The sequence below is a fragment of the Prionailurus viverrinus genome, chromosome F1 (genome assembly GCF_022837055.1).
Source record: "Prionailurus viverrinus isolate Anna chromosome F1, UM_Priviv_1.0, whole genome shotgun sequence".
In the NCBI taxonomy this organism is placed as follows: Eukaryota; Metazoa; Chordata; class Mammalia; order Carnivora; family Felidae; genus Prionailurus; species Prionailurus viverrinus.
Window position 1 is genome coordinate 32,436,453 of NC_062577.1, and position 71,204 is coordinate 32,507,656.

Genomic DNA, 71,204 nt, shown 5'->3' on the forward strand with positions numbered 1-71,204 from the left:
GGATTTTAGAAAATTCAGCTTTATACTTTTACAAAAGACACATCCTAAAGCAAGGACACATAAACGTCACAAGAAAGTTGCTTGATTCGCCTGAATAGAATTTGTATAGTTATAAAATGAAACACTTAACTGTCTTTCCTGGAATTAACCTTGTGGGGACGAGAGGAGTGAACGGGATAATGGGGGAGGTGAAGTGAGAGACAGCCCGGCCTCATCTGGAATTAAGGTATTTCGTGTAAAACCAAATGAAGAAAGGTATTTCGTGTAAAAACTAAATAGAAAGAAAGCTCATATAGCTACATTAATATCAAGCAAAATACACTTTGATGTAAAAAATTACTAAAGATTAAGAATATCGTTAAATATTGATAAGTTTTCATTCACTGTAAAAAATAACAATCCTACCCTTTTCCATATCTACTAACATAATTTCAATATATAAAGAAAAAATTGATAGAACTACAAAAAGAAAATAGCAAAATCCACCTACCCGGTGGAAAATTTTAATGCAATTCCCTCCAAAAATGATAGATCAAGCGGGCAAAAGTTAGCTAGAAATAGAAGATGTGAATGACGTAATTAACACATTTATTCCAGGGGCTATATAGAGGACTCTAAATCCAACAATTGGCAAATACACATTGTGTTCAAGCACACGTGGAACACTTACGAAAATTGAATTTGTATTATGAAGCCATTAAGCAAGTCTCTGTAAGTGGGAAAGCTGTCATATCTCAGACACTATCTTTTCTGACTAAAATAGAATTACACATTTCTTTGAAATAACATTTAAAAATACATGTTTGAAGATTGTGAAACATACTTGTAAAAGGTCCTTGGGTCAGGGTGCCTTGGTTGGTTAAGCATCTGACTTCGGCTCAGGTCATGATCTCGCGAGTTCAAGCCCCACATCAGGCTCTGTGCTGAGAGCTCAGAGCCTAGAGCCTGCTTTGGATTCTGTGTCTCCCTCTCTCTCTTCCCCTCCCCTGCCCATGCTGTCTCTCTCTCCCTCCCTCTCTCTCTCAAAAATAAACATTAAAAAATTAAAAATAAACATAAACAAATAAAAGATCAAAAACCAAATCAAGTTAGAAACTGGAAAACACATAAATTTGAAGGATAATAAAATAGTACATATCAAATGTGTTTAACGAACAAAGGTGATATTGGTGGGAATTTTGCAGGCTTAGCCGTTTATATTACAGAATCAGAAAGAATAGAAATTAGTGCACTGTCTTAAGAAATTACAAAAACTGACAGAAGGTACACAAAGAATAAAGCCAAAAGTTGATGTTTTTGAAAATCTTAAAGCTGACATTTTTTACTAGATTGATTAAAAAAATTAATATTTAAAAATCATTTATAACTATAATTATAGGATATGTTTTAGAATATTAAGAGAATAGGGTGGATAATTATATACTTTTATGTTTAAAAACTTAGGCAAAAGGAAAAATATTACATACCAAAACTGACTCAAGAGAAATAGAAAATCTGCGTATTAATGTAACTATTAAGTAAATTGAATGAATTGTTAAGAATTGACTTGCACATATAATCTCACCCAACATTCAGATACTTAGCAGTCAGTTCTATAGAATAGTTAAGGAACAAATAATTCTATTTTTTTTTATTTTTAGTTTTTTAAGGTTTATTTACTTTGGGAGAAAGAGCGCAGGAGCAGGGAAGGGACAGAGAGAGGGGGAGAGAGAGAATCCCAAGCAGGCTCTACACTGCCAATGCAGAGCCTGATGCGGGGCTCCAACTCATGAACTGTGAGATCATGACCTGAGCCGAGATCAAGTTCCAGATACTTAACCAACTGAGCCACCCAGGCACCCCCAAATAATTCTGATTTTATGCAAACACTTCTATTTAATAGACAAAGAGGAAATACTACCAACTTATTATATATTTTTTTAATACAACTCTAAAGCAAAAGTATACTAGGACAGTAAGAGAAAAATAACATACCGTTCTATTGATAAATAGAGGTGCAAAATAAAAGACAACAATGTTAGCAAACCAAACCAACAATGTATTAAAACTCACACTTACACTCACACACATATACACACACATTGAAAAAAATCTATTAATATCACTTTCTATATTAACTCATGAAAGAAAAAACAATATGATCACCTTAGTGAATGCTGGAAAGGATATAATAAATGTCAACGCAGGTTCATGATACAAAGGTGTGGATTTCCTTAGACTACTAAAAAGTGTTAAGTTGATTAGGATCAGAATCATCTACACGTTAACAGAAACCTGCCAAAATATCAAAAGAAGATAATTTCTCTCTCATTAGATGATACTCAGACAAACACCAGCGATGACATGGCAGCTCTATGGAATCACAGGGGACCTAGGCTCCTCTCTGCTTTGCCATCACAGAGTCTGGCTTCACTTTCATGGTCCCATGTGGCCATTATGGTTCCGCCATTACTTCTGCCTCCCATCCCCCTATGGCAGTTCGTCTTTTCCAAAGAAGGCTATAGAGATCTTAGATGCTCTTTTCCAATACGACCTTTCCAATGTTACACCAAAAAATGGAGTTGTTTCTCTCCCTCTTGAAGACGGCAGGTTCTGTTACTGCTTTGACCGGTAGGATATGGGAGAAACAACATTGCGCCAGTTCGAGGCATATCTTTAACCGAACTGGAAGCGATCGCTTTCTGCCTCGTTACAGCTGGCCTCTGCTTAAGAAATGTGACTTCTCTGAGGCCATCAGGCTGTGATAAGCCCAAACATTGTAAAACAGTTCTGAAGAGATACCATGTGAAGTGAGACGAAAAAGCACAGAGATATCGGACGTATGAGTGAAGAACCTATCTTGGAGTGGACGATCCAGCCCTGGCCAGGGGAACGATCCAGCCAAACCCTTCTTGAGTCCCTGACCCACAAAATTGTGAGCAAGGTAAAACGCTTGCTTTAACCCATTATGTTTCTGTGGTTTGTTTAGTCACAATGTGTAACCTGAGCACTTCTCATTGAAGGAGTTCTTCTCGACAGCTTATGTAATGTTTATTTTTGAGACAGAGAGAGACTGAGCATGAACGGGGGAGGGGCAGAGAGAGAGGGAGACACAGAAGCCGAAGCAGGCTCCAGCCTCTGAGCTGTCAGCACGGAGCCCGATGTGGGGCTTGAACTCACGGACCGTGAGATCACAACCTGAGTCGAAGTCGGATGCTTAACTGACTGAGCCACCCAGGCGCCCCTGGACAGCTTATGTAACTCCTGGCTTTACATTTTGTTGGCCCAAACTTAGTCACATGACTAAGACCTAGAAGTCTGGGACTTGTTAGTCTCCTCTGGGCTGCAATGTTCCCAATGAAAAATCAGAGCTCTCTACTAAGGAGCAAGAGGAGAATAGACGGCAGGATTGAAAATAGCAATCTTTGACACAAGTTATGTCTACACCAGCGATTCACAAAATGCGGCCTCAGGACAGCAGCAATGGTATCACCTGGAAACTTGTTAGAAACGCAAATACTCAGATCCCACCCCGGACCTCCTGAATCAGAAGTGCTGGGGAACGAAAGTTTGAGAACTATTGACCCACACTTAGAGAATAGGATTCTTCCTGGTGAAATGTCAGAGACGGTTGATGATCTTTTAAAATCAGGAACAGAGAAAGATGTCTGGTATCACTGCTTCCATTGAACATCGTACTTCCTGTTGTGGTCTGTGCAGCAGGAAAAAGAAATAAATGTTATACGAAATATATAGAAAAAGATAAAACTGCCATATTCACAGTTGATATTGTTTTTTTTTAACGTTTATTTATTTTTGAGACAGAGAGAGACAGAGCATGAACGGGGGAGGGTCAGAGAGAGGGAGACACAGAATCTGAAACAGGCTCCAGGCTCTGAGCGGTCAGCACAGAGCCCGACGCGGGGCTCGAACTCACGGACCGCGAGATCATGACCTGAGCCGGAGTCGGTCGCTTAACCGACTGAACCACCCAGGCGCCCCAATATTGTTTACACAATTACAAAAAAAAAAAAAACCGAATAGCTTTTCTGGGTAAACTGATTCTAAAATTTATATGGGAAAATGGAAGTTCAAGAAGAGTCCAGGTGTTTTTGAAGAAAAGGAAAGAGGTGGAGACAATTGGCACTGCATGGCTACACCAAAATTTATTTGGAAGTTGAGTAATCAAGATAGTGAGGTATTGACACAAGGATAGAAATATGCGACTGGAAGAGACAAGAGAGCCCAGAAATATGGGACATGTGTCTAAGTGACAGTGGCATTTAAGATTGGAATGGAAAAGAGAGATGAGGAATTAATTAGTTCTGGGTCAATTGACTTCATTCAAAATGACAGTATTGGGTCCCAATATCACTGCAACAAACAGTATCCATTCCTATTTGGTTAAAGACTGAATGTAAAAAGCAAAACTTAAGATTTTTGGACAAAATCATAGGAAGATGTCTTTAAGGCTACAATACGGAGAAGAACTTCTCGTACAAGATGTAAAACACACAAATCATACCGAAAAGGATCGATGAATTCAACTACATTACAAGTTAGAATGTCTACCCAACAAAAGAAACCATTAAAAAAAAAAAAAGGACAAGTCACAGACTGGGAGAAGATATTATATAACATATAACGAATAAATAATTAATATCCTGAAAATATAAAGATCTCTTGACACAATCCAACAGTTCTGTATGCGTGATATGTTTTACAACATAAGCATAAGACTGAGATTTTTTACTGGATAAATCTATATATTTAAAATCTATACATCTCTATTTGTATAGATTTAACATAAGATGCAGCTAAAGAGAGAATTAGCAGAATTAGTTGAATGGTAAAGTAGAAATGAAGAAATTATCTGAGATACAGCTCAGATATCCAGAGCTAGCAACTATGAAAGAGAAATAAAGAGGCATAGAAGGAACAAGAAGTTCTAGGAAGTATATAATCAGAGTTCCAGAAAGAAAAGACTAAGGCAGAGGAAATATTTGAAGAGATAATAACTAAGGCTTCCCCCAAATTTATCAACAGTGGCACCCACACTGGAGAACAATTTGTGAATACGTACTAAAGTTGAGTGGGTTCGTTTCCCAACAATCCAGCAATCTGACCCCTAGGTACGTATATACCATCAATAATGTCTTGCACATGTGTACAAGATGATATGTACAAGAATATTCATGATGTTAGTGTTTATAATTGGAAAATACTGAAAATATTCATCAATATGAGAGAAGATAGATTATATGTCCACATATTAGAATACCAGGCATCACTACAAATTAATAAACATATGTCAACACAAATAAATCTTGCAAAGATTTTGAGGGATAAAACCAAGGTCAAGAAAGCACATGATACGTCATTTATTTAAAATGTACAAATGGGTAATACAATAAATATCACTCAGAGATGAATACAAATGTATTCGAAGTATAAAGAAATGTTCAGAAATACATAAACACCAAACTCAGGATGGCGATTTTTTGCAGGCAGAGTGAGGAGAGACAGAGTTATGATCGGAAAAAGGGCACATGGGGTCTTTAATTGTGTCGATAATGTTCTCTTTCTTAAGGGAGAAGGCTCACAAGTTCTTTACATCACTTTTTATAGCCTTTTTTATGGCTGAAATATTCCAAAATATACTTTTAAGCAGCTAAAATGCCTTTGAGAGATAACTGAGGATGTCCAAGAATTGGGGCTGTTTCAACTGAAATGTGAATATAATAGTTTCTGGAGACATTTAACGATTCATAAAATACAGTTTATCCACATGTTACTCTTGACTCTCCATCCTCCTTTCTCCCCAGAAGACACTGAATTTCCTCCGGGCGGCCGATCTCATATGTTTTCATGGCACGTATGTTCCCCTTTCTCCCAACGTTCACCGTGTCCTCAGCGTATAAACATCCCCAAGCCGCTGCTGTCTTTGACGACTAAATAAGAAACTTCTGTCACTTACACCTGCTGTGAACGTCTTGCCTCCCCTCTCACCAGGAGTTCTTCGAGGTGCACCTTCTACTTCCTGTCTCCAGCGCATAGCTTCTACTGGCTCTGCAAACCACTCCTCTCTGGTCCCTGTCCGCTTTGCTGAAAGAGCTCACACTTGGGTTACAACAGTCACTTGAGAGTCAACTCCGGGGTAACTTTTCGGTTTAACAGACCCCGACTGCCCCTGACGCTGCTGATCTCCGCTGGCCCCCTGAAGTTCTTTGGTCCCCTTGGTTCTGAGATCCTCATCCTCGTCCTCCTCACACCTCTTACTCCTCTTCTGTTTTCTTCATAGTCTCTGGGTTAGCACGTTTTTTATAAGTCAGGTGACCGAACGCGTGTGGGTGCACTTCTGAACTCTGGTCTGTTCCGTTCCTCAGTTTGCCTCTCCTTGCGCCAAAACCACACGATCTTAGTTACTATACCTTCATAATTGACCTTAATATCGAATAATACAAGAGCTCCAGACCTGTTTCTCTTCAAGATTGTCTTGGCTATTATAAGGCTCTTAGAAGTCTTTTGTTTCCCCCTAGATCTGTCCCCAAAATTCGGGGGAAATTTTTGAAATTCTGAAGTCTGAGAATATCTTAGTTATTCTTAGTCATGTGAAGGATTAATTTCGGGGACAGCTTCTTCAGAAACTTATCATCCCTGCCACACGTGCTTAGGCTCCCATTTTCTATGCACTTATAATCAGTGCACATTTTTCCCTAGAGATATTTTGGGGAATAATAGCAATTATTTATGTGTTCATTATAATTATTTTTACTCGCTATCTCCCGCAACCCCTACGCATTAGGTATTATTATCCCATTTGATAGATCAGAAGACTGAGACCAAGGAAAGTGAACCTACTTGCCTTTCACACAACTGATAACGTTTTAAGTTTGGCATTCAAATCTGTCTGATGCCAAAGCCTGGTTTTATTTTGTTTTTCTTTCACTCTTTTTTTTTAAATTTTTTTTTCAACGTTTATTTACTTTTGGGACAGAGAGAGACAGAGCATGAACGGGGGAGGGGCAGAGAGAGAGGGAGACACAGAATCAGAAGCAGGCTCCAGGCTCTGAGCCATCAGCCCAGAGCCCGACGCGGGGCTCGAACTCACGGACCGCGAGATCGTGACCTGGCTGAAGTTGGACGCCCAACCGACTGCGCCACCCAGGCGCCCCTTGTTTTTCTTTCACTCTTTACTCCTCCTCTTCCAATGACACAATAGACTAATCACAGAATTGAAACTGAGGTTGTTCGAGATTTGATGCTTACCTATAGTTTCTGCACTGGAGAGCACATGACACTCAACATCCGCAAAGAAGGGCTCACTATGCTTCTTATTCTAAATATAAATATTGCTCTATGTCTGAATCACTTATTGTTGAGTAACAAATCCCCCCTCGCTGACCCCCAGAGCATTTTGACATCAAACAACTAGTATGTCATCAGGTTGGAGAATTCCGTGGGTCGGGGCTCAGCAGGAAGGGTTAATTTCTGCTCCACGGCTGTGGGGCCTCAGCTGGGGAATAAGAGATGGCTGGAGGCTCCTTCATTGATATGCCTGGTGCCTGATCAGACTCACAAAGGCTGGGTTCAGCTGGGGTTATCAGGCAGAGCACCCTGATGGGGCCTCTCCATATAGTGTGTGGCCACGGGGTTCCAGGAGAGGGAGCATGTCAAGAGAGCAGGCATTCCCAGAGCAAAAGGAGGAAACTGCGGGAACCTTCTGATCTAGCCTCCAAAGTGCCCCAGCAGCACCGACATCGTCCTCCATTAGCCAATGCAATCAAGGCAGATCAGATGCGAGGGGCAGGAACACACAGCCCGCCTCTCAGCGGCAGGAGTCTCAACAAATCTGGGGCCATATCTTAAAACCACCAGGGTTTATGAAAATATCAAGACTTATATCATGTTTTTGATATCTGAGCCCCTGTTTCTCTCCTTACGGCTAGTATTGGATCTGGGAGTGATGCCTTCACAGTATCCATAGTTAGATATATTCTGCAGGAGACATGTGACTTTTCAATGGGTTCCCATCACCCCTCACGACAGGAGGATGTGGGGTGGTATTAGAAGCAAATTCTAAATCTCCCATTCCTCTCTTCTGGAATTTTCCCATTGCCGTGAACCATGAAAAACAACAACAACAAAAAAACATGGTACCGCGTGGTACCCAAGAAATGTAACAGGGAGCTTTTCCCTGACTCAAGAAATTTTATATTAAATTAGGATAATAAGAAATATATGGAGAGATACTTAAATGATATTAAATAAACATGTTAATATTTCATTTGAAGAGTAATAGGGTACATTTACTGAGTACTTAACTTACCACTTGTCAGCACGGTGCTCAGAGCTTCTTTGATCTTTCACGATTCTGTGCCCTTTCACTCAAAGCGTGGTCCTCAGACGGGCAGCATTAACGTCACCTGGGTGCCTGTTAAAAATGCAGAACTTTGGGCCCCAGCCCAGACCTCCTGAATCAGAATCTGCATTTTTAACAAGGTCCCCAGGTGATTCATGTGCCCATGAAAGCTTTAACACACTGCTTTATGAAGTAGGCACCATTACCATCTGCCCGCGGAAACTTGCTCAAGGTGCACAATTTGGGGCTTGGCAGAGCCAGAATCCAGATCCAGGTCTGATGGGTTCCAAAGCCCCCCACGCTCCTGACAACGACTCCAAAATGCCTCCCAGTAATTCTCAGCACCATTTCAGCAAGGGCTTTGCCACATGGACAACTGTCATCTGTTTACGGGGAGGTTGTGAAAGTCTTCCACGGTGCTGAAAAAAAGAGGCTCAGGAACAGGTTTCTCCACCAAAGCAGTGCTGCTCCGTCCTTGCCCAAATTGTTTAGCCCTCTGTTTCCCCTGAAAGATTGAAGAGTTCCTTAAGAGATGGGGCCATTGCCCTGTCTGTTTTCACAGCTCCAGAAATTAACACAGAAGCTGGCACGTAACACATGATCTGCTCCTTACGGGCTCGTTCATGAATCAACAATAGACCTGTTTGTTCAAGTGATCTGCATAGGTTGTGGACAGTTAACTGGAAGCTGATGTGATTTTGCAATAAGAGAAGATGCACGGCTTTTCCCTGGCGTTTGTTACAAGTCCAGGATTTCAGCTGCAGAAAACCAAGGCATGGAGCTGTGCTTGGCTTGTCAGCGCGGCTTATCTCTCCATGCAGGCAGCCCCCAACCTCAGCCAAGCAATGGAACTTTCTGAGAAATGTTCTTTCGTTCCCGGCTCTGGAGCACAACTCCTCTGTGGCTATAATTAAACCCCACCTGATTTAGGAAGATCACGATCTGTGAAATGCCAGCAGGCTTGGGCCGCAGATCTCTGTGGTCCCTCCATTTCTTTTCTCTCTTTCTTTCTTTCTTTCTTTCTTTCTTTCTTTCTTTCTTTCTTTCTTCTTTCTACTCTATTATATCTCATCTCTTCCTATTGAGAAATCTAAGGAGAGGGCATGGACACGGAGTAATGGTGAGTGGTTTGAGCCACCCGATGCCCCGGTTTGCCCAGGACAGACTCTGTTTATGCTTGGTAGTTATCAACAACATCCTCTTTCACTGTCAAAAACGTCTCTGTTTGGATGATAGATTAGATGGTCACCCTAGTCACTGGGGCCTCGTGATGCCCTGAAGTTACCTCAGGCCAGAACAGGGCCAGTCCCTCACACAGGGATCTGCTTTCTGAACTGGCAAATCATCCATCGTGGGCAATTTCTGGAAGAATGGTCTTCCCGTCACCTGCTGCAGTCCGCCGCGGAACTGCCGGGGCCCCACCTTGGTCCTACTCAGTCAGAAGCAGGAGCTTCCTTTCCCCCAGGGCCTCAGTCCCCAGGACACATCCTCCCAACACTGGGCACCCAGAATCCTTAGTTTTCAGTCTCAAGGCCTCCAGCTTCCCAGCACCCCTCAGCAGTGGCCTGAAAACACCACCCTTCTTCTGCGCCCCACAGTGCTATTATTAGGTGGTCGCGTCAGAGACTAGAATTGCGATCCCCGGCGGCCCTTTGATCCCCGCAACGGAGGAGAGAATCGCCGGAAGGGACAGCCCAGCCTGAAGTTAGATAGTCCGGTTCTCTTTTCTCTGGGCTCCGGGGGACTGCAGGCCAGCAGGAAGGAGCTGAGCTATTCTTAGCCAAGGTGTGGGAGCCTGGCAGGAGCTTCAGGCACTGCCCCAAGGGTCAGAGACAGGAACTGGCCACCCACTTTGGCTGCTTCCCCCCCCCTTTCCTTTGGCTGCCCCTCACACAAGGAAATGACCACCACTCTCCCCTAACCCAGCAGCAACTATGGCTCAGACTTGGCCACCCCCTCGGTCCCCTCAGCAGCAAGCTTGTCTCGGCCTCCCTCGGACGGGTCAGTGTGTGGGTACAGTTAGAGATGGGAGAACGGTCTCAGTTCCTTCATGGAACCCTATCACTCCACAGATGCCAAGGCTGGGCTCCAGAGCGGGGGAGAGATTTGTCCAGGCCCATCTGGATACTCAGGGTCTGACCCAGAGCTCTAACCAGTGCCGGGCTGGGTCACAAGCTATGGCAGCTATAAGGTTGGGCTAAGATTTCCAAGTGCCAGGCAGAAGGCATGGGCTATCGGTGACAACATCCTGCTAAGTCCTCAGAAAAATGGAAAAAAAAAAAAAAAAAAAAAAAAAACAGGACAAGATCACCAATTGTGCTTTTGTAGAAAGGGTATTCTTTTGAGTTTATGCTCTTATGAACTTGAGGTTGGAAGAAAACGGCCTGCTTTTTATGAAAACGACTGTGCTAGCATACGTCAATCCCATGTCAGTCCCTAACATTAAAACATCTCGGGGCGCCTGGGTGGCGCAGTCGGTTAAGCGTCCGACTTCAGCCAGGTCACGATCTCGCGGTCCGTGGGTTCGAGCCCCGCATCGAGCTCTGGGCTGATGGCTCAGAGCCTGGAGCCTGTTTCCGATTCTGTGTCTCCCTCTCTCTCTGCCCCTCCCCCGTTCATGCTCTGTCTCTCTCTGTCCCAAAAATAAATAAAAAACGTTGAAAACATCTCTTACTGATGTGTGAGCTAAAAATATATATGTGAACCAATCAAGCAGAGAATACTGACCAGAAAATAAGGCCACGGTTCATTTATTCATTCAGTAAATATCCAGAGGGTCCGCTGCTGGCCTGCGTTGTGCCAGGGCACAACATACACATGGCTTCGGCCCTCATGTTGCTTACAGCCAGATGGGGATGACAAGGGACAAACAAGTAAACGCGTAACTGCGAAATGTGATGCGTGCTACAAATGAGCTTTTGAGAGGAGGGTGCTGTGAGAGAGAACAGAAGGGACCGGGTGGGGGGACTTAGTTTCCATCAGGTGTTCAGGGAAGACTAAAAGTTGAGGAACCATTTTAGAGAGAGCAATGAGGCAAGAGGAGCGAGCAGTCAAAGGTACGGCTCCAGGAGAGATGTGAGGTTGGAAGAGACCTTGGCAAGCTTCAGGAACCTGAGACAGCCGGTGTTGGGGAGAGTGGGCCAGGGGGCCCGTCTCGGAGAGGAGGCAGGCAGGGTGGAGGCCGGCCCCTTCAGATCTGATTGGTCCCCGTGAGGGGTTTAGCTTTTCTTGTAGAGCAAAGGGAAGTCATTGAAGCATTTTCAGCAGGGGGATGAAATGGCCCAGTTTTAATTTTAAACATATTATCTCTGCCTGCTGTGTGAAGAATGAATGAATAGGGGAAACACAAGAATGGTCAGAAGGAGATCAGATTGGAGGCCACTTGTATTCCAAGCGAGAAATGCAGGAGATACAGAGAAGTAATAGACTTTCCTCAAGATTATGTTCTACTTGTAAGCAAACACACACACACACACACACACACACACACACACACACCACACACACACACAATGAGTCAGATTATTTGGCACATTCAATACAGTCATATGTTTGGACACAGGGTTTTAGAGACAAGAGCTGAGAACACTCCAGGACCGGCCCTCTCCCTCTTCAGTTCTAATCCTCTGGCTTTGCTGTGGGGTCTTCAGATGGTCCTGTGCTCACTCCTCTAGGTCAGTACCTCCTCAGAGGAATCCGCCAGGCCCTGTCCCTGCTGTCCCCAACCGGTCCTCCCCAAGCTCCCCAGTTTGGATAGGGCCATCTCTAGAGAAAACCCACATCTGGGAAGCAGCTGCCTGGCCACTCTCACAAAATCATCATCTAATCCAGTTGAAGCTGGAGTGCAGTGAAGGCGTGGAAAACTAGGAAAAACATGAAGCCTGTCCAAGATGGGATCTGGGTAGAGTGTCAGGGGTACCACCCCATCTTTGGAGACATGCCTCCAGGGTAGCCCTGGGGACTTCAAGTGGCCTTTGTGCCTTCCTCTGATCCCTGCGAAACCAGATGTGTCCCACAGCTGTGTACCATCTGCTACCCTCCACCCCAGAGGAAGCTACAGTTTGGGGGTTAAAGAAGTGAGGAGAAGACAGTGACTCTTCTTTGGCTCTGGAGGGTGAGTTATAGGAATGAGTGTAGACTTCCCACGAAGTAGGCAAATGGCCTGGAACCCATCTGCACCGTGGCTCCCCCAAAACTCTCTCCTGGCATGGAAAACAAATTGAAAGGAACCTCAATGTCCTGGGGCTTTCAAACTCCTTTCCTACTAAGCTGTTCATAGACTCCAGCTTAGAGACCTCCTCTCTCCTGTTCACTCTACTCCCTGCCCCTCTTCCTTCCTCCACACCCCAAGCACTTGCACCCCAAGTTTCCAAACGCGGATCATTAGAAGTCCTGCAGCATCTAGTCAGGCTGACATGCAAACCTCCCCAAAGGAAGAGAACTGTACTCCCATCCAGTAGATGATGTTATCAGCCCCCCTCCCTGAGCGCAGAAGTTTGGTGCGGCCCAGACATATGGATCTTTTTAGAGACTCATGCAATTTGGCAACCCCGTTTCACACCCTCCAAGGCCTGCTGCTCTGACATTGCTCTGCTGGGAGTGCACCGGGAGAGGGAATGCACAGCTCTTTTCAGGCCCTTGTATTCTTGTTCTTCCCTGGTCGTTTCTCCTGGCAACTCTCTACTCAATCTGGAAAACAAAAAGTGTTTCTCTCCTGGTTCAATCTTTGGCTGAAAACAGAAAGGAGCTGAGAGAGACAGAGAGAGAGAGAGAGAGAAGGAAAAGAGAAAGAAGGATAGAAGGGACGAGGGAGGGAAAGAGAGAGAGATGAAAAAAAGGAAGAACACAGAACTATACCAGTCAGTCTTCTAAGACAAAGACTAGAAGCTCCTCAACCAGCTACACACTCTGCCTTGCTCCTCCTCCTCCTCCTCTTCTCCATCTCCAGTCACTCCAGGGAGGGCTATTTGCATCCCCCAAGTGTGTGTGGCTGGTGCTGCTGGATTGTGCAGTGCACAGCCTGAGCACTGTCTACTTCGACCCTGCCTCCTCCACCAGGTAATCCATCCTGAGCCCCCAGATGAGTACATTCTGCCTTGCTCTAGATGCTCCAAAATGATGAAAAATGCTTCTGTGGGATGTCTCTGAACCTTGGCAGGTTCACACTTGCCCCCTCTTTTCCCCCAGCCAGACACACAGGAGGCTGGCATGTCTCGGAGGGAAGGGAACTTTCTTGCTGCCCCTGGAAGAAAGAACGACTTCTCTGCTCAGAAAGCAGCAGCCAGAACTGCCAAGGAAAGTATTCTGGCACTCAGAGATCATCTCCCAGCATGAGACGTCTGGTGACCCCCAACTGGGGCATCTGCAAATTTTGAACCCTCAAGGGTGAGGCCATCTTGGATGAAGATGCAAAATTAGGAGGGTCCCCAAAATTCACAGCGATTGGGTAGTCCTTGAGCCATTCTCCCACCCTCTGCCTCCAAAGTGGTCTCTTCCAGGCCCCAGGCCCAACTCAGAAGATGAGAAGTGAGAGAAGTGAGAAGTGAGGAATGCTTTGCCTTTTTCTTCCCGAACCAGGCCTGCACCAACCACCTTATTTTATTTCTGATGGTTTCAAGACAGAAAAGGCCTCTATACAAAGCGTAAGAGTCAATAGCTTGGGACAGATGTTTCCTTTCCAGCCACATTTTCCTGCCCCGAGTTAAAAATAGCTACCCTCTTTGCTTTGGCTTCCGTAAGATGTATGTTATTAATGCTCTCCATTTGGATTTCCAGAGACGAAGATTGATGGGCCCCTGGATTTTCAAGCCTATTGGCCCATGAACTAGATGCAACATTGGGTGCGAGATGACCCAGCCCCTTGACAGAGGTTCCCTACACCTATCTTCAGGTAGCACCGCAGAGAATTTCCCACGTGAAGAAGGCAGTTTGCTAAGCAGCTCCACTTTTGTTTCTCCGTAAAGTCTTCCTCTTGGAATTTTCTTGAATCAGTTACACCCCGACCCCCAGGGTAGTCTGGGCTCCCTCTGATACTCTGGCTTGAATAGAAATATAAATACTGCCCAGCAGCATTCATGAGCAATGTTGAGATAGGCCTGCCTCATCAGGAAGATTTATTGAAAGCCTAGAAAACACACACACACACACACACACACACACACACACACAAGGGAAATGAGCAGAGACAATGCCAGAAGTGCAGACACACTCACATTCACAAACAGTGGATGTCTGACCCACTCTCAGAGAGCTGCTTCCCAGGACTTAAAGGATCCTTACCCAAGTTGTCCTCACCACAGACATGTTCACCCTTCAGTCAAGCTGTGTTCAGGGATCACAAGGCTGCTGTCATAGACCATCCAGGTCCTGACAAAGCTAAAGGAAAGAACTATAAATGAATAACTGCCACACTTTCACCTTCTCAAAATGAAAATAGTTTTGCTTGATTATATTTGTTTGTAAAAGTAACGCACAGATGACTATTGTAAAACCCAAACGTACAGGTTGCCTACAGAAGTGGAGAAGAAAGTGATATTCACCCATAACTTCGTCACCAGAGACAATCATTGTGTATGCACGGGATGCATGTTATCGCTTCACACGCTGACCTTTCCCCTCTTCCCGCAATAAAACGGCATCACACTGTGACATGCTTTCATCTCCACTTACGTATCACCAGCTCTTAATAGCTGCAGTAATGCACAGAAAAGCTGTGGATTGTGTGCAAGTCTAGCTGAAATGCTCCATCCTTTCTCTCTTACTCAGAAGCTTGTCCCTTAGGAGCAAAAACTGAGATGGGAGCCCCAGGCCAATGCTTGGAGGGGAGGGGGGAATGAGACATTACATTTTACGCCTCTTTTCTAATCATCATTTTTGCCTTTAATGATATCCTAAGGGGCCTGTGAAAGATGCCAACAGATGATCTCGGGCGCCTGCACTGGGTGGTCAGCCCAAGCTCACTCCCTTCTAAGGAACAGCCCCACCCATTCAAATGCAACTGAGGGATGTTATATCAACATCAGAATATTCTCCAACCTACTTAAAATTATGCACATGTGCATTTTAATGTATATATACATACATATACATACAGAAGTAATTTGAAAACTTCTGTGAAAACTTCTGTGACTTAAATATTTGTAACAAATTAAGACACAAATTATTCACAAACAAGTAATGATACAGATTAAAAAGGGAACATACTCCAGATAAAGCACAGATTAATGAGACAAAAGGAATTTTATCAGTAACAATTTGAAGACTTTGATAAATATATAATTGCCTAGGAAAATAAGAACACTTGCTCAAGAAGAAATTTTTTTAAGCTGAGAACTCACAACTAATGGCAACAGTATTTTAAAATGGTCTCACACTAAATACCAGGTCCAAATGATTTCATAGGCAAGTTCTAACAAATCTTTAAGGAAGTAATCATACCAATCTTATAAAGACTCTTCCTTAGAATAGGAAAAAAAGAAAGAAAAGAAATACTCTCCAACTCATTTTATAAGGACTTTATAACCCCAATACCAAAATCAAACAATGACAGAGTGATGGAGGAAAAAAATACAGGCTCATTTCATTTATGAATACAGAAGCAAAAATCATAAATAGAAGATTGGATTCACAAATTAAATTCTACAGTGTATAAAGATGATAATAAGCCATGTCAAAGTTGGCCTTAATGCAAAGTTGGTTTAATGTTAGAAAATCTATAAATGTAATTTACTATACTACCATATTAAAAGAGAAAAACCATATATCATTTCAATAGATCTAGGTAAGACATTTAAAGAAATCATAGTAAGTTCATTATTAAAGACAGAAATCTTTTAGTAAATGAAGAATAGAAGGGAATGTGTTTAGCATGAGACAAATTTAATAAAAAATCAAGCAAATGTAGTCCTAAGTGGGGAAACATTAGAATATTCGCCTTTAAGATCTAAAATGAGGCCAGGAAGTAGAAGATCACACAGCTTTAATCTGTGTGGTGGGTGTTCCTGTCAGTACATTAACTTAAAAAAAAATAATTCAGAAGAAGGATTGGGAAGAAAAAATGAAATTATCACTATCTGCAGTTGATATGATCATTTACATGGAAAACCCAAAGAATCTATAAATACTTAGAAATAGTAGGAGAATTTCACAAGGTAACTCAATAGAAGATGGATATAAAACAATGAATTGTATTTTCACACACGTGCAACAAAAATAATTAAAAAGAAGATACTATTTATAATAGCATTAGAGGACATCAATCACCCAGGAATAAATCTAACAAAAGATGAATTAAAGCCACTACAGGAAAAATCATAAACTTTAATGAAGACCCAAACAATGGAGAGCTATGCCAAATTCATGGAAGGAAAGGTTTGGTTCTCTCCAAATGAATCTACAGAGAAGTTCTAATCAAAATCCAAAGGGCTGTTTCGGGGAAGAACCTGATAAGCAGATTCTAAGGCATATGGAAGAGTAAAGAGCAGAGAACAGCCAGGCCACTTTTCTGAAGAGAATTTAGAGTCTCACTTGCCCTACCCATATCAGGACTTCCTTGAAGCTGCAGTAAATCAGGCAGTGGTAAAGATACACACGGTGACCAATGGATAGAGTCCAGGAACAGGCCCACATTTATATAAAATGTTGGCATAGGGCAGAACGGCATTTCAGATCAGCATGGAAAGGAGAGGCTACTCAGTAAACAGAGCTGGGAAAGTGGTTATCTGCATGAAACATACATGACACTGGATTAGGGCCAAGTATTTACCCTGAATCTCTTAGTCCCAACCCCACGCATCTATACTCTCCTCTACAATGCTGGATATATGCACTGTGTGTTTGCTCCGTTCTGTGAGAACATTCAATTCTTCTACAGAGGCCAAGGAAAGCAAACAAGATGGGCAAAATTCATCAGTTGTATTAACTACAGATAATAAGTAAGCAAGTCTTGTGAGACAGAGGCAGAATTCAGATGTGCTAAAAATAGGTAGCAAGTTTGTAATCTGCGAAGACATGTAAAAATAAATGGGGGGGGGGCAGTTCACCTGGGTGGCTCATTGGTTAAGCTTCCAACTTCTGCTCAGGTCATGACCTCATAGTTTGTGATTTCGAGCCCCACCTCCGGCTCTGTAGTGACAGCTCAGAGCCTGGAGCCTGCTTTGGATTCTGTGTCTCCCTTTCTCTGCCCTTCCCCCTCTCGCACTCAGTGTCTCTCTCTCTCTCTCTCAAAAATAAACATAAAAAGAAAGAAGAGGAATATACTGTAAAAAGGGTGGAACAAACAAGATTATTACTTACAGGTAGAAAGGGATAGAAACATTAAATCATAAATCACAGGGTAGACAGCATACCATTTAAGGGTTGACAGCCAGGTCATTATCTACCTAAATTGTCTACCTATTGGTGCCACCATTCTGACTTCTGTATGCTCTGCTTCAGAAATGCTGAAAAGGGACAGAACACGGACTAGCCATGTGGCAGACCTGTGGCCAGGCCAATCTGTCATTGCACCTCCCAATAGAGCAAGCATTGGTTGCGAACCAATTGGTTGCAACATTGGTTCCATCAATCTTCTATCTACTTATCCCTTACTGAACCTCAATTCTTGTCCTCATAACTACACTATCAGAGCATAACACAAGAGAGTAGAGTCCATTCACCCTATCCCACGCTTCCTATCCCAAGCAGGTTAACCTACCCCCACTCTTTCCTCTTGTTTCTGATTGTATGTTGTTGTTTTTTTTTAATTTTTTTTTTCAACGTTTATTTATTTTTGGGACAGAGAGAGACAGAGCATGAAGGGGGAGGGGCAGAGAGAGAGGGAGACATAGAATCGGAAACAGGCTCCAGGCTCTGAGCCATCAGCCCAGAGCCTGACGCGGGGCTCGAACTCCCGGACCGCGAGATTGTGACCTGGCTGAAGCCGGACGCTTAACCGACTGTGCCACCCAGGCGCCCCTGACTGTATGTTTTAAATGGATTCAATAACCTTTGTGATCTGATCATCATAATTTGTCCTGAGCCTTCCTGGTCTGTGGTCTCTACAGCCTGCCTATGGCATACTTGGAGGCTAACACTACATGGGCCTAATTTCCCACAGGACACTGGGGCCAGGAATCTCTATGCCACATTTCCCAGACCCCCTTTTCAGTGGTTTTCTAGTTAGGTTCTGCCTAAAGGATGCGCTGGAGAGAGAATGGGGGGCAGGAAGAGAAAAGAAGGGATTCACTTCTGACTTCAAGTCCTCACGGCCTCCCTGTGGCCTCCAAACACCTCTGCCACCCAGGCTTCCTCCCTGCCAAACTGGGGTTTAAACCCTGAGAGTTTTCAAAGAGCCAAAACAAGTTTGCAACATGGGAAAAAGGTGCTGGTTCCAAAATATGAAACTGGAAAATCAAAAGGAACAAAAGTTTTCTCAACCGTCTATAAAAGGTAAACTCGGCCAACTTGTAAACCACAATTCAACTCTTTAACACTTTTATAGAAACGTAATAAAGTTTGAATTACAAGAACCAAATGAGGAATGTACTTTAAAACTCAAAATTTTTAGACCTTTCCCCTTATTTTTTTTATATCAAAAAAGTCTATTTAGCATGGGATGGGGGGGACTATTTTAAATTGGTTGATATGACATGGAAGGGTTGGGGCTGGGGTGGGACGACGTCCCATGGTGAGGGTGGTCATAACCTAGAGGTTTATAAAGGGCCCGACAGAGCCTCTCTGGATCTTTCTGTTGCACCCTCCACTATGTGCCATGTGGGTAACTTCTTCTAGCACCAGCTTATGGGATGAAGCAGGGGGCAGAGCCACCAAGGGGTAGCCAAGAAAGGCTAGAGCTTTGAAGACACTTGATAGCTCACCTCTATATGACTGTGAGGAAACATAAGGCAGGGGCCCCAGGACGGACTTGTGTCCAGTGGCCTGCCTGAACCTGAGTTTGTGGGTGGTTGCCGCAAGCTCGTGTGTGCATGAAGTGGTGCGTCTCAACGACCTTGGAAAATAGGAAGGGTGGCCAGTTATCACCCAGTGTCATAGTTGTGGTGCAGACCAGTGAAGAACAGATCCGGTTTCTTAGAAGAAGGGATGGGTCAGCCTCCCTTCCCAAACTCCTATTTTTCCTCTCTGAAGTAAGCCAGCCACTTTGCCTGGAGCATGTCTTCTTTCTAAACTAGGGCTTCTTGAACTTAGTGTGCGTACGAATCACGGAAAATGAAAGGAGACAAAAATACAGATTTGAACAGGTACATGCAACCCAACGTTTATAGCAGCATTATCAACAATAGCCAAACTGTGGAGAGAGCCCAAATATCCATCAACTGATAAATGGGCAAAGAAGATATATAAAAATATATATAATAGAATATTACCTAGCCATCAAAAAAGAATGAATTATTGCCATTTGCACCAACGTGGTTGGAGCTGGAGTGTATTATGCTAACTGAAATAAGTCAGTCAGAGAAAAGTACCGTAGGATTTCACTCATGTGTGGAATTTAAGAAACAAAAGAGATGAACATATGGGAGGGGGAAAAAAGAGAGGGAAACAAACCGTAAGAGACCCTTAAGGATAGAGAAACTGAGGGTTGATGGAGGGAGGGTGGGGTGGGGGTGATGGGCTAGGTGGCAATGGGCGTTAAGGAGGGCATTTGTTATGATGAGCACTGGCTGTTTTATGTAAGTGATGAATCACTGAATTCCGCTGAAACTGATTTTGCACTGTATATTAACTAATTAGTATTTAAATACAAATTTGAAAAGAAAAAAAAAAAAGAATTACGGAGAGTACCTACGTAAAGTGCAGATTCCCACACCTTAACCTTCATTCTGTGTAAACCACCCTTTGAGAAGAAGCTCTCCTCCAGAGCTAGTTAAGAAATTCAGGTGCTAGAAACAAATTCTTTCCTATCTTCTGGGGCCCAGCTAGGGCAGACAAATGGCATTTGAAGTAACGAAAAGAAACTACTAAGAACGAAGGAAGATCCACACTGACCAAATTGGTTTTCCTATCTAGCAAGGATTATAACTCCACATTTTGTTCACAACCTCTGGGTGTGAAGCAGACCCAGTCTCCGGAGCTGAAAATGTTGAGGGGGGAGTTGAGAGAGGGGTTGGGAGAGGAGCTAACCTCTTTTCTCTATTAATTGGGAGTCCCAAGGACAAAGGCCTGATTTAAACATGTATTTTTCAGCTTTTTCTGCCCCTAGCTCCAGGCCTTTGAGATCTCACAATGTGGTCAGATCCAAATCACCATTTGCACTTTGAGAGAGATTCATACCCATACCATTGTATTCTATCAAATTTGCATCTTAAGCCTTTGGTTTTATTACGTGATGAAAGGTTTTGTTTCGTATTTAAAGACAAGTTAGCCAACAAGATCGGAATAGAGAGCTTTGAGCTTTGTTTCCAGACCTGGGTCCATTTCTCTCTCCTGTACAAACCAAATAATAGTAAATCAGAGAAGGACCATAAAGATAAGTCTGCTTTCGTGATGTTAGGGAGTCTGCAGACAAATGACTCAGGAAAGATCAGAGGGGGCTGGTCTGACCTTCCTTCCTCCCAACTTGGGCTGTACAGGGCGCATATCAGGGGAGAGACCCGACTGGGTGTTAGTAATCCTGCGATTCCATTCAGGATCTCAGAGCATGTTCCCAGACTGTGGCTTCCCTTATCTGCTCCCTGGTGCCATCATCTCCACCTCCGGCCCCTCTCCCCTCCAGCGTCTTCCTCCCCCATCCAATCCAGTCTGCCACAAGGCTGACAGCCCAGCTCAGAGTTTCTGCAGTTCAGATTACCAACATCTAGAACAACTAGTGAGGAAGAGGGAGCTCCAGGATCCACAGGTAGTAGAGGGTGGGGTCAGGGGAAGTCCTTTTCCTGATGAAAGAGCTAGACAAAGCCTGTAGAGTCTCAGACCCAGAGCTGGAGAGGAGGTGACGGGAGAGAGGGTGTCCCAGATGCCAGGAGAGTCCTTTGTCTTTATGGCCATGGTGACAGGCTCAAAGTATGTGGAAAATTAGGAACGGTCACAGGAAAAACCCCTCCAAATTAACACAGACAGATCTTGCAGGGGAAAAAAGTGAAAAGAAAATCAATAAGGATGGTTTGGACGGGTGAAATGAATAATTACAGTTATTTATGTGTCCTGCTCACTCTTCATGCTTCATTAACATGCAGCACAGTCTCTGGTGTGACTGTCATTAAATGCATCAGATTGGGCACGGGCTACGTTTTTACCTGATTAGCAAAATGCTCACATTTGTAAACTAGGGTCCTCACAGTAGAGTCCTTTTGGCAAGATGGTTCTCGGCTCAAAAGTTAAAAATAAAGGAAAACAAAAAGGAAAGAAAACACACACACAGGCGCGCGCGCGCACACACACGCACACGCACACACAAGCACACAGAAGTCAGGGGAAACTTGCCCCCCGCCACCGGCCAGGCTGACACAAAGGGGTTAAAAGTCGAGTGGAAGTCGAGCTTGAAGGAGTAAGACGGGGCCTCTATATAAAGTTGAACAAGTATCTGGGGCCCGCACAAACCTCCACCTTTTTTGGCCTCCACGGCGGCAACCCCAGCCCCTGCTAACGTCCTCCGCCTGTGGGACCAAGTGGGGAAGCTCACGGTTGTGGCGGCCAAGGAGAGGGGCCGGCCTTGCCAGGAATATAGAGGGAGGGGAGGGGAAAAAGCCCGATCGCCCACCCCGCTCCCGGGCGGAGGGCGGGGGCAGCGCGTCCCGCGGGCCGAGCGCGTCTCGGGCTGTGCGCATCTCTGCGGAGCGGCGCGGGAAGGATGCTGGTCGGCAGGGGCGCGCGCGCGGGGCGCGGGATGCCGCGGGGCTGGACCGCCCTCTGCCTGCTCAGTCTGCTGCGTGAGTACCGGCCGCGCGCCCGGGCGGCGGGGAGGGTCCCCGCTCTCCCGGAGCCGAGCGCGCAGAGCCCGGGGGCGCGCAGGGAAGGGACCCCCCCCCCCAGCTGCCCCAACCCACGCCCCGCGCCCACGGCGGCTCCTGGCTCTGGTGGGACCGGGGCCCCCCTGGGACCGGCGCACCACCCGGGAAGCGCTGGGGTGGACGGGGAGGCAGGGCGGGCGACCGCGCCGCGAGTGTCAACCAGCCCAGGTGTAAACCGGGCGGAGCTCTCTGAGCTTCCCGGTAGTGGAACAGTGCGACTGGTTCGCATTGTCTCTAAAGTACAGCGCTTCGAAGATGCCAGAGGCTGTGGCCAAAGGTCCGGAGCGCAAAGTTGGAGCCAGAGCCAGGAGAGGGGAGGACAGAAGCAGGAAAAGTTTTGCGCCTGGGGGTTGATTGAGAAAGCCCAGGCCGGAGCGGGTGCTGGGAAGAGAGTGCAGGCGCCCACCGACCACCACCACCACCACCACCACCACCACCGGCACTGGGCGAGCCCGAAATTTAAGGATGGGAGCGAGGCCAACCTGGGACAAGGCCCCAGCTCCAAAGCCCAGGAGGCGCCGGAGGCAGGCTGAGTGAGGTGACCAGGGGGTGTGGAATGAACAACAGTCCGGGAAAGAATGCTTGCATTTAAGATCTGAAAGCTAAATTACAACTCCCTCTTCCCACACCCACACCCACTCCCCTGGAGAGAAGGTGGCAGCGGATGGGGTCTGTTGTGCGCCCTGCCTCCATCTCCCCATCGCCCCCCCCTTCCCCCCCCCCCCCCCCCCCCCCCGCACCAACTCCAACCTGTTACACTTGGAGGCATTCTTCCTCTTCCCCCTCCAAGTTCTAGAACTAGGGAATATGTCAGCAGGCTCATGGACACCCTTCCGCTCACCCACACTTGCTCCTACTTCTTAGGATCTTGCTCTCACTTTGGTAAAGAAATCATAGACAGTAAGTATTTATTCTTAATTGCTTTCATTTGGGGAGAGCATTCTCTATCTCTTCTCATTGCCTTTAGAGGGTTTTAAACATTGTAAGCTGTTCTCCTTTTTGCTCAAGATTCTGCTTCCAGCCCTCTAGGGCCCCCAGTTCCCTAAACGTACTCATCCTACAGGCCACCCACTATGGCCCCACAGAGTGACCTGGGCCTGCCAGGGACTCCTTTGCTCTCAGTGTCCTCTGCTGTCCTGCGTTGGGCCCACCCAGTTGGAGAGAGACTCCGGGCCTGGGAAAGCTCAAAGTTAGGCTCTGAGTTGACCAGTTCGGCAGCCCCAGACCTGCCCTCTGGGGCAGAGAAAAAGCTGTCACTTCAATGCGGAAACACTAGGATAGGGGAACTCCCCTGGGTGCTAGACGGCACCCTCATAACACAGTGGAGCCGATCAACAGCCGATCAGATGCTTCACTCTCCTTTACACAGCTCGTGATGACCTGGTCCTGGGCCGAGTGAGGCCCACCCTTTTTTTATTTCCTCAGCTGGCCAGTCTCAGTCTCGCCTTGGCTCGTAGCAGGGGGTGGGGGGAGCGACTTAACTCCTGCAAAATCTGGGGCAGATATGCCGAGAATCTCACTGTCTCAGCTTTGGGGGTGACAGCTGGGACATGGGTCCCGACTCTCAATCTTGCCAGACTACTTGAGCCAATGTGTAGCCTTTCGTCTTGCCTGAGAACTTTCTAGGGTTTGTTTCTTTCTTTAACACTGGGAGTCATTTTCTGTCCTGGTCTACATTGAGGGATGGATGAGTGAGTGACTGTACCTTGAAACGCTGACAGAGGGACATTTGCAGGAGTTCCGTGCGATTATTGCAAACTTTAGGGCACCGGGGGTCTTCTCATCATGTACACTGACAGAGGGCTTTGTTCTGGGAAGGTCTTTCTGTGCTCTGTGAGAAGTTGGCGTAAAGATGGGCACAGCCGTCCGACCAAAAGTAGACTCTTTTTGTTGCAGATGAAGCTGCTTTGGGGGGCGACCAGAGTCAGAGTGAGTCGCCAGGTAGCACTCCCCTGCCACCAACAGGTAAGAGAAGCCTTTCAGGTTATTAGGAAGCCCCATTTGTGGGCCTCCGGGTATCTGTCCCCTCCAAGCCCTCCATGGCCTATCTCCTTCCTCCCTCTGTAAGGACACCCCCCCCCAAGGCCCGCCCCTTCACATTCCTCTTCTTCCGTCGTGCATGCTGACCCCACACCCATATCCTGTCTGGGGCTACGTGTAAGAGGGGAAAAAAGAAAAGGGAAAAGAATTTTATCAGATATTTTCCAGAGGAGAGAGGACTCCACCCTTTGACTCTCTGCCATATAGCGACCGACGAGGAGCAGCCTTGGGGACCTCTGACTAATTCAGTGGTCCCCAGTGGTCCCCCTCGTCGGGCCAGTCCAGCTGGCACAACCTTTGCAAATGCGAGTCTTCCACGGCCTTCCCGTTTGACGGATAAAACACTTCTGGGCATCTTTTTCTTATCCCTTTAGCTCCACCTCCTGGGCCTCCTTGTTCACTTGTCCTCCTGTTCTTCCTACTTTGAGTCTTTGTCTCCAAAAGCTCGGGGCAAGGAGTGCCAAGCTGCAGCAGATAAACTCGGGCGCAGAGTCTTACAAAAACAAATAAAAAAGTAGGAACAAATTCCACTCCATATGGTCTCACTGCCTGATTTCCTTTAGACCCTGGGCAGGAGGGCCTGGGCTCACTTTCAGGGCTGGATGGCTATTCGGCTCCACCCTCGGGAGGCCTGGCCTCCCTCTCTCCTTGACTTTGCCTGATCTAACTTAAATGGCCCCCGAGTGTGGAGAATTCAGAAGGTGAAGGTGTGGAAACAAGAACAAAAACACCACCCTCCAAAAGAAAATGCTCCAAGTTGCCAGGGCAGAATTTCCTATTTGTCTGGGTCTTGACTTCTCTAATGAGAACATTCTCTTCCCTCCTCAGCTACGAAATAAAAACACATTATCTACAATTTTTAGTCTCCACGGCCCCTGACTTTGCTAAGGAGAAAGATGCGTGCGTCTTGGGAGAGTGAGAGGCCAATGAACGGGGGACGGGCCAAGGTGGACTTCTTAGCACCTGCACTCTGGGGCCCACCCCGGGGACCAATCGCTTCCCTTTGGATGTAAAAGAAAAGGCCTTTGGGCTTAGTTGGCTTCGTCTGCTTCTTCCTGGTTTGGCGGGGAGAGACCCCAAAGAACCCACGGCTGGTACCTTTTAGTGGGATGGCATCTCTAGGTAGTGAGTTCTGTCGTTGCAGAAAATGCCTTAACGAGTCTCTGGGTGAAAGTAACCTGGACCCCTGGACGGGCCTTGGAGGTGCAGGGGCAGACAGGAGGTTCATTGCTGAGCATGGTAGAATACATCGGAACTTTGTGTTTGATGGGCCCGAGAGACACCGGCTGAGGGAATGCAGAGCCCAGAAGGAGTAGAGAGAGAGGAAGGGAGGTGCCTGGACCATCAGAGAGGCAGTGGTGCCTGAGGGTGGAAAAGACCCAGCGAGGAGAAACTCCTTACGGTGTGGCATGCGTGCTTAGCACAGTAATGTCTGGAATTTCAGGCTTATGCCGTTGTCTCTTCCGGGCTGGGCTGTAATCTGGCTCCGTGCTCTCAAACCTTTGATAAACACACGCCCGCCTGGTGTTAGTGTGCTTTGCGGGGAATAAAGGAACAAGTCCTCGGCTGGCCTACGGTGAAGCAGAACCACAGTGCCTGAGCACAGGGAGGCACAGAGTTGCAGAAAGGGAGTCAGTGGCGATTAGGGGAATGAAGGAAGAGGTGACTGGGAGAAAAGTGGGCCCCCAGAGAAAGCTCAGGAGACCAGGCTTCCGTGGTAAGTCGATGGGGTCCAAGACAAGGTATTTGAATATTAAAGAGAAGTCAGAGTCCGCTGTTCACTCAGGCCACAGACGCTTGGTTTACGCTCACGTCTCAGTGAGCCACTAAACCATAGGAAGGCATCAGCCCAGTTCTTTATTCTGGTCCAAGATGCCCAGACTCGGGGAGACCTGTAACAAGGATGCTTCCTAAATGTTCCCGGAGAAGATGGGTGGCTCACCACCTCCCAGAGTAGTTCATTCCATTAAAAAACATAATAGTAACCCCCCCCCCCATTTTAAGCCTTACTTTGTGTTACAATGAAATTAGCTTTCTTGAATCATCTGATCATTAACTTCTATTCTTAATTAGAATTGGCTAATCTTCAGTGGCTTCTAATCTAATTCTCTTCTTTAAACTACCATGGAATTAATATGATCCTTCTTCAAGACAATCCTTAACGATCTTTCTGGCCCCACTAGATTATAAGCTCCTTGAGGACAGGGATTTATTGAAATTGTAATGACCTTAACCCCAAGCCTCAGGAAAGAATCTTCTTTTCTTCTGTGCATGGTCCTTTGCACGTCATGGGTGCTTATGACCAATACGAATGAATACATGCATGAAATGAATCTTGAAGAAAGTTACTTATTCTCCCTCCCCAAATTCTTCTTTTCTGGATCAGAGGTTAGCAAACTTTTTGTGTCAAGAGCCACATAGGAAATATTTTAGACTCTGGAAGCCATATGTAGTCTCTTAGGCATATTCTACTCTGTTTAATTATACAACACTTTAAGCATGTAAAAGCCCTTCTTAGCTCCCTGGCCGTACAACAGACAGCCCGCGGGTGGATTTGGTCCGCCAGCTATTTGCAGACCCCTGATCTAGATGAAATAACTCCTGGCCCTCAACCATATGACTTGGTTTCTAGAGCTCTCCTAATTCTGGCTATCCTTGCACGGGCACTCCCTAATTTAACAAACTCCCTCCTAAAATACGGCATTGAAGGAGACCACGCTACATAGATGTGGTTGGTGTGAACATGGCTGACATGGTCGCCATTCAATCTAAGTGCTTTTTCTGAACTCAGAGGATTGTGCTAAGCACCCTGAGAAAACAAACGAGTATCAGAGATGTTTCCGGCACTAAAGAAATTTATAACGTAACTGAGGTGACAAGACCTATACTCAGGAAACAGAGTTTATGATTTTGTGCCAGATAAGTGGTGGAGAGACGTGTCTCAGGGTCTCTGAGAAGCAGAAGGAAGGGGGCCCTATACTAAAGATAACTGCTGTTTCTTGAGTGTTTACCAGACAGGCTAACTGCTTTATGCTTCTTATCTCCTTTATTCCTCAAAACAACTAGGAGTTAGGGAATATTTTTATTCCCATTTTATAGGGAACGTTTAGAGAGTTGAAGAAGCTTCCCCCCAAGCCCTCACAGCTAGAACATGGTAGAGAAGCCTCTGAACATGGTCTGACTGCAGAGCCCAAGCTCTTTCTTCTGAGGTTTCCTTCTCTTCTCAGAAACATGGGCTGTGGGTTCCCAGCAGAGTCCCGTAGGCTTCTTCTTCCTGCTACTGTATCCCTGTGGGCTGAGACACCCAAGATTTTCTCGAAGAAACTCCTCTCAGGCAGGGCACCAGAATTGGAAAGGAATGGTGGAACGGGGCTAGCTGGCCAGGAGGAGATCAGGAAACAATACCAGCAAAAAAAAAAAAGAAAAAAGAAAAAAACAAAAAAACAAGAAAAAACAAAAAACAAAAACAAAAACACAAAAAAGAAAAAGCAAAAAAACCACAACTAAACCTAAGGGGGTCTTTGGAAAGCAAGACTGAGCATAGGAGAGCATAGGCATTTAGCTATTTAGGTAGCAGAGCGTTCTGGATCTCTGAGGATTTGTAAGCCCTCTTTCAGGATGAAAAGATTCTCCAATTTACTAATTGTAGGTAGGAATCTCTTAAACATGTATTACATTATGCCTTTGCTTTACTCCGTGTACCCCTCAGAAATAGGACTTTAACTTTCATGACTCAGATGGATCATGAAAATAATTTAGTTATGGTGCAGCTCAGTGACTTTGTTAATGCTTACTAAGGTGTATATATTTATTTCCTCCTACTGTAAGTGATTCCAGACCAGTGTGTGTGTTTTTTCACATTTATTTATTCTTTTGAAAGAGAAAGTGAGCTGAGAAGGGGCAGAGAGAGAGGGAGACACAGAATCTGAAGCAGGCTCCAGGCTCCGAGCTGTCAGCACAGAGCCTGATGCGGGGCTCGAACCCACGAACCGGGAGATCATGACCTGAGCCGAAGTCTGGTGCTCAACCGACTGAGCCACCCAGGCAGGCATCCCATGACCAGTGTGGGCTTTAATACTCATGTCTGTTTTTCATTTATCTGTTTCTTCTTTTTTAAACTGTCGTTTCTCCTTGATGTTTGCTTCTAAGAGTCTCCAATTTTTAGCTTTAACTAGGATATCAGATAACCAAGCTTGTTAGAACTTGGTGTAAAACAAGAATAATTGCCTCTGAATAAGTACCTGTAAGTTAAATGCAAAACTTTTACTCCATGAATTCTGTGACCTCTGTTTGGCGTTTTTGGCTTCTTATCCTTATTCCGCTAACTTTCTGACATCTTGTCTCTTCCCTTTGCCCCAAGCTCATGAGTTAGGATCAAATAGGATATCTAGAGTCACATAGGGTACTTAGGGGGACACAGTTAATAAAGGTAGGGTGGAAGGTAAACAACATAAGATGGCCTTTTGTTCAATTTTAAATTGTACTGTAAACGCCCTGTTGGGTTGGGGCTAACGGCTGTTTGTCTGGAAGGCTCCAGTCTAGAACGGAATGGAGTGGAGGTTTCGTTGATCGTCTCCTAGAATCGAACTGGGAAGCCGCGATTGCTCCCTTACAGAGTTGGAGAACAGAATCAGACCAAGAAAGGTCAGCATTTGATAGTTTAATGCCTTGGATGGGGGCGAGAAGCTAGGATAGACAGAGACACATGGTCGGTCTTGATTCTTATAAATGTTATTCCTCCAAGGCGCAGTCTTTTCGTGGGAGCTCCAGAAAGGGAGCCCTAGAGACTGTGAAATTAAGACACTTCCTGCCTGCTAGTCCCTACACCACAGCACCCAGGTTGGATTGGTCTCCAGGTCTTCCACCACCTTGTTCCCTCGCTCTACACCCCCTCACGTATCCCGTCACCTAGCCTTGCCTTTCTGCCCTCCCTCTTTGACCTGTTTCTCCAGGGTCTCAGAGGCTTCCTTGCTCACAGCGGGCTCAGGGCCATGCATCTGAGGTTGGGGTTTCATTTTCTTGGCAGGTGGATCGTGCTACCTGCTCCTCAGCGTTTGGCCCGGTGGTGGGTGGGAGGTGGCTGCGGCAGCTGGGAGCCGGACCCCAGCGGGTCGGTAGCTGGCCTGGGTCCAGAGTCGCTTCACTTCTCTGGCACAGGCCCTCCGCCCTCCGAGCTAGCAGCAGGTCTCTGCTCACATCTGGAAGAGTTCAAAACTGTTTGTCTGGGTGAAGGAGGCCCTGGGGAGGGGCTTCAAAAGCATGACATCACCTCAGTCAGGCACAGCTTTCTTTGGAAAGCGCAAAGGGCTGGGTCAGCCTGAGCCAGATAGGATTCCCAGGAACTGATGTGTTGGAAGGAAGAAGAGGAAAGGGTGGGCAGGAAGAATGATGTCAACGGGGAGTTCCAGTGGTGCCTTGGAAAGGTACCTGGGGAGGATGATCCTTCAGGTCAGTATCCGCCTGCTCCCGCCACCCGCCCCCTGTGGTGAGTTCATAGCTTAGGGGCGGATTGCTGAGCGGGTCCCGTCTAAGGGCCCGGGGAAGACTGGATCTGCTTTCCCACCTATTTCATTTTGATAAGCCCACCTCCTGCCTAACCCAGGTAGGAGCCCATCCTTTTCTCTCCAGAGGTGCGGAGGATGCATCCTGGTTCTTAGCAGTTTCGACTCTCTGACCTTCTTGCTACTTCTACTCAAGAGTCAGCTAAACCTCAGTGGCCCCAGTGTTCCCTGCCCTGAACTACGGCCTCCCCTCTTGGCCAAAACCTTGCGTGATTCAGGCTCTTATCTCTAAAATGCAGGTGGTACTATCATTTCATCCTCCTGCTCCCATGCACGTAATGTCAAGATATGATTGTTGTATTCACCATTTATATCCATCTACTTGCAGCAGGTGGGAAGGGAGGCAGATGTGGGACAGTGAGACTTGTCACTGCTTTTAGGGGAAGCATTGAAACTAATGCCTAACTTCCCTCTTGATGCTGAGGGAAAGAAGAGTTGTCACTCTACATTGCCATTTACCTGGAGACCTCCCAAAATTACAGCTGTAGATCTCAATCAGGAAAATTGAAAGACAAGCTTTAGGGTGGCCTGGGATCCTCAGGGGCCTTTCCTTGAGGGTGGTACTGTGGGTGCTGAGCTCTGGGTACCAAGTCGATCCTATAGCATTTATGGGGCCCAAGCCAAGAATGGAATAGAGGCCCTCATACCATATGTCTAAATACTTCAAAGTTACAATCAGGCCTGTGAGCTTATAAATGAAATGTCCTCTATCCCCTTACCTTGAAAAACATACCTAATGGCCACCTGGAAGGCCAGGTTTGAATTTGGGACCCTCTCAGTCTCAGAATTCAGTGCCACCGTGTGGCTGAGCAGGAAGAGATGGCCCTTGGCTCCCTCCTGTCCCGCTTCTCTTCTTTTTACCCCCAACCCTGGCTCACTGTAGGGGATCTTGCATGCATGCAAGGGACACACCATCCGCATGCTTCATGTGTATACCTTCTCCCTGAAACTGCCACCTCTTGGCCACCCTTGTGCCTTGGAGGTCCATACCCTGGTACTGCGGTTCACCCTCAGAAGGATGGACTGGGAGAAAAGGTCCCATGAGGATTCTCAAGTGAGAAAAGAGGCATTTGGGCAAGAATTTCTAGGAGTATCTGGTCCCCAGTGTAGGATCTAGACGAGAGGGTACATCTCTGTTGGCCCCATGGACGCCTCATGGTTGGGAGCAGGGCAGAGTAGGAGGAGGAATAGAATACAGACTCTAACGTTCAGGGAAGTTTCTCCTTTCTGGATGTAAGGATGTCATTGATAGGTACCCCCAGGAAACACAGAAGGACAAGGACCCTCATGAAGATCATCAGAGAATAATTCAATCCAGGAATATTATACTATATCAATTTAAGTTATTTGTCATTAATTCTCCCAAAACAATCCAGGTAAGGAAAGACCCTCACTTTAGAGGTTGGTAAACACACACACACACACACACACACACGCACACGCACACACGCACATTAAACTACATAGTTATTGGAAAAGGCAGAACTAAGCTATCTTCCTACATTTGATGAGAAACCAGGCCTTAAGTTCTCTAGAGCACCCACTGGTCAGAGGTTCTTAAAAGAAATCGTGGGGTCACTTACTGAGTTTCTCAACAAAAGGCAAGGAGGATGGGTTTGCAGGCCATGAGGGAAAGACTAGAGTTTGGGAATGGGGGAGTCTTGGACAGATAGAAGATTTTTAAGGGGATTGAATAGAGATGAATCTAGTGGCTATTCCCAGAGTATATGAATGGAACGGCTGGAGGGTGACAGAAAGAGAGACAGATACGTTAAAAAGGAAATCTTCCCCCATACTTTAGATCTTTGCAATATTTACTCAGATATAACTTGATATTTTAATATTTTATTATACATGTTCTAAACATTGCCTCATATTCTCCTGTGGCTTTAGTTTTTTTATATTTCTTTATTTGTAATAATTCTGGTACGTTAAGCGCATACAGCATTTATCCCATTGAAATTCATTTAGCTGTTTGCAACTTTTCCCTCCTGCAAATGGTACTATACTGGACACTTGATGCGTACAAGCTTTTCCTTCCTTATCTTCTTAGGGAAAATCTAGTAGTGAGAAATTCTCCTGTCCAGGAGGATAGTCTTGATGTCATGATGTCCTAAGTCTCCAGGATGATTTAGGTTCTGACTTTTCCTCCTTGTTTCTCGATAGCCTCTGGGTTCACAAATACACAAACCAGGACCACTGTTACCACAGAGTCAGCCACCTCACATACAAGTTCAACTGTTTCCGCAAATGTGTCCAGCCAGGAAGCCACCACACTAAGTCCTCTTGGAATTACCATGCCATACCCTGTCTCTCAAGACCACAATGGGACCGCAACAGCCATCTCAGGTAAAAAGTGTTTGTCTCGGGCCCCAGAAGGATGTGGCTGGTGCTTGGGTAAAGCATTAGGATGCCTGCAGACCTCCCTTAGCCCTGCCTTCCCCCGCAGATGGAAACATACAAGTCCTGCGAAGCATGGTTTGTGCATCATGTTTAGGGTGCCCTGAGGTAGACTCCTGACAATTCCTGTAGTGATGGCTTTCTCAGGCCAACACTTTGGCTGCTGATCCTGACCAGTAACTCTCCTTGTACCCTGTTTTCATGCTGAGTTCAGCTTAGTGATAAAATAAGAATCAGATGAGGACTCCCTAGACATCTCTGATCTCTTCTAAGTGAAAGAAAGTATGTACAGGTTCACACTGGTTTTTGACTTCTTCGGGGTGAACCAGATTCCAGTTCAGCATCAGAATCCTGAAAGCACCTCTCATACATTCTCAGTGATAGCCATGGTTCCAGTAGCTGGCTTGAAATGAGTTTGGTAGGGGTTAGGATATGAAGTAACTCTTAACCCCTCCGATTCCCTTTTCTGGTTTGAAGTCCAGGTCAGTATCGTTATCTGTCAAGTTTTAATTCAAGACAGTGAACTGAGATGTGTGTAGGGGTGTGTGTGTGTGTGTGTGTGTGTGTGTGTGTGTGTGTGTGTATGAAAACATGTGCATGCAAAACATGTGTTTTGGTCTATTTCAGAGACTACAGTCAACTTCACTTCTACCTCTGAGATCACCCCAGTGCCTGGAATGGGGAACTCTTCTGTCCAGCCACAGACCTCTTTAACTGTCACAGCGTTTTCCACCACAACCAACTTTTCAACTTCAGACATGACTTTGAAGCCCAGCATGCTCCCCGGAAATGTTTCCGATCCCCCATATAACAGCACCATCAGTGTGACATCCTCCACTGAGCCTAATGCATCATTTTCTCCCACCCCAAGTACCATCAAGGTAGGTGAATTGGGCCAAAAGTGGCAGATTGCCCCCTCGCTTCGTATGTATGCAAACCCTCTCCTCCCCTCAACCTCTCCTCATCCCAGCCAGTCAGATTTGGGTCATGTAAGAATTAACATGGAAAATATGCAGCTTAAATATTGCTGGCAAAGATAGAAAGGGGAAGGGAGGAGTGGAGACAGGTCGCTGACATATGCTGTGGGTATTTCATTTCTAGGGAGTTGAAAGTAAAGGGGGATTCTTGGGGGTCCATGCAGTCGGCTGTGGTTCTTTCTAGTACCTCTTGGTCTCGGCTTTGACCCGGGCACCATTTCCATTTGAGCGTATTTGGAAACCATCCTCTATTTAATGGGGCAACTTGCAAACAATGTTTAGGACCACCACCATTTCCTGTAGATGAGAGAGTTTGGTGGTATGTCAGGTATAGAGAAGCAGTGGAGAACTGGGCAGACCAAGGATGGTGAGCTCAGACTTGGGGTCTGTGGCTGTCAACAGTTTGGGGCAGGAAGGGTAGAAAATCTGAGGGTGCGTGGTGCCTGGGGGCAGGCTCAAGGGACCTGCCTGGTTTCTGTTTTTAAAGGAACCAGAATAGGAATCTGGAGAGCCCTGGGGACCAGGAGGAAAATGAGTGTCACCAGGCTCAGCCTGGCCACCCCCATTACCTTAGTGCTTGTATGGCCTCACTGCATGTGTATGATCCACGGCAGGGAGAACAGCCCCAATGGGTAAATTTCGTCCCCTCTTCCATTTCCGCACCAGCCAAGCTCATGTTTACCAAGATTGCAAATAGCTACTTGTTGGCAAGCCCAGGCTGGTAACAAAAGTTTTGATTATCTGATGGGGATGGGTGTAAGAAGGAGGAAGAGAGTAACACCAATTTATACATCTAGTCCCCTGCCATTTTTAAATTTCCTTTTTCCTAAAACCTCTTAAGAGAGTACCCCCACAGAAATCAAACGGGACAAGAGGTGGGGGTAAAAATGAGGGGCAAAGATACTGGCTTATTTACTTTGTTTTTGTTTTACTACAGGGAGAAATCAAATGTTCCCGAGTCAAAGAAGTGAAATTGACCCAAGGTATCTGCCTAGAGCTAAATGAGACCTCCAGCTGTGTAAGTCAAACTCCCCTCCACCTCACCCCTATCCTTTCCTCCTCCCTCTTCTCCCACAATCCCTTCCGAACATCCTTAAGCCCTCTTGGACTGGACCAGACTTCGGTGGGGGTGGGGAGAACTTAGTTGGTTAGGCGCTTTCAAATACAGAGCTTTGGGTTTAGGGAGTAAGAGGCCCCATCTGGCGGGCAAAGAAGGCAAGGACAATTTTTTTTTAAATTGAGTTCACTTTTTCCCCTCCTCTGTAGTACATTTAATATATACATGTCAGACTTAAGTTTGCTTTCATGTTAAGAAAGTCCTTAGTGAAATACACACTAGTGACCTGAAGTGCCAGTTTGCTTATTATTTACATATAACTCTTTAATCCGTTTAGAATTCTTTTGTGCTGTAATGCCACATTTTCCATATGACCGTCTTTCCTCACATTGTTTATCGAATGATCCCCTTTGTTGACTGGAATGCTGTTTTTTAGCTTGTATTAAATTTGTATTTGTCCCAGGGCATATTCTACAGAGATATTTTGTTCAGTTTGTCATTTTTTGCCTATCTTAAGTTTTTTAAAATTATTCTACTTTTATATTATAGTACTCTTTAATATCCAGCCATGCAGGTCTTGGCTCACTACACCATAAAAAGTTTATTTTTTTTGTCTGTTCTTTTAGAAAAACTTTAGAAACATCTTGTCAACATTAAAAAAAGAAATGTTGGGGCGCCTGGGTGGCGCAGTCGGTTAAGCATCCGACTTCAGCCAGGTCACGATCTTGCGGTCCGTGAGTTCGAGCCCCGCGTCAGGCTCTGGGCTGATGGCTCGGAGCCTGGAGCCTGTTTCTGATTCTGTGTCTCCCTCTCTCTCTGCCCCTCCCCCATTCATGCTCTGTCTCTCTCTGTCCCAAAAATAAATAAACGTTGAAAAAAAAAAAAAAAAAAAGAAATGTTAACATTTTCATTGGAACTGCTCTAAAGTCTCTCTCTATTTTTCTGGTCTTCTCTTGTATCATTCAGCATATTATCTTTTTAGCTTTTCAAAACTAAAAGCTAGTTTGTTTGTTTGTTTGTTTGTCTGGTAGGCTTTATGGACTTTTAAAGTTTATTTATAACACAGATTTCCCATTAAATATTCTAATCGATCATTGCTGGTATATTATAAAGTTGAAAACTTCCAACTTTTCAATATACGTTCCCAACATATATTGAAAGTTTTGAAAATTTATCTTAGGTTTAGCCATTTTCTTTAACTTACTTGTTAATTTCAAGACCTCTTTACTTGATTCTTTTTTGGTTTCAAGGCAAGCTCTCATGTTGTCTGCCACCATACATTGTTTTTCTCCTCCTTTTTAGTAGTTAATGCCTGGTTTAAGTTTCACATCTTATTGCATTGGTTAGACCATACAGCTCGGCGTTAACTTTGAATGTTGATAGCAGACGTCCTTGCTTTGTTTCAGTAAACCCAATTTCCTGACAGTTACAGTTTCCTCGACGAAGAATGGAATGACAGGACTCTTCCTATTCACTTGTAGGAAAAAACATTTCCTTATAAGTTGGGAATCCATTTAAGGGAACTATATGTGTGACGTGTGACATGTACACACGCACATGGGTAGCCTATAGTCTGTAGAGGGCATTCGGTTATTTATTTTGTCCATTCTGACTGCCCATATCGTACCTGTGATTATCAGTTGGGTCATTCTGACTCACAGATCTTTTAGAATTTTGCCTAAGGTCTTTTTTTAGCCCAGGACTTCTAAAAACAATGGGAATTGCAAAGACGTAAGTTCGCACAATAGGATAAGTGCACGATGCAAAATAGTGAACTTAAACATGAATATACAATGTACAAGTAATACAGGAATTGCAAAGACAGAGGCTCACACAATAGAACAACTAAGTGCAATTTGCAGACTAGTCAACTTAAACATGAACATACAAAGTACAAGTAATACTCTGTGTGTTTCTGATACCTGTTTTCAACTCTCCTTATTAAAAAAAACATCGCCAAACCCTTTGTTAATCATAGCTTAAAAAACGACTTTTTTTTTTTTTTTTAGTAATATCCTGGTGAAGCACTTATTTTCCTGTGTATCACGCTGGTCTGTGCCAAAATGCTGCTTCTGCGTGCCACTGATTTAGAGCCAATTGCAGGGCAATCTAAGTGTCTGTCCATTGCCCTTCAAGGCTCACATTTAACTAGGGTCATCATACAAGACAAGTGCCGGAAACTGACCGCTACTCCAGAAATAACTCCTCTTACTGTGGTTGCTTTCTCTCTGTGGTCTTTACTGTCTCGTCATTCATGCCACAGCTGAGAAGGTCTGCTCTCTCGTCTGAGATCTGGGGAGCATCTGTGAGCAGGGACGTGCAAAGACAGCAGTCCCTCCACTATGCTAAAGAAGGCCTCTGCACCGTTCACGGTGAATCAACTCTCTGGTGACCCCTTGGTCGTGCTACTTTTCCCTGGCCCCTCTGTCACCGTTGATCCCCCCTCTCTTCCTGAGGGTTCCTCCTCCCTAGTCCCCAAGCAGCAGTGCCTCCTAAGTCTCCCCAAAGTAATTTCCCCCCCGGGCAGCCATCCTTGTTCAGAATCTCTAGCCAAAGCTCCGGATTGTGTTTCAGATTCCTTTCCCTTGAGTCCTACTGCGTGCTTATTTGATCATCAATCTGTTCCCAAGGCCGTGAGTGAGTGGCGTGGTGCCTCCTAGTTTTCCTTAGGTTGCATTTGCCCCCGGTGTCAGAGGGCCTTAAGGGACTGGTTCGAACCGTGGGAAACTCAAGCCCTACTCACACCCTAAGGGGAAGCATGAAGGATTTGAATTCCCCTAACATTATGTCCTTGAGTACTTGTGCAATGTCGGCATGCTCCTGCCTCCCGTGTACTCCCGTAACGGAAATACGTGTGCATGTTCTCAGCTATCCAGACACTCACTCTGCACTCGGACGTACTGAGTATCCAACCTTTCAGCTCCCACTGTGTGGATTATTCCGCCTGTCTTCTGTACCTGCATCCTGCAGGCATTCATTTCTCAACTACTCTCCTTTTGCTCCCCCTCCTTCACCTCTAGGCAGAAATCACCCCTATCAGCCTGGGTGGGGGGGAGGGCAACCCCTACCCTCTTCTCAAGCACCTGCTACTCCGTCTTAGAGCCCTCATTTGCAGGACCCGTCACTCTGAGTCTGACTTTCATTCTCTCGGCTGCAGTGTCAGGGTAATTTAGTTTTTGTGGTTATGGGTTCCCAAATCGTTTCCACAATGTGAGGTTACTTTATTCTCTTATGCTGTCCCCCCATTTATCCAGGGAAATACACCAAGAAATTTTTTAATGGTGGTAAAAGACACATAACATGAAATGGACCATCTTAACCATGTATAAGTCCGCATATAGTTCGGTGGTATTAAGAACGTTCGCATTGTTGTGCAGTCTCCCGAAGTCTTTTCATCTTCCAGAACTGAAACTCTACACCCATGAAACAACTTCCCATTCCCCCCACCTCCTCGCCCCTGGCAACTACCCTTCTACTTTCTGCCTCTGTGATCAGACTACTCCAGGTACCTCATAGGAGTGGAATCATACGGTATTTCTCTTTGTGTGACTGGCTTATATCACGGAGCATAATGTCCTCGAGGTTCATCCATGTTGTAACATGTGTCAGGATTTCCTTCCTTTTTAAGGCTGAATCACGTCTATACCGCATTATGCTTATCCCTTCATCCACCAACGAACACTGGGTCGCTTCCATCTTCTGCTGTTGGGACTGATGCTGTTATCAACATGGGTGTACAAATACCTCTTTAACACTCTGATTTCATTTTGGGGGCGGGGGGGCACATACCCGGAAGTGGAATTGCTGGATTATATGGCAAATCTATTTTTAAATTTTCGAAGACCCGCCATACTGGTTTCCATAGCAGCGGCACCATTTTGCAACCCACAGGGCACAGGTTCTGACATGTCCACATTCTCACCGGCATTAGCTATGTTCTGGGTTTTTCTGATAGTAACCACCCTAATGGGCATGAGGTGATAGCTCATCGTACTGTGGATCGGCATTTCCTAGTGATTAGTGATGCCGAGCATCTTTTCATGTGCTTATTGGCCTTTGCGTATCCTCTTTGGAGGAATCTCTATTCAAGCCCTTTGCCCACTAGTTTGTTTTTTAGAACTACCTTTCTTTAGAGCCACATGTGTTTACATGCAGAGGTCGTATTTCCTCAGCTAGCTCTCATCGCCCTTATTCTGTCGTATTGACTTCATCTAAGGCAGGCTGCTTCCAGCCTCCAGATCATATCCCCCAGCCCACGCCTTCCTTGCCCTCTGCCCAAACACTAAAGGTCAGTTTCCATGCAGAAAAAATAACTTACAGATGGAGGACAGATGAAGACCATGTGTCTCCTGGTGAGAGCCTGAGATCTGGAGACAGTCTTACTCCTCGCTCGTGGTCAGCTGCTCACCGGTGGAGTGACTTGTAGCAGAGTCCTTCACTCCAGTCTCTAAATGAAAACAGGGTTTTACCTGCCACATCAAGGTCACACCAAAATAGATAAAATGAGAAAGAGAGGGAGGGAGGGAGAGAGAATGAAAATTGATCCTAAAAATCTCATCATTAGGAAAAAAATTTTTTTTTCCATTTCTTAAAATTTATCCTGAGGGGCACCTGGGTGGCTCAGCTGGTCAAGCATCCGGCTTCTCCTCAGATCATGATCTCGTGTTTTGTGCGTTCGAGCCCCACCATCAGGCTCTGTGCTGACAGTTTGGAGCCTGGAGCCTGCTTCGGATTCTGTGTCACCCTCTCTGCCTACCCCTCCCCCATTCACACTCTGTCTGCCTGCCTGTCTCTCTCTCAAAAATAAACAAACATTTAAAAAAATTTATTTTGAGAGAGGGAGAGCGTGAGCGGGGGAGGGGCGGGGAGAGAAGAATAGAGAGAATCCCAAGCAGACTTGGCTGTCAGGTCAGAGCCCAAAGCTGGCTCAAACTCACGAAACTTGAGATCCTGACCCGAGCGAAAATCAAGAGTCTGAGGCTCAACTCACTGAGCCCCCCAGGCGCCCCACATTGGGAAAAAATCTTAAGGATGATTTGGAAAAATACCTGTCCCTCTCTCCCTACTCCAAGTGCTTAATGAACATGCTTCCTTAACATGTTAAGAGTCTTGGCAAAGTTGGAGAATGCTGCTCTAGAAAGGTTAGATGGTTTTATCATTGTAGTTATTATTTTTGCAAAGCAACATGTGTGAGCAGATGTGGTTAGGGGCTAACAAATCTGATTCTCATGAGCAAAATGGCTGTCTGTGGCTTCCTCCTGCCCACTCTCCCATGATATCTGCCCACAGCCTCTCTGGGGGGAGGATGTTTATTTCAAGCGTCCGGAGAAGCATTGTGCTTTGTTCAGGATCCACCTGCTCCTCTCTCCAGGCTCAAACACAATTCACTGATGCTGTTGGATTCCAGAGTGGGAGGCTGGCCACTGTTATTCCCTTGAATTTAGTCCAAGAAACTAAGCGAAGGGTGGAGGGACCCTGCGTGGAAGCCAGACCAGTTGGAACTTTAAGCTGAACAACAATTCGCTGGGTTCTTCTGTTTGTTTGGTGCTACGTTTAGTGTCGTCTGGGTTCAAAATTATGTAACGTACGCCCATTCTCCCCATTAAGGAGTCGTACTGTCTAGTCAGGGAGAAATGGCAATGACAGTAAGGCAGAAGATGATCAGACACCGAAGTGTGGGTCCTAAGGGCTGCGGTATATGGTATATTACTATCATTGATGGTAACAATACCAGCTGCCCTTTGTCGAGTGCCCATTGGGTTCCACACACTTTGTTGGGGGCTCTTTATACAACACCGCTTTAGTCACAGCTCAGTCTTCGACTGAGGAACCTCACGCTCAGACTAGTTGTATGTCTTGCAAAGACTCTAGTCAATCGCAGAGGCAAGGTTGATGCCGGGTCTATGGGAGATAGGGCCAGTCTCACTGGGGAGCTGGGGTTTGAGTTGAGTCTTGAAGGATGGGATTTCCAAGGAAGAGGGCCATGTTCTTCCTTTTCGTATAGGCAGGGCTGTGAAGGCCACAGGCTCTCACACACTTGGGCTCCCCATAATGGCACCCTCAATCTGAAGGCCTTTCCTGACCAGCTTCCCCTGCACACATTCTCCCCATTCTTCAAGGCTTACTTTGAGGTGTTTCTGATAACCCCAACCTGATGTATGCTCACCCTCCTTTGAATGTCCATAGAACTTTAGCTGTACCTTCCTCATGGTACTTACCGTGTAACTAGCTCTGTCACTTGTCTCTTTGTGCCTCAGTTTCTTCATCTCTAAAATGGGGAGAATAATAACACCCATCTTGAAGGGTTGTACAAGGTCTAAATGAGTCACTATATGTAAAGCACTTGGAACAGTGCCTGAGACATAGTGACCATCATTTGTTTTCATTGCCATGCATGCAAACTAAGAGCTTTGGCTATGTGGAATTCATAGCTACCCCCCCCCCCCCCCCGCCATGATACATGTGCAGAGATTTGCACACGGTGTCTTCCATTCAGGGCTTGGTAAATGTCAGAAGGGCTGAATATGGTTGAGGTGCAGCTTCTTAGGACTCTGCAGGTTGAGGATGTGCCATTTTGTGTGGTTTGTTTAGATTGTGCAGGAGCCCTGTCCCTCTGCCTCTCTCAGGAGAGATAGATTTCAACCAGAGACGCTCCAGGAGGCCAGAGTTGTCCAGGCGGGGACTTCCCTCCTCCTCATTCAGAAGGCATGGTGTTTGGGAGGGTGCTCCCAGGGAAGCAACGTAAGGCTCCCCAAAGAGAAAGGGGCCTAGAGAAGGACACTGCTGATCATATCCAGTGGTATCCAGAATGCCCACAGCAAATGCTGTTTTCAAGAGCCAGATTTTTCCAGAGACAGAACCTCTATCCAAGTACTTCCTCAGAGACCTTTTCTTTGCTTTGCTTTTTAAATGCTTATTTATTTTTGAGAACGAGAGAGACAGAGTGTGAGTGGGGGGCAGGGCAAAGAGAGAGGGAGACCCAGAATCCGAAGCAGGATCCAGGCTCTGAGCTGTCAGCACAGAGCCCAACGTGGGCTCAAACTCACAAACTGTGAGATCATGACCTGAGCAGAAGTCGGACTCTTAACCGACTGAGCCACCCAGTAGGCCCCCTTTAGAGACCTTTTCTTGAGAGTTGAAGCAGCAGTGGCCTGAGAATGCATTTTTCTGTGCCCTTGGTTCTTGAGGGGCTTCTGAGGCTACCTCTGAACTCCTGTCTCTGTGACCTGAAGGTTAGCTAGCCCTGCTCTTCTGGCCTCCTCCAAGCCCATTGAGTTCCACCCAGCTCCCTTCAAGTCCAGCTGATAGAAGAAAGCTGGGGCCTGAGGCCAACCCTGACCTTGCCGTGTGCAGAAGCAAAGGATCCTGGGTTTTCCTGCCGTGGGCCACAGCAGTAGGAAAATACCCAGGCTGCTTTCCAAGCTGGGAGGCCCACAAGGAGCAGCCCTGCCCCACAAACAGGAAGCTGTCTCCTCCACGGAGGCTCAGTTCGGATGCCCCTCACACGCCCCAGCAGTTTTCCCCGAACAGGAAAGTTGTCGGAGCCGTTCAGGCATTTCCTCCTCACCATCTGCCATCCGGACAGAGGAGAGAGTCTTGGTTTCGGTTCCTTTCCTGTGCAGGGGAGGCCGCTCTGATTGGAAGCTGCTGGAACACATCCTGGGAGGTGTGAGAACAGGGTGTTGGAAGGGCACAGCCAGTGTTTCCAATTCATCTCTGTCCCAGGACTCAACTGGCAAAGAATCATGAGAGCTTATCTCCTGGGGCCAAGTTCCTGAGTCCTAGGGACCAGACAGCAACTGGAACCATCTGTGGACCTCATGTAAAACTGGCTTCCATGCTTTTAGTGGGGAAAGGGGGATGGTAGACTGGACAAAAACACCATTTCAGTTTCAACCATGCTCCTCGTGAGTCCCAGTGGGGGGTAAGACGGAAGGGCCCACTGGGTCTATAGCCATAGACTTGTTCTCTACTCCCTTCCCTTGGCTTTTCCTCCAACACTTGGGGCTTTTATAATCTTGAAACAAAGGATTTTCTCTCCATCAGTAATACACTATTCATATTTGCTGTTTGAATTTAATTTGAAATAGTGTATGTGTCCATGGGCAATCCTTAAATAAGACAGTGTTTCCTGAATTTCTGCTCTGGTCCTCTTACAGCCCCACCTAGGACACTGATAGATGTTTCGGGACGGGGAAATTTTTGAGTTTTTTTCTTATTGTGTTTTGGCACATCTGTAGTTCACCGGATTTTTTTTTTCCCCAGTTACATTTTTTGGGAAGAAAGGATCCTTCTTGTTTAGAGAGTCATAGTGTGACTTTCATCAGGATTACTACCTGAGACTCTGGATGCAGCTCAGGGTATATGAATAATTTCGTCTTCTGTTCCCCATTTCTCTCTATGTTACCAGGAGGAATTTAAGAAGGATAATGGAGAGGAACTGACTCAAGTCCTGTGTGAGAAGGAGCAGGCTGACACTGTGGCTGGCATGTGTTCCCTGCTCCTGGCCCAGTCTGAAGCGAAGCCTCACTGCCTGCTGCTGCTCTTGGCCAACAGGACAGGTAAGGGGTGCATCTGTCTTGGGGTCTAGGGAGGCAGTGGGGCTGAGGTTAGACAATCCTGGGTAGAAATCTGGTATCTTAGCTCAAAGAGCACAGGTGCTGGGGAGAAGAGCCAGGCTGACTTTGGGAGATGGAGCACCCTGGGCATCAGAGCATCATCTAGAACATCACAGGAGGGCCCAGGAAGATGAACTCTTCTGCTTCTAGATTCAGCAATCCCTGTTTCTCATTCTAGAACTTTCCAGTAAGCTCCGTCTTCTGAAAAAGCACCAGCCTGACCTGAAAAGGGTAAGTTCTCTAAGGTGATGGGAATTCTCAAAGGGAAAATTGGGTCAGGGGAGTCACTGGAGTGGAAGAGAAAGTACTTATCTTTTCTAGACTTGTCCTTCCTACTTCTCCGTCCTTCTCCAACAGTCCTTACCTGTCTGAGCTTGAACCAAAATTTTATGGTTTTAAAAGATGTCAGTCTTAAGTCCTTTTTAGAAAAATCCCTGAGGTCCAAGACTTCCTGTGTTCATCCGCTGTTGGGTCTAGCGTGGGCTGGGCTTCTCTTCTAGAACTCACATCCCACAAGTGACAGGTTGTCTTTTCTGTCTTCCCTTCAAGCTTGGGATCAAAGCCTTCTCTGAACAAGATGTTGGGAGCCACCAGGTCTATTCCCGCAAGACCCTGATTGCCCTGGTCACCTCAGGGATCCTACTGGCTGTCTTGGGCACCACTGGCTATTTCCTGATGAAGCGCCGCAGTTGGAGCCCCACAGGAGAAAGGCTGGTCAGTTTGGGGGTCCAGGGCAAAGGAAATGAGGAAGATAGTGGTCTTCTGGGGAGGTCCATAAATGTCCTGGAGCGGGGAGGAGACATACCAGAAAAGGTACTTCCGTGCTTTTACACATGGACGTGCAGAATGCACATTACCATGTCCATGGACAAGTCTGAATAATATATAGCAGATTGGAAAGGAGGCACTAACTGGGGCCAGCCCACCTGCTCACTGTGGCAGCAGATGGCTCATGTCATCCGTTTATGATTTTGCCTGGGATAGTTCAGCTGGGTATGCCAGAACAGGCTGCTAAATCAATCACACTTATTGACATGTATATTAAATGTCCGTGGGTGCCACTTAGCTCACCAGAAGGGCCCTTATGGAAGGAAAATCTACTGTTGGAGTGTTCTGGATGAGGGAGGACAAGGCTGGGGTTTGACTCTTGGCTTCTGGCCTGCTACCCACTCTGGGGAGGGCATTCCATCCTGGGAACTGCCTGGTGTCTGGCGGGAGCTGGTTATGGAGCTGCGGTGGCACGGTGTTGTGCCTCTCCTCTGTCCTTTCTCCTCTAGGAGCTGGAACCCTGACTGCTCTTCAGGAAGAAAGGAGTCTGCACATGCAGCTGCAACCCCCTTCTCTCCCTCCCACCTCATCTCCCCCCACCCCTGCCTCACTCCCCTGCTTACCAGATAATGCTCCTTTATTTATACACTGTCTAGGGCGAAGACCCTTATTACACGGAGAACGGTGGAGGCCAGGGCTATAGCTCAGGCCCTGGGGCCTCCCCTGAGGCTCAGGGAAAGGCCAGTGTGAACCGAGGGGCTCAGGAGAACGGGACCGGCCAGGCCACATCCAGAAACGGCCATTCAGCAAGACAACACGTGGTGGCTGATACCGAATTGTGACTCGGCTGGGTGGGGCAAGGCTGGGCAGTGTCTGGGGAAGGGGCCCCTCCTTGCATCTGACCACACACTGCCTCCACGCTGGAGGCACCATCGATTGCATTCTACCCTTTCCTGCTGCACACATCCTCGGAGGCTGTTCCTGGGGCCCGGTACTGCACCGGGCCGAAGGGTTCTCTCCACCTTGGTGGAGGGGAGATAACCCCTGCCATTTACATGTTCAGCTCGCTAAGCCCAGAATCGGGTCGACTCTGAGTAAAGGTGTGGGGGGAGGGGAGGCCAAAGTGCAGAGAAGCTACCAGGGTTGGGGGGTGGGAGGTGATGATCTTGCATCACTCACACGTGGGCTTCTGTCCTCTCCCTCCTCTCTGCCATATTAAAGGAACTCCCAGGGGAAGCATGGGCCTTTTCTGGGCTACAATTTCCTCCCAGGAGGCTTTGCCTTTTCCTGTTTCTTCCTCAGACCTGTCTTCTCTACATCAGGGAAACCAAAGCAACCCAGTGCACCTGCTCCCTTGTAATGATGCAGCCAGAAAGACTTGTTATCCTAAACCGTCCCCCTTATGCCCTGGCCAAGGCACTGTGGATTCAGGCAACGGCTTCCCTCATGCTTTCCGGTTTCCCCTGAGCTCCACACCTCCCTCCACATCTGCATACAGAAGCCTGCTTCGTTTTCTGGCTGAGCCTGGAACGAGGCTCCAAGTTTTGAACAACGTCTTGTGTGTGTGTTTGGGAGACAGGGTTAGGGGGACATGGGTCCATGCATTCCTTCCTGTGGGGGCAAGTGGGAGAGAGCGAACGGCTCAGTCCTTGTCTCTCTGGGGCTCATGGAGCCTCGTCTTGAGCCTCTGCTTCTCCCTGTGGGTCAGAGTGGACAGGATCATGGGACCAGAACTTTGAGCCCAGCCTCTTGACTTGTGCATCTCTGAGGAAGCGCCTTGCTCAGAGGCTAGGTCCTGGCCTTATCCTCTGATCTCCATGGCTTCTTCCTTCCTCCCCCTGACTCCTGGGTTGAGCTGTGGACTCAGTCTCCCAGCAGACTCCTTTCGATCTCTGTCTCCCTCACTCCAATTCCCTCACTGCTCTGCACCTCCATGTAGTCAGGGCCCCTTGACATCTCCAGAGAACCTTCACCACAAGCCACCTCCTCTGTAGGTGACCCAGGTTCTCATTTGTATTTTTCAGTTTTTTTTTTTTTCCAGAGGGGTAAGCAGGGATCCTGGTTTCAGTGACGGTTGGAAATCGAATTTTCCAGAGAGAGGAAGATTGGGTGGGTTTTATTTCTGAATTAAAAAATGGTGTGTGTAAATACTGTAATTAAAGTGATACTGAGACACATCTGTTCTGTGTCACTGTCCCAGCCAGTTGTGTCTGAATGCCCCAGCGGTCTCCCCGTCAGACCTCAGACCTGGCCAGACTGTGCAGTGATACGGTGGAGAGGGGCTAGCCAGGAAAGAGGTGGGCCCATCGTGGGGACACAGGTAAAACCCAGGGTGCTGCCCTTTGGCCAAGTCTCCCTCTCTGGGGGAAGCTCACAGGAAATCTGGATGCGTCTAGTCACAGAAAGACAGACCAGGATGCAGCAGGGGCCTTGAGGATGGAGGGTGGTGTGCCAAGGACATAGGCGCTGGAGGCCTCGTGGCCTTTCTGAGAAGTGGCACGTTTGGGTCACCGTATGCAGAATATGCATAACCGGGCGAAGGAGCCCCATGCACGCCTTACTGCCACACCACATCCTGCCCGGAGCTGGGAGCAGAACGGTGAAGGCTGGGGCGGGCAACTTCTGGCTGCCAGCTCCGGGAGGGAGTGGTTTCTATCTTCAGTGTGAAGACACCAGCCTAACTGCCAAAAACGTCCGTAAGGGCACCCCAGCTCCCAGGCCCCCCACCCCCACCATAGGAAGTGGGGGAGGGACCGCTGCCAAACACTGCCCAGGAGCTTCAGGAAACGCTCCTGAGTGTATCAACAGTAGCAGAGGCAGTTGGGGCCAAACAAAGGATCCTTCCCTTCTTATCTGGCCAAAGCCAGATCTTTCCCTTTAGCACTCCCCCACCCCCTCTTCCCCCTTGCTTTTCTCTAACTGCTGGAACCAGAGGTTCCTCTGCAGGACTCAGGGAAAAGCAGGGGGGGGGGGCGGGAAACAAGGGATGAGATCTAGAGCTTTCCCTAGGAGGTGATGGCTGATTCTGGGAAGGGGTGGAGGAAAGGGAAGATGGTAATCTGGGAAGAGAAGGCAGATCGGCCTCCAGCTAGTTACATCGTGCCATGAGAGCGACCAGATGAGGGTCAGGTTGAAGATGGCAGGGAGACAGTGTGCCGTCTCCTGGGAAACATGAGAGAAGAAAAGGCACCTGGACCTTTTGAAACAGGTTTAGCCTCAGGCCCAGCAACTTACAGTAGTATTTTGCCCTGAGTCTGTCAGCCAATGTAGGCTTTGAGAGGTAGAGGGCTGTGTGTGTGTGTGTGTGTGTGTGTATTTAGGGGGTTGCTTTGCGGCTGGTTCTCTTTGGTGGCTGGACAGCATGCCCCGAAGGATTCATTGCATTCTTAAAACCTCAGACTTCCCCACCTTTGGCCTGAACACCCTGGTGCGGCAATGGCTCCACCTGCTGGCCATGATGGGCACTACCACTCAGCTGTTCATTTGTTTCTATGGTGAGGTTCTCTCCTGGCTGCTCTACCCTTAAACAGCCTAGTCCGGTAGATCTCGTATAGGAAGCTCATACAACTATAAGAGGTCACTGCTGAAGACGACTTTACAGATGCGTTCAACTTAACTCCCCTATGTCAAGTTAAAGACAAAAGAAGGCCCAGAGAGGAGGGGTAGCTTGCCCAGATCCCCTGGAATTCAGATGTCCTGAATCCGAAGCTCTTCCCTTCATCCTACCATCCCACTGTTCCACCAGGGCTTCAAGGTTCCTCCACTTGGATGTCATGAAGCTGGCAAGGGCCAGTCTCAGGATAGGTCTGGGCTTCTAAAGTCTTTCATCAACAGGTGCTGTTCCAGGCCTGGCCAGCCAAGCAGGTCCCGGGGCCTTGAGACAAAGGAGAGACTGAAGAGCCCAGGAAACTGTGAGGCACAGCTCCCCCTGCTGTGCCCACAGTCAGCCCCAGAGAATGAACTTGAGTATTACATAGTCCGTTGTGGAAAGCGTGCCCAGAAGTGTCTTCTCCCGGTCGCACCTAAGTGGATAAGTCGGATTGTCCTCTAGGTGTAGACACATGGGTCAAACGCATTGTATCCCCCTAGGTAGGTCAACCAAACCCAGTAGCAAGCAAGCAATCCGTGCAACAGGACGCTGCTTCTGTCCCTGAAGACCCCATCCAACGAGTTCACAGTCAGCATTCAGTCATTCTGGAAGTCTCACGGAGCACCTGATATGTACCCACGCTGTGCCGGTGGCTGGGGATAGAGCAGTGAACAGGTCCTTATGGAGCTTCCAATTCTGGTGGAGAAGAAAGATGATAAGCAAACATATTTAAGCAAATCAAGACATACGTTTTCAGGTTGTATCAAGAGCCATAAAATAAAATGATGGAGAGTGACGGCTGATACTTTGCATGTATGGTGGATACTCCCAAGGAGGGGAGAATTGAGAGCGTAGCTCACCTGAATGGAGCGAGGGAGAGATGACGCCACGCAGGGGAAATGGCAAATGCAAAGCTCTGTGGGGCAAACCTTGGCAGGTTCGAGAAGCCGCAGATAAGCGAGGACAAGAAGGCCACTGAGGCTGCGTCAGAGTGAGAGCAAGCAAGATCCGCAGGCCAGACCACATCAGGCCTCTTGGGCCTCAGTAAGGAGTCTGGATTTTATCCGGAGATCAGGAAACCACTGGGGGGTTTTGAGCAGAGAAGTAACGATGATCTGGTTTATGCTTTTCAAGGATCAAGCTGGTCGCTGAGTAGAGAATGAGGGTAGAGAGGCAAGAGGGTGGAAGGGAGGAGGGCAGGTGGGAGATAACCACCGAATCCAGAGGAATGATCGCGGCCAGGAGCAGGGTGAGAACAGCGGAAACAAAGCAGAATTCCAAAGAGGTCTTGAAGGTCCAGCTAACAGGACTTGTCACCTCCGTGGAGTCCTTCAAATACCAAATTTTAAATAGTGTATTTTACTTAATATTCACAGACACTCTATGAAGTAAGTACTATTATCCCGGAAAACAAAACTGAGTTTTCAGGGGGCTGTGCTCGACGCTCAGCGGGCAGAAGCAAAGATGAGTAAGCTGTGAATTTATTTGAACCCACAGATGTTTCAATCTTGAAAACAATATTGTAAATGCATTAAAACAAACAAAAACAACAACATGCAAGGCAGCCGGTGAGAAAGAACACAAGGAAAGAGTGAGTGAAGTATTATGTATCCAGGGGTGGGCGGACTCCTTCCGGCAGGGAGAGAGACTGGGGACGGTGGGTCCTGGGAAGATGGCACCTGAGTGGGGTGGTAAAAATATACAATTTTGGTAGCAGAAATGGGTGAGGACCTTCGAGGCTAGGTGTGTGGGGAAGTAAAAGGTCCTTTCAAAACACTGTGTTTCCCAGTACAGCAGACAAGTTGGAGGTATTAAGGGAAGCCCAGTATCAAAAAGGTGTGTGTCATTGAATGCCAGGCCACAGAGCTTAATCGTATTCATTGGAAGAGAGTACCACGGAAAAGTTCCCATGTATTCATCGACCTATTCATCTATTCGACAAACCTTTTTATTTATTTTTTTTGAGTGCTTATTATAAACCAGGTACTATGCCAGGCACCTGGGATAAGACACAGTCTCTTCTGTCCAAGTCTTCTCACTGGCGGACATGGGAGGGATAGATGACAGAACAATTCGTGCTGAACCTAAGTGATATGGTGAAGGACGCTTTGAGTGGAAGGGGCATGGAAACCATGGAAGGCTTCCCAGAAGAGGTGACATCTGGGACAACTTAGTTTTAAAAGAAGACTCTAGAGATCAGTGTTCCAGGAAGAGGAAGGAGCCTTGGCCCAGGTGCAAAGTGAGGATGGTCATTCCAGAAATAACAAGGGGTTCTTTTAAGGCCCAAGCAGAGAACACGATTCTTCTTTGTATCTTCTATTTCTGTGTGGAGACTTTCTATTTGTTCTTTTATTTCAAGCATGTTATAATTGCTCATTGAAGCATTTTTATGATAGATGTTTTAAAATCCTTGTCAGATAATTCTAAACTCTCTGTCATCTCAGTATCAGCGTCTGTTAATTACCTTTTCTCCTTCAAGTTGAGATTTCTGGTCCTTGGTATCACAAGTGATGTCAAGTTGTATCCTGGACGTCTTGGGTACTATGTTACAAAACTCCAGATCTTATTTCAGTGTCCTGTTTGGTGCTGGTCTGGTGGGGGGATTCCTCCTTACCAGGCGGGGGCGGAAGTCCCGGCCCTCCATTCAGCTGTTGACGCCTATTGGGGTGGGTGCCCCATTCCTGTTGGATAGAATGGAAGTTCAGGCCCCCTATTATCCCTGTGTTGATACTACCCTGGTGACATGTCATTCTAGGAGTCCCGAAGGCCCCAGCCTTCTTCAGTTTACCTTTCAGAGTCTTCTTAGGTTTTCTTTTTTTTTTTTAATTTTTTTTAACATTTATTCATTTTTGAGAGACAGAGCGCCACTGGGGGAGGGGCAGAGAGAGAGGGTGACACGGAATCCAAAGTGGGCTCCAGGCTCGGAGCTGTCAGCACAGAGCCCGATGCGGGGCTCGAACTCACGAACCGCGAGATCATGACCTGAGCTGGAGTCGGACGCTTCACCGACTGAGCCACCAGGTGCCCCACTTCTTATGTTTTCTATACACCATCCAGAATTTTTAGAAGCGCTTAGCCAGAGGAATAGGAAGCGGTACGTTCACTTTCATCTTGTCTGGAACTGGAAGTTCGTGCCAAAAATATGAAGTCAATCACTGGCCATGAGGCCTGCGTGGTAGGGAGGTTGTAGATGAGCTTCTCAGAGCCCTCTTACCCCCTTAAAAGTTCTTGAGGACTCCAAAAAGCTTTGGATTTTGAGCGTTACATCTATCAATAATCACTGTACCAGAAGCTAAAACCGGGAAATTTTGAAATTATTCAGTAATTCCTTTAAAAGTGGTAATTTTCGGGGCGCCTGGGTGGCGCAGTCGGTTAAGCGTCCGACTTCAGCCAGGTCACGATCTCGCGGTCCGTGAGTTCGAGCCCCGCGTCGGGCTCTGGGCTGATGGCTCGGAGCCTGGAGCCTGTTTCCGATTCTGTGTCTCCCTCTCTCTCTGCCCCTCCCCTGTTCATGCTCTGTCTCTCTCTGTCCCAAAAATAAAAAAAAAAAAAAAAAAAAAAAAAAAGTGGTAATTTTCTCATTGTGTGAGTATATAAGTAACCTACATTTTAATGAAAAATAATGCATTTTCAAAAATAAAAGCACTTTGGGAGAAGAGGGGCACTGTTTTGCATTTTGGCACCTCTCTTCAATATCTGGCTTAAGAGAAGCCTCCTGATTCTCTTTCATGTTTCTGTATTCAATATGTTGTCATATTACACGTCATGTGGCCTCTGGAACACGGCGGTGTCTACACTTCAGAGAGGAGAAAAGTGAAAAAGGGCAAATCGCATTTTACTATTATCAGAGAAAATCGTTTCAACCCTAGAGACCCCTGGGAAATGTTTCAAGGTCCTTCAGGGGACCCTGGATTGCACTTCGAGAATTGCACTCTTTCCACGGCTGTGGCTGCTGAGCCCAGGAAACGAGGCTGGTATGAATGAGGAACAGAACTTTTCATTTTATTTCACTTTAATGAATTCAAATTTTAAAACTGAAACAGTATAATTTTTTGTTAAATATAATCTTACTGTTTTGGTAAGAATACATTTCACTTTAACCCTCGAAAAGTTGGCATCTGAATTGAGACGTGCCGTACGTATGAAACACCAGCCAGATTTTGAAGACTTTTGAAGAAAAGTGAAGGTGAGGGGCCTCTCATTAATAATTTGTTTACATTGGGTTTGTGTTGCTCTGGCAATTATTTTGAATACAGTGGGTTAAGTAAAATGTATTGGCAAGGTTGATTTCATTTGTATGTTTTAGGGTTTTTTGCTGCTGTTATCGCTCTTTTAGGGGTTTGTTTGCTACTTTTACTTTAAAAAATATTTATTTATTTATTTATTTATTTATTTATTTATTTTGAGAGAGAGAGAGAGAGAGACTGGGGGTGGGGGAGGGACAAAGAGTGAGAAAGAATCTTAGGCAGGCTCTGCACTGTCAGTGCAGATCCCGATGCGGGGCTTGAACCTGAGAACCGTGAGATCATGACCCGAGCTGAAACCAAGTGTTGGATGCTTAACTGACAGAGCCACCCAGGTGCCCCTGTTTGTTTTATTTATTTTTTTTAATGTGGCTACTATCAATTTAAAGCTACACGTGTAGCTCATAGTAGGTTTCCACCTGGCAGTGCTGCTCTAGCTGAACCTGGGCAACGAAAGCTTTCTGTGCCATGTGAAGTTTATTCTTTATTGCCAAGGTAATGCGGAGCCATCGAAAGGTCCCAGGTAGGGCAGTGGCAGCAGCAGCAGATTTGCATTTTAGAAAGTTTGCTTTGGCAGCAGTGCGGCGTGTGGGTTGAAGGAGGAAGCAGCTAGGAGGTGATTTTACTGCTGAGGATAAGGGAAGCTTGGGGTCTGGAGAAATATACTAGAAAGACAAAATCAACTGGTATCGGTTCTTGGGTGTAGTGACGACACTGTGGGTCATACAGGAGAGTATCCTTATTCTTAGGAGATGCCTGCAGAAGTGTTTAAGGATGAAGTGTCCTATTAGCCACAACCAACTTTTAAGTCCTGTATATCCACATGGCAACATCGCACACATACACACAGTGCATATTTGTGAGGGAGGAAAGGCAAGTGGCATGTTAGTATTATTATGAAAAATATATGTAGATGGCAAAGGGAGGTGGGGAGAGAAGGCAAATGCGTTGTAAAACGTGAGTCACTGTGACTCTCAAAGTGATCTAGTAAATAAGGGATCATTTTACTTTTTTAAAAATCTTTCTGTATGTTTGAAATTGTCCAAAATGAAGAGATGGGGGAAAATGAAAAAAAAAAAACAAAAACCCTTAATGCATTGATTGGATGTGAGAGCGAGGGGAAAAGAGCAGGCAAGAATGATTTTCTGGTTTCTTGATTGACAATGGAGTGGACAAGGTTGTCATTCTTTTTTTTTTTTAAGTTTATTTAATTATTTTGAGAGAGAGAGGGAGAGAGAGAGCATGTGTAGGGGAGGGGCAGAGAGAGACAGAGAGAGAGAATCCCACACAGGCTCCATGTTGTCAGCGCAGAGCCTGACGTGGGACTCGAACCCATGAACCATGAGATCGTGGCCTGAGCTGAAATCAGGAGTCAGATGTTTAACCGACTGAGCCACCCAGGCGCCTCAGTGGTTGCCATTCTTGAGATGGAAGCACAGAGAATACACGGGACTGTGGAAGGTCAGGATGAATCCAGTGTGGAATGTGTGCGCTTCAAGGTGCCTTGGGGACCCAACGGGCAAGGTACAAGCTTAAGTTTCTGAGAGGCAACGGTTCTAGAGATACAGACCTGCATGATTTGGAATCTAGACAGTAATTGAAGGTTTCTGAGAGCAGTATAGTATCTAGGGTGTGTGGGGTGGGGAAATAGAAGAGAAAGAGGTGTGAGGACAGAACCCCAAGGGAACGCTAATGTTTAAGGGTCTGCAAAGGAGAATGGTGTTGTAGACAGCCTCCATGATGCCCCCCAGGATGGCCTCCTCATATTTGTACCCCCATTGGTCTGTGTGACACAGTCAAAAATGATGGTATGTCACTCCTGATATTAGGTTATAAAAGATACCGTGGCTTTCATTCAGGCTCATTCTTCTTGAATCACTTGCTTTGGAGGAGGCCATCTGTCATGTCACGAGCAGTGCTGTGCAGAAGTCCACGTGGCAAAGAACTGAAACCACCTGCCAACAGCCATGTGGAGCTGGGAAGAGCTTGGAAGAAAATATTCACAAATGAATGAATGAATGGATGGATGGTTGGATGGATGGATGAGACTGAAGTCTCTTGAGAAACCCTGAACCAGAACAACCCAGCTAAGCAGTTCCATCTGACTGAACTGCTCCCAAACTCCCGACCCTAAGAAACTACATGAGATAATCAGTGCTATTTTGAGTGGCTAAATTTGGGGTGATTTGTTATGCAACAACTGACAGCCAGCACTGAGGTCTCAGCGGAAACTTAGAAGAGTGGTCAAAGAGATATGAAAACTTTGAGACTAGGATAACACGAAGCCAGGGAAGAGAATCTTACATGGAGGAAGGTCTGGGATACAGTATCCAAATGCCACCAAGTGGAAGAGAAATGGACTTTTCAGCAAAGGGGTGGTTGGCAATCTTGGTGAAGGCAATCAGTAGGGTGTAGGAGGGCAGAAACCAGATGATAGTGGACTACAGAGTAAATAATAATAAACGCTATAATCTTTCCGTTGTCACATTTAATTGGGGGGGGGACCCTAGTGACAAGTATCATAATCCCCATTTCAGGGATGAGAAAGCCAATGTCACACTGCTGCTATGTGGTAAAAATCTGTCCCCCCACCCCTACACAAGGGAACTATTCAAGAATTCTGTCTAACTATATTCATTACTGTCTCTGGAAAAAGTTCTGCTAAACTCCATTTTGGTAACCTCATTCCATTGGTGGTTGTGTTCTTACATCCTTTATAATTTCGGTGCCCCCAGATGGCTGCCCAGCTGGGATAGAGGCTCCTTCTAGTTCTGCCTAAATCAGCCTTCCTGCCTTAGGTAAATCCTTGAGAAAAGAACTGACAAATTAAAATGAGTAAAAAGCCATTCTTCCATTCATTCCATCATTACTCTTTTGAGTTCTTTGAAAGAGCCTCAGCTACCGGGCCAGCCTTCTGAGATATGGATGGGCTACCAATGTGATGTTTTATATCTGAAGTTGGCACTCCACAAGCAGAAGAAAGTCTGCCTTATCTTCCTAGAGAGGGGGCCCCCACCCAAGGTTGAATAAAGCACAGCATCAACGAATGAAGCAATCAGAGTAATCACTCAGCAGTGATTAATAGCAATAACTCCCAGGTCTCACACATGAAGCTATAGATATGTAGCTATTTCTAGCCCCAACTCTGTTCTAATGTCTTTGACCTTCAGTCAATCAGTTCACTTTCCTGCGACCCATACCACCTCCGCCACTGAAAGGTTTCCTGAGAAAGGTTTGCCCTGTGAGAAGAACCCACCTCAGACCTGCTCGAGCTTTATTAAGTGACCGTGTGGTGTCTCGGTCAGTCTCCCTGACTTTGGACTCAGACAGGCTCCACTGGGATTCCAGTATCTGTGTGATTGCAAGTGGGTTTCACTTTTAACTTTTATTATTTCCAGGTTTCTCATCTGGGAAAAAAAAAAAGAGGGATGATAATATTTACCTCTTAGCATTCCCCTAAGTATAGTAGGGAGAAAAAAATTGTCTGTAAAAATATGACCGCCCAACTTCCTCGTTCTAGTGTGGGGCGGGAACCACTTCAGAGGTGCTTGGGTCATCTGTTGAGGGAAATGCTTTGGTAAACCTGTGTGGCCAAGAAAAGCAGCTAAGCTCCCTCATGTTCACCTATCTCTACAGTTCCTTCTCCAACCCCAGATTGAGAATAGCCCAAAATGCAGAGATTTGCTCAAGAGAGATAAATTACAGGACACCTGGGTGGCTCAGTTGGTTAAGTGTTTGATTCTTCAAGTCAGCTCAGGTCTTGATCTCAGGTCTTGGTCTCAGGGTCATGAGTTCAAGTCCCACATTGGGGTCCATGCTGAGCGTGAAGCCTACTTAAAAACAGAGAGGAGCAGAGAGCTGAATTTATTTGTGTAATAAAGTAGTAAGAAACTTATGTTTCCAGGGAGAGGTGGGGAACAGTAGAGAGAAAGAAAGAGAAGGGGAAAATGGCAGCCAGGTGGGAGGGCACCATGTGAGGGAGATGGGGAGCGTTGGTGTGGAGATTTCCAGCTCTTGCTTGTTCTAAGTGGTGTCACAACCATCATGTCTTGCTTCCGACCTCCGGTAGAAGTCTTCCACACAAAATGGCCCTATGTTCTTAGGGTTTCGGGGATAGAAGGAAGGAAGGAGCTCAGCTTGCTATGAGTGAGAGTGATGCGTCAAGCGAAAGACATTGTCAGGAGGCAGATACAAGAGGTTGAATTCAGCCAGAACAGGAATTCATAAGGAAAAGTGACCATGAAAATCTCATCCCATCTCTCAAGAATCCTTGGAAATTTGGGGGCAGAACACAGACATTCCACAAAATTGGGTATGGGGACTGGGCTACGTCAAAAATACATGATCCAAGAAGGCTGGTAAAAATCAGATTACATAAGGATCAAATGAGAGAAGGTCCATAAAGCATAATTAGCTCAGAGCCCAGCTTGTGATAAGCACTGAACTACAGGTAGCTTCTTGTTATGATTTAGTGCGCAATTTCCTTCTTTCTTCACCCCTTTGAACTTCAAGGGCTCACAATCTACTTGAAAAGTACGATCTAGTCATTCATTCATTCTGCAAACATTTATCAAATTCCTTCTGTGTATCAGGTAAGTTAAATCATCTCAGGTAGCAGCGATGATCACAGCTAATGTTATGCAAGGCTCACTATGCGCCATGCGCTGTGCCAAAGGCCTTACCTGGCGCGTGTCGTGTATTCCTCACGACAGTCCTAGGGAAGAACGCTCCCACTTTACAAATGACACACTGAGGCACAGTAAAGTTAAGTGGCTTGCTCAGATTACATAGCTAGTGGGGGGGGGGGGCGGGGGGGCGGAGCCAAGGCTTGAACCCAGGCAGCCGGATTTCAGTGGACTATTTTAAGCTCTACGCTGTTTCTTTTTAATGTTTATTTATTTATTTTGAGAGAGAGAGAGAGTGCAAAGGAGGGGCAGAGAGAGAATCCCAAGCAGTGTCCGCACTGTCAGCACAGAGCCTGACACCGGGCTCAATGCCACGAACCGTGAGAACATGACCTGAGTCGAAACCAAGAGTCAGACGCTTCACCCACTGAACCACCCAGGCGCCCCTCCATGCTGTTTTTAAATGCATTCGACCTGGGTGAGTTATGGCCTACGGAAGGGGGCGGGTAGAGATCACGAGGTAAGGGTCCTGGGGAGATAAGCCTACAAGTACTGGCAGGATTTTCTTGCCTCCTTTCTCCTCACCCCTTCTACTCCCTTTCTAGCTCTCGGCTCTCCAGATGGGGGTGACATCAGGATCCTCACACTTTTCGTGTGTTCGGAGCTGCTTATCAGCTCTGCGTTGTTCCCACCGTTAGCAAAGGGAAGGAGGAAAAGAAAGAGAAGGAAAAGACCCATTAAAGCAACCAATAGATAATTAGGAGCAGACTATTTTGCCATAATGCAGCACAACAGCAATAAATAAATCAATCACTTGGGGGGTGGGGAATGACTCGCCTATAATCAGCTATTAAAGGCTTGTACCGCTAATTAGTCTATTAATTAGAACTGTTCTCGCCCTTCCACACGTTATCAGCCTGCCAAGGCAAAGAAAACTCAGCCCCAGGGGCAGGAGATAAGAGAAGTAAGAAAGACGGAAGTAGCAGATTCAAACAGCTGGGCAAGTCTGTGTTTTAAAAGCACAGCTTAGTGCCCGGGGGCAAATCCACCTGCTAGTAAGAAAGGAACGTTTATCAAAAACCAAAGGGCTGTTGTCTTTGTTGAGCAGAAAGGGAAGAAACGATTTAATCTTTAAAGAGAAAAACCACCATAACCACACAAGGGGATCTGTGAAGGGCAGCTCCACTGGGTGTTCCCTGGGGCACTGGACACAGTGAGAAACACACTTGCTTAGCGCAAAGGCAGCGTTATCGGAGGCTCAGGAGCACGGCACTCTATCCCCTGATGCTCAAGTGTACTCATCTTGGGGAATTAACACATGTTGAGTGCCTACTATGTGCCAGGCACACCCCTTCTGTGCTTTATGCTTGCAACATCTTGTTTGCTGATTTCATTGACGTTCTTAGAATGCCCTACAGTTATTTCTAGGAGTTCTCAAAAAGAAGCCTCATTGGAGCCCTCACAGCTGTGGTCACCAAAAGACGGTTGTTCGGCTCTTCCTCTCCTGTTCTGACTCTCAGTGGTCTGCGCCCCCTGCCCACCCAGAGCCTGAAGAAGCCTCTCATCCATCACTGAGGCTGACTCAAAGGGCCTAGGGACTGACAAGGTCTTCTTCAACAGTTCATACAGGCTCTGAGCCTCACAGCTCTCTCCGTGTCCCCAGGAGGGGCGCAGTGGGGAGGACTGTGGCCTTCATACTCCTCCCCTCTCTTTTCCAGCGTCTCTGCTCCCCTCCGCCCTCCCCTAGTTACCAAACTGACATCCCCATGCACTCAAATGAAAAATAGCAGACACAGAGCGGGGTGTTGGAGGCAGGTGTCTCCACTGGCAACAGCCCACCGGCAGCTGCTAGGTTATCTTGTTTCATCCTTACAAAAGCCATGTGACAGGCTATTACCAATCCCATTTTGCAGAGCGGGGAAACTGTGGCTCGGAGAGGTTGAGTCACGCGGCCAGTCTTCCCGAGGCAGTGACAAAGCACTTAGCGAGACTTCAGTAAATATTTGCGCCGCAGACAGAATTGGAAACATGGAGGTGATGGAAGGTTTCCAGCTTTGGGGGACCTCAGAACTCTCAGGGGTCCAACTGCGTGGTAAAGGGGGGCTGTCAATTCGGACAACCCTCTAGAGTGGCAGAAGGGCCAGAGATGGAGAGTACGGGGTCAACCTCAAGGCCAATTGCTCCCTATCCCACCCCTTCCTGCCCTAATACTTGTCGTATAGCTCACTTTCTACCGGCAACCCTCCCCAAGAAACCCTTTCAGAAACGGTAAGCAGTGACACTGTCCTGCCTGATCCTCAGGGTGTCAATAGGTCTGTGTCCCAACAGTGCTTTCTGCTTTGTGGGTGAGAGGGAGGGGCAGTGGTGATGGATGTGTGGAGAGAGCCTGGGCTTAGGAGCCAGTGACCAGCGTCTATTCCCTGACAACTAGCTAGGTGACCTTAGGCAAATTGCTTTACATTATCCACCTTCAGTTTCCTCATATGCAAAATAGGAAATGTCAGCTGCCTACCCCCAAATGTTATTGCGAGGATCCAGTGCAGTAATACAACGCTACTATTATATATACAGAGAGAACTTCACAATTACAGAGTGCTTTCATATATATCTCTGCCAACCTTTAGATCCTCAACACCCTCAGGATTATTATCCCTATTTTTCAGTTGAGGAAATCAAAGACACAGAAGGATTGAAATTCACTTGAAAACAGTGAGCGGTGCTATTATTCAAAAGCAGAATGCCTGGCCCTACCACGTCTGACTTTCAGACCACGCAGCACCACGGCATTTGCCCCAGAGTCTCTCCTCTGGGGTATGTGTCATGTTCAAAGCTTTCATTCATTCAATAAATATTTGTTGCCTTTCTACATAGAGTCAGGTAGCGAGGACGCTTTGCAGAGCTCCTGGTGCGGCAGAGAAGGCAGACCTCATATATGCGAGGAACAATACTGTGTGAGAAGGAGAGCGAGGACAGGTGATATAGGAGGAGACCTTAAGGAAATCTGAAGAGTGAGTAGGGCATAGCCTCATAAAAAGCCAGGGAAGGGCATTCTCAGCTCAAGGTGGGAAAGGGCATGGTGCTTGGGACTACTGAAGCATAAAAGGTCAGAGGGAAAGTGATGAGAGAGAGACTGGAAAGTCAGCTGAGTCCAGATTTTGAACGCTTAGCAAGCGAGTGGAGGAGTTTGGACTTTATCCTTAGGATAATGTGGAGCTACCTAAGGCTTTAAGCAGGGAAACGATTGGGAACCTAGGAAGATTTTTCTCGCTGGGATGTGGACACTAGATCTGAGTTGGGCAAGACTGGAGGCAGGTAGACCAGCTAGATGGGGACACATGCAGAAATTCAGGCAAGAAATAATGCTGGTCTGAGCTCCAGATGGGATCATAGGATGGAGAGAAGGGCAATCTTTGAAATAGATTTAGCAATCAAAACCAAGAAGTGGTGATTGATGGGGAATGTGCATGGAGAGGCAAGTGAGAGGAAAGAGTCAAGGATGACATTAGCTTGTGTGACTGGTGAATGGTGGTGTCCTTATTGGAAAAGGGGACATTAGGGGTAGAATATCTGCTTTCTATCAGGTATATTCTGCATGAACTTGTATCCCAACTTTGCCAAGAACCTCTAAATTATGGCTCTCTCGTCCAGAGGATGAGGAATGGGTGAAAAGATCCTGCCAACTTGAGAATTCCATTGGCCAGGCACTGAGGTGTGCACATGGTATATGTTGATGGTGCAGCCTCAGGAGGTGGAACAGCATCCAGTTCCTCTGGAGTAACAGGATTCATCTCCCTGGGTTTCCTGTGGGCCTTCTGTTCCTTCAACCCAACTTCCTTTTCTTTGGTTTTTAAGAGCTGTTTGTCAAGGGCAGACCGTATAAGGCATATTAGTAGTTGCCAAGGGGGAAACTGATCTTAAAAGAGTTTACTATCTAGAAGGACCAAGAAGACAACTAACTACGAAAATAACTACAGATCCATCCATGTGGATAGTATTAATGGGCATAAATGTCATAAAGAACATGCTCCCAGAAAGCCATTCCTTCTGAATGGGGAAAATCAGGGGAAAAGGTATCCGAGTGGGTCTTAAAGGAAAGATGGAATTTCTATAGGCAGAAATGTGAGATTGGGGGCAAAGGAGATATTCTAAAGGAGGAAACAGCATGATCAAAGATGGCAGCGGGTACAGGTAATCACCAGCTGGGAATCCTGCTGTCTTAGGGTGTCTGCAGAGACGGTTCTTAAACTGATGTTCAGGGCATTTTGAGAAGTCTGCGAATGCCCTGACTATCCAAAATTGCGTATGTATGCACACGGACTATTTTGGAGAGAGGGCCCACACCTCTCCTCCAATTCTCAGAAGGGGCTGGATCCGAGAAAAGTTTAGAAAACAGCACTCTAATTCTCCCGAATTAGAATTCACAGGTGGGCTGGAGGCGTGTGTGTGTGTGTGTGTGTGTGTGTGTGTGTGTGTGTGTGAAACAAGCACGGTTGGGAATGACCGGTGCATACCTGGGATCTCTCTGTAGGCCCAAGGAGGCCTTGGAATGCTAGCCTCACGAGCTTCCTGCCCTTTGCCACCCCCCGATTTCCCACCCCCATTTTACAAGAGCAGTCACCACTGGCACCAGGGTCTCCACTGCCCTAGGAGAAATAAAGGAGGCAAGGACCAAGGAGCAGGGGGGAAGAATTCGGGAATCATGCAAAAACTCTGAATCGCCTTTGGAGACAGGCTGGGAGGGGAGTCGTTCCGCCCTAAATCTGGAGACAGTCAGTGGGCCCCGCAGGTCCCCCCCCCCCCCCCCAACGCCCCACAACAAGGCTTCGGTCAAATTCTGGGAATTTCCCAACCCGTCGGCAGGGCTGCGGCAGATTTTCCCGGACGCGAGCGTGCCGTGCCCGCAGCGGCCGCTGGGTGGCGCGGCGCCGGGCACCGAGCGTGGGAAGCGCGGGCGCGCGGGCGGGCTGAGCTCACACTCCCGGGAAGCGGCCGCGGCGGAGCCGGGGTCCGCAGCGGCTGCGCGTCGCGCGCCTCCCGCCGGGCGCTCGGGGGCTGCGAGGTGGGCTGAGCGGTCCCCCGGGAGGGAGGAGGCCGGCCGGAGGTGAGAGCGGGACCCCGTCAGGGTGTCGGGGAGTGGAGGAGGTGGGGTGGGGGGGGAGTCACAGCGCGCCAGGCCTGCGGACGCTGTCCGAGGGCCCCGGGGCAGGGAGGGGGTCCCCGGGGGCGATGCCGGGCGAGGGGGGGTGGGCTGGCCGTGCTCGGCTCGCGCCCCACCCCCGCTGCGGCTCGGCCTCCGGGTGCTGCTGCCCTGGCCGCGTGGGTAGGAGCGGATCGCGGCCCGAGCAGCCCCGGTCGGCCCCCGGGCTCTGGGGCCAGGGCTGGCTGGGCGGGGGAGGTGGCGGAGCAGCCCCTTGGCCCCGGCGCGGCAGCCCCTGCCCACTCCCGCCTTGCGTTTCTCCGCTCCGCAGTGGGCGTGGTGCCCCTTTGCTGCAGAGGGGGCGCCCGGAGTTGAGGAAGGCAGTGGGGGAGGGAGAGCGCAGAGACAGGTGGTTGAGGGGGCGAGGGCTGGTGCGCCGAGGCTCGTGATATTAATGCGTATTTCTTTCTCCCCCCTTCCTCAGGGGGCGCGGAGGTGCGTGTGGCGGAGGCGGCGGGAAGGCCAGAGGCATGGCTCGGGAGAGAGGGCAGGCTGCCGGAGGTGCCACTGGGCTCCGGCTCCGATCAGCCCCCCCACCCCCACCCCCCAAATTAATAAAGTGGGTGAGGTGGTGAGGGTGGAGGAGTTTGATGAACACCTGGCCCCGAACTGCCCCGAACTGCCCCGAACTGCCCCCAGCCGGCCGCCTGGCTCCCGCGTGCATATCCGGGAGCCGCATACTCTGAGCACTCTGCAGAGGCCGGGGTGGTGGGGGGTTTGGTGAGAAAGCCCTCGGTTGAAGGAGCTGCAGCAACTGAGTCAGCTCCAGAGATAGGGGTTTTGGGGGGCGGGAGGTGAGGGGAAGTCTCCAGGCCTACAGCCCGTGTTCATAAGTGGTGGGAGGTGGGGTCTGTAGGGAAACAGGGTAATGTCCTTAGGACTCCCCCCCCCCCCTCCCCTTCCAGCTTTGTTCAGAGCCACAGACCAAAATTCCGGATTCGGCGTTTGCCACATGTGCTTATTTCTTTTTTCTTTCCCTTTCGGTTTATTTTGTTTTGTTTTTGTTTTTGTTTTTTGTTTTGTTTTGTTTTTGGGGTTTTTTGGGGGGTTTTTTGGTTTTTGGTTTTTTTGTTTGTTTTTTTTTTTGTTTGTTTTTTTAGAGGAACTGCAAATGACAGAGCAGAGGGACTGCTGGCCCAGCCAATCCTGGAGCTGCTGCAGCACTTGTTCCCCAAACAAACACGTTCTGGTGCAAGGACAGAGAGGAGGGGGCTGCTGGCTCACGCGCCCCCCCCGGGGACCACAGCCCCCTTGCTGCTCCCGTGTGGGAAGGACAGCCCGGCACCTTGGGCCACACGGACGGAGGCTGCCCTGGGCCAGGGTGAGTGATGATGGTGCTGCAGCCCCTCCCTGCTGCCCAGCGTGGGAAGAAGAATGCAGAGCCAGGCAAGTCTCTCTCTGTGTCCTCTGGGGTGGAAGAAGCGGGTATAGACAGGGCCGGGGCAGCCAGCTTTGGCATTGGTGGTGAAAGCCTTTACCTCCAGCCCCTTGGGTTTGGTTCCACCCCTGGCCTGTCCCTGGCACTCAACAACTGTGGCTATGTGCTTATTGGTGCCACCATGTTATATAACGCTTATATAATCTCCCAGGGCAAGCGCTGTGTCTCCGCTCTCGGGTCACGCCGACACTGTGTCCCTGTGGGAGGCAGGATCTGTGGAAGCTTTGGGGTGGACCTTCTCCTCCACTTGGCTCCTCCTCCCGATCCCCGGCGTAGGAGGGAGGGATGGGAGAACTGGGACCCATCCACACCAGCTGTCTGGGGCTCAGAAAGAGGAGTTGACTGGGCGGCCTCCTCACCTTCTTGCTTCTCTAGGCCCCCTTGTCCAGAGAACTGTCTGGTGGAGTGGATGCCCTTCTTGCGTTTTGAGGTCAGCATTGGTCCTTGGGGCCCCCTGGCATGGCCGATGGGTGTGGGGAGATGACCCCTAGGATGTGACAGAAGAATACGCGGTACATAGGGTTGGACAGAGAGAGGCAGAGATTAACTCTGCTTTGAGGTTTATGAGCAGAAGTGATTAGAAGGATGGTAGTGGCCTTAGGAGAAATTTGGAGCAGGCCTAGGAGCTAGGGGATGGTCAGGGAAGGGTGTACAGGGAAGTGGATCAGACAGCAAAGATAAACATGGTGTTCTTTTACTGTACTCTCCACTGGGCTGTCCCTGGTTACCAGGGCAACAGAAGCAGTGATGAAAATCATGCCTTTCGTTCAGTGGAAAAATCTAGCTCCTCCTCCCGCCTCTTCCTTCTCTAATCGCCTGCGACCCATTGGGAGGTTGATGGCTCCAGGGATCAGAGACCCCAGTGTATCCCCATCAGGCCCCCCATTCCCCAGTGTTTTAATCATCTTGCCCCTTCCAGCATCCCTTATCTCCCCCAGAGCTCGGCAGTTGCGCAGGAGTTGGAGTGGAAGGAGGGGGAAGGGCACGGACGTCATTGCAGGGCAGGGCGAGCAGAGCGTGGGCAGAGACGTGGATGCAGGAATGACTGGCGCACGAGGAGGGTCGGGCACTGATCAGCTAGATGGCGCTTGTTTCTGGGGTGGTAGGACCTGGGGGTGGGAATAGTGGGTGAGGGCCCGCAGAGCCTGGCAGGCTAGGCTTCCCATAAATAGGGAATAGAAGGGCCTCAAGGTCTTTTTTGGGGTCTCAGCTCCCGATGAAAACCAGGGTTCATTCATTTAGCAGGAACTGGGTTCCTACCATGTTCGGTAAGGTTCTGGGAGCTGGGGGGACAGGACTGGCCCTTGACCTTGGAGAAATTGCAGTGGATAGGAGGAAGGTGGGTATATAGGGGAAGATCAGCCTGGCTTTGTTACAAGCCTGGAATCTGGGACTCCAGGCGAGGAGACTGGTGGGGTTCCAGACTGGAAGTGATGGATTAGGGTGGAGCCTGAGGGAATGCAGAGGGAAGAGTCTTTCAGAGAGCCACTTTGGCTTGTGGCTAGGTCGTGGGGAAGAGAAGGTGCTAAAATTTTGAGCCTTAGCGATTGGCAGAAAAGCCCAGATTCAGGCTTCTTTACAGGAACATCATGTTTGATTTGATGTTAGGCGACCTGCCTTCAAGACCACGGCCGTCCAAATTGAAATGTTTATGGTCAGGCAAATAAAGTTTGCAGTGGAAGCCAATTCTGGGAAGAGAACTTATAGGAAATTGCATTACCAAACCTCGAAGGTGTAGGTCGCTGAGAACGTATGCAGGGAGAGTGAGCCCAGGGCCCTGGGCATCGGCCTAGAATTGGGCGAGGCTGTATATCTTGTACCTGTTTATGATCCCAGCGCCCGCCCAGACTGCTGGACCTGTTTCTGCTAATGAACACACACGTCTTCTATCAAACCACACCCCTTTTTGAAGTTCAGGTTTCTGTTTAAGTTTCCTTCTCCCTAGTAACTATGTCCAGGAGGCTCTGTCCTGGAAAGATAGGTATATACGCTTACTTCTCCACTCGTTCTCCTTGACCTTTGCTGTGCCATTCACTTATAGATTACTGAGAGGCCCCAGGTTGTGCCTGCTATAGCCACGAGCCATCGGTCTTTAATTAGCCTCCACCAGCAAGACTGTTTGTTCTGGTTCCTTCCCAGTCATCACTCTAGAGGAGTAAGAGCACTGCACAGAGCGTCAGGAGGCTTCTGCCAGCTACGTGGTCTCGGGTGAGGCACTTCCGTTTCCAGGACTTAGTGCCTAGTGTGAGCGGTCTGGTTTCTTCCATGTCCAAAGCCTTCGGATTTGACATCCAAAGCTTTCTCCACCTCTTCCCAGGTTTCTGGTGCCGGGCAGGCGTTTTGACCGAGCTGCACAGATTTCTCTGATGCTCTGTGGGAAGGAATAGCAGAAATGGAGGCCTGCTCTCTAGGGTAGACCCCTGTCTCCAAAGTGGGTGGGCGCCCTCCAGAGGGAGTGTGGCCCTTGTCCCTCTTGGGAATGTGGAAATGCGGGAAGAGCAGGTTTTCCCAGTCACCACGCAGTTGGCAGGCTACAGCCCATAGGTCAGATGCCTGCTTTTGTAAATAAAGTTTTATTGGAACCCAGACGTGCCCATTGTTTATGTATCGTCTATGGCTGCTTTCCCGCTAGGTTGGTATAGTTGAGTGGTGCAACAAAAACCATATGACCCGCAGTCCCGAAATACACTGTCCTGCCCTCTACGAAAAACTGTGCCGTAGACCAACAGAGTGCTTAGATCTCCACTGAGATGCTTAGTTGTGGCCATTTCAGAGTCCTATGGTTCTTGAAGAGTCTGCATCGGGCCTTACTGTGTTATCCCATGAGAGGGTGATATGGCAGTTGAGATAGTAGATTACTGGAATCAACCCAAAGATAGCCACCCTGTATCTGGGAAATCCCTTTCATTTTCATATTTCATATTTCCCTCGATGCCTTTGATTTGTCACTTCCAGCCTCACAGCCCCTTGTAGTGCCAGGGCCCTTCGAGATGCATTTGCAGAGAGCCTGCAGCCGAGCCCAGTTTGTCTGCCTGAGCCTGGCACTCATCCACTCTGTCAGAACAAGGCCCTCTGGCTTGGGGTTCGTAGGGTGTGCATCTGTGCTGGCTTGGGTCCGGAATTAGCATTCAGGGCTCTTGCGGCCAACACTTACGGTGTCCTCTTGTGTCCAGGTTTCCACCCTTTTGACCCGGTCCTCAAACCAGAGTCTTGGTGAAATTCTTGGTTAGGAACAGGACAAGCCACCCCCCTCCCCCCTCCCTACTACAGGACAGCCGCACAGCAGTTGCATCACTGCTGGTCTGTGTTGGGATAGGAAGTGAGACACTCTCGTGGCCAGAGGAAACCACGTCCTGGGAATGGCGTTGGGGGGTGGGGGTGACTGAGGTTTATTCCCATTGCAGCTGGAAGGGAGGAGGCTGGCAGTGGGAGGAGGGAGCAGACAACCCAGAATAGCAAGCCAGAAGCTGAGCATACTCAGAGCTGCTTTTAGCCGGTACTGGTAAGCCTGGCCCTGGGAGTCTTCCTTCACACCTCCCTCCGCACATTGTCCCCAGAGGCTGGCTCTCTGACTGTTCTCATCCCCCCAAGAAAGAAAAAAAGAAAGGGTCCTCGTCAAAAGCCCTCTCTAAATTACCTTTCATTTGTAGAGCTTAGGGTGACCCTGTCCTGCTTGGACTTGACCCGATGTTGACACTGGTGCACTGACTTGGGGAAATATTTGTTTCCAGATATTTATTAAGGGTCTGTTACGCGTGGGGCACTGTATGAAGCTCAGAGGCTGCCAAGCCAAAGAAAGGATTCACAGTCTGGTCTGAAAGGCACAGGGACCATTGAACCCATTTCAATATGATCTGCACTGGAATCTAGGCTTCTAGAGAGCGTATCCATATCTGTCTTGTTCATTGCTGTCATCCTGGCATGGGGTACCGTGCTTGACACACTTGTAGGTGTGCACGTGCTTAATTGGGTGACCCGTCCTGATTTGGTGCGTCCCGGAAGTGTGCGGGAGGTATCTGAGTAGGCAAGTGGAGGAAGAGGGGAGCTCACGGCAGCGAGCGTGGCCGGTTTGGGGGAAGACGGGATGTTCCTGGGCCTCCTGGTGGTGTGGGTGCAGTTAAGGAAAGAGGGAACGCCCTGTGGGAATGGGAATCCTTGGGCCTCAGGGGACCATGGGAAGGGAGGAGAATGACCTAGGACAAGGTGGCAGGACAGCGGCAGCCCACACCATTGGAGAAAGCAGAGGGTGGGGGGGGGCGGGGGGGGGGGAAGGAGAACCAGCCGGTGGCGGGGAAGGGGAAGACTGGGGAGGGAGAGTGGGAACTGTGAGAGAAAGCACGGCCGGGTCTCCAGGCCCAGGGTGAAAGCAGAGCTGAAGCAGGTGAGTCCCAGATGCACACGATGGCAGTGACAGAAAAGACACGTCTCAGCCCCATTCTGTGGCTCTTCAAAAGACCGTGTCCGGGTACGGCCCCCATGATACCACATTTCTCTGCAGTGGGGCAGATGTGGGGAAATTAGCTGTAGTTTGAGATGATGGTTACCCTCTAAAATTCTTACTATGGAAATTGCACACGTATGTGAAGATACAGCTAGTGTGAGAACATCCCACGTTCCTGTCACTCAGCTTTAACATGTAATCAACATGTAGCCTGATTTTATTTGTACCCCACCCACCTATTCTTTATTTCTCTCGTGTGTGTGTGTGTGTGTGTGTGTATATATATATGTATATTTGTTGTTCTGTTGTTGTTTTGTTTTGATTTGTTTTGTTTTTACAGCAGATCCCAAACATCATATTCCATCCATAAATTCTCCAGTGTGGCTCTCTTAAAGCATAACCCAGTCGTCGTATCCCCCTGAAATATCACTGGTCTCCCCCCCCACCCCCCGCCCGTGTTTACGTTTCCCTGCTGGTCTCAGGTTTTTAACAGTTTTGTTTGAATCCAGTTCCAAACAAGATCCACACATCTCATTTAGTTGATGATTAATCTCACGTTGTCTGTTAATAAAGATTATGGGCATGCTTAAAATAATTTATGTTTTGCAGTTCTGCCTTTTAGATTTATTTAGCTGCCCTGCTCTGTCTCCCTTCAGCTGCCATCAACAGCTTTCCTGAGTTCTGTTGAACCGTGTTGTGATTCCTGAGCGTACTTCATTATTCTTCTTGTCTTTTTGTCTTTGTGGTTTAATATAACTAGTCATTTATTCCCTCCTTCAGTAAGTGCTTCTGGACAGCCTGCTTCGTGCCAGGCGCTCTGCCGGGCTCTGAGCATGCAGCTGTGGAAAGAGAGCGTCCTGGGAGCTTACAGTCCAACCACATGAGAGCGGTTTGGGTCCACCTGTTGTCTCTTGCCCCACGTGTTCACCCCAGCTGAGTTGGGTGACCACGAGGTCACTTGTGTGCTGTCAGATCTGCTGTGTTCTAGGGCTTGGTATTCGTGTTCTTGTGTGGCCACTTATGTGGCTGATAAGAAGTGCTTCTAGAACTGTCCAAGAAGTCGGGTATGTTTCCTGTGGGAGGCATCTTTCATAGCCATGTGACCGGGAGTCTAGGAGTATCGCCGACGGACTTGGCGTGGATCCGTGAACACTTGTGGCCTTGAGTCTTTATCTCTAAGCAAGTTAAAATGGAGAGGCTGCTTTCCCTGGGGGGTGGTAGAGAGGCCGAATGAAACATCTGAAAGGTGCTCTGAAATGTTGAAGGGCTCAGCAGATACCAAGTGGTGCTGACACGTTCTTTGAGCAGGTTGGCTGTTTCTGTGACTCTCTGAAGGTCAGGCTGCTTGGGGACTTTCGTCCAGTCTGATGAGGTCACCTGCCTAGGTAGGTTCACTTTCCCAGTTTTCTCTTCTTTGCCGCACAGTCGAGTCCTGGCTAGCCTTGCTGTCTGAGGAGCAGACTCTGATGCTACTGTTCGGGTCTGTCTTGCTAATAAAGCTATTAACTTATGTGCATCTCTCTGTGTAAGTAATAATCAGACCTGTGTTGGGTCCCTGTGACCCTCTGATTTTGAGAACGGTCTGTGATTCTTGTATTTTTTTCTTCCATTTGCAGTTTGGATGCAGCTACGCTGCGGTTCACGAATTAGCATCTGAGCCTTTAAGAAAAAAATCTTTGTTAATAAATTAAATGTATTCCCAGATATAAAGACTAGTATTCTTTCACCTCTCCTAGATATTTTATCGTATACTTAAGATAATAGTACAGAGTATATTAAATATACTATGATATATATAATTCCTGTCACTGAAGGATTCATAGGTTAGAGTTTGAGAATACTTTTTTATTATTTCCAATTAAGCAGTCTTTAATTATTTTGATCGTATGGCTATGTTGGTTAAGATTTTTGAACGGATCGCTGTGTGTGTGTGTTTATAATTTCTATACAGTATGCCGTTGCCATACTAATACATTATATATGTTATAAAATACAAAATAAAAAATTTTTTAATGTTTATTTTGAGAGAGAGAGAGAGAAAGAGGGAAACACAGAATCCGAAGCAGGCTCCAGGCTCGGAGCTGTCAGTACAGAGCCCAAGGCAGGGCTCGAACTCACGAACTGTGAGATCATGACCTGAGCCAAAGTCGGATGCTCAACCGACCGAGCCACCCAGACGCCCCCAAAATAAAAAGAATTAAAGGAAGTTGTGCTGCAGTGTATTCTCTGCCTTCCTCCAGCATGAACCATTCCTGGTCCTGGTGGAGGGCAGCTCACACTCCGTCCCCACCCCTTCACATGTTCAGGGCATTACTGCTCTCGCAGAGCTTCCCTCTCCCCCTGGCATTGCCAGTTGTGCGCCCTTTCTACTGGATTGCTTCCATGTGCTGTTCTTTCTGTCTTCTTTGACTCCAACCCTTCCTGTTCCTGCCCCTTTCTCTGTCCCCAGAGAGTCTTTGGTCCTTGCACCGTTCACTTCCTCTCTTGATTCCCCCCAACTCTGGGTGAAAGTGGTCTTGATGAAGCCAGCCGTGACCACCATGTTTCTAAATCTAGCCCTGGCTTCTTTGTCTCAGTCCTAGCAGCTCCGGCAGTTGGGCACATCTGGTCGGACCCTTTCCCTCAAAGCGCTTTCTTCCCTTGGCTCCCAGGCCATGAATCTCTGGTTTTGTGCCTGTCTCATTGGCTGTTCTTTTGTGGCATCTCTTCTCTTGACCTCGAAACATGTGCCCATTCCTCTCTATCTTCTGTTTCTCTCTGTCACCCTCTCCCAACCCATGGCTTGAAATACAATCTGCATGAATGATTTCTAGAATTTGCTTCAAAGTAATCCTGGGAGATAGACAAGATTGACCATGAGTTGTTAACAGCTAGATCTGGGTGATGTGTACCTAGGGGTTCCTTGTACTGTTCCTTCTGGGTTTTTTTTGTTGTTGTTGTTTGGAATTTTCCATAATAAAAAGTTTAAAAAATCTATAGGCTAGTGACCCCCCCCATTATTTGTCTGAAGCCCAGCCCTTCTCCTGAAGTATAGAGCTGTGTGCGTATCCATCTGCCTACTTAACCTTTTAACTTGGATGTTAGTAGGCATTTCATGCTTACAAGTCCAAAACTGAACTCCTGATTTTCCCACTCAAATATATTCTTCCTGTGGTTTCCCGTCTTGGTTATGGGAATGCCATCCTTCCAGTGGCTCATGCGGAATACCTATGGTCATGCTTGACTTAGCTCTTTCTTGTACATTTCTCATTCAGTCCATCAGCAACTCTTGTTGACTCTACCTGCAAATATATCTAGAATGTGACCCATGAGAACTGCTTCTGCTGTCTTCACTGTTGTGCAAGCCACCATCATTTGTCACCTGTTTCTTCTTTGCCCCTTACAGGCTATATAATCCTCAGTAGGCAGAAGGATCCCATGATGCAGAAGCCACATCATGCCCTGCCATGCTCAAACTCCACAGTAGCTCCTTGTCTTGCTCAGCGAAAGCCATGGTTGTTGGTGTGGTGTAGAGGACCCCGTAGCTTATAAACACTGTCCAACAGAAATATAATGTGAGTTACGCACGGGAGCCACACGTGTAATTTGACATTTTCCGGTAGCTGAATTGGAAAAGGAAAAGGAAACAGGTGAAATTCATTTTAATAATTAACCCGCGGGGCGCCTGAGTGGCTCAGTCGGTTAAGCGTCCGACTTTGGCTCGGGTCATGATCTCGCCATTCGTGAGTTCGAGTGCCGCGTCAGGCTCTGTGCTGACAGCTCCGAGCCTGGGGCCTGCTTCGGATTCTGTGTCTAAACTCTCTCTCTGCCCCTCCCCCACTCGCGCTCTGTCTCTCTCTGTCAAAAATGAATAAACGCTAAAAAAAATTAAAACAATTAATTAACCCGGTGTGTCAAAAATACTTGCACTTCTGGTAGATATTACAGGGTTATTCGCACGAAGTCACACTCATGGCACATCTCAG

At 47.5% G+C, this 71,204-nt stretch overlaps 1 protein-coding gene across 3 annotated transcripts; it reads left to right on the forward strand.

The window, feature by feature from the left end:
* The first annotated feature begins 22,000 nt into the window (after positions 1–22,000).
* On the forward strand, positions 22,001–45,882 carry CD34 (CD34 molecule). 3 transcript variants are annotated; one of them, XM_047840592.1, is made up of 9 exons: positions 22,001–22,203; positions 24,181–24,249; positions 32,052–32,234; positions 32,913–33,166; positions 34,200–34,280; positions 42,730–42,880; positions 43,116–43,168; positions 43,487–43,651; positions 44,215–44,354. In XM_047840592.1, the coding sequence occupies exons 1-9, from the start codon at positions 22,125–22,127 to the stop codon at positions 44,227–44,229; spliced, it is 1,050 nt and encodes a 349-aa protein (XP_047696548.1). In that variant the 5' UTR covers positions 22,001–22,124; the 3' UTR covers positions 44,230–44,354. The 3 variants fall into 3 exon arrangements, with proteins under 3 accessions (XP_047696548.1, XP_047696547.1, XP_047696546.1); XM_047840590.1 differs by lacking the exon at positions 44,215–44,354 and adding an exon at positions 44,362–45,882 and having other exon boundaries at positions 22,006–22,203; XM_047840591.1 differs by lacking the exons at positions 24,181–24,249; positions 44,215–44,354 and adding an exon at positions 44,362–45,882 and having other exon boundaries at positions 22,005–22,203.
* Positions 45,883–71,204: the final 25,322 nt, after the last annotated feature.

Excerpts from the sequence above, each read along its gene's own strand:
- CD34 (XM_047840590.1), top strand. The coding sequence starts at position 22,125 with ATGCTGGTCGGCAGGGGCGCGCGCGCGGGGCGCGGGATGCCGCGGGGC. Across the intron at positions 34,281-42,729 it reads TAAATGAGACCTCCAGCTGT|GAGGAATTTAAGAAGGATAA; the intron begins GTAAGTCAAACT and ends CTATGTTACCAG. Across the intron at positions 43,169-43,486 it reads ACCAGCCTGACCTGAAAAGG|CTTGGGATCAAAGCCTTCTC; the intron begins GTAAGTTCTCTA and ends CTTCCCTTCAAG.